General features: G+C 36.3%; 2 protein-coding genes across 2 annotated transcripts; one reads left to right on the top strand and one right to left on the bottom strand.

Moving 5' to 3' along the window:
- Positions 1–33,202: 33,202 nt before the first annotated feature.
- On the top strand, positions 33,203–48,583 carry LOC120133170 (receptor-like protein kinase FERONIA). Its single transcript, XM_039149820.1, has 2 exons — positions 33,203–33,437; positions 47,994–48,583. The coding sequence occupies exons 1-2, from the start codon at positions 33,203–33,205 to the stop codon at positions 48,581–48,583; spliced, it is 825 nt and encodes a 274-aa protein (XP_039005751.1).
- A 725-nt stretch (positions 48,584–49,308) lies between these two features.
- LOC120133446 (receptor-like protein kinase FERONIA) lies at positions 49,309–52,142 on the bottom strand. The gene has a single exon (XM_039150026.1). The coding sequence runs from the start codon at positions 52,043–52,045 to the stop codon at positions 49,343–49,345; it is 2,703 nt and encodes a 900-aa protein (XP_039005957.1). The 5' UTR covers positions 52,046–52,142; the 3' UTR covers positions 49,309–49,342.
- Between the last annotated feature and the right edge of the window lie 2,115 nt (positions 52,143–54,257).

The following is a 54,257-nucleotide window of genomic DNA, read 5'->3' as shown; positions in this document are numbered from 1 at the left end:
GGATTGGTATTACTGGTTATTGTTTATATGATAAGCAACAGAAGATGAATGTATAAACGAAAAAGATAGTTGGAAAACTAAAGGATTGAAAAGTAAGTTTCTGATGATGACAAGAAAGAATAAGTCAGGGAAGCAACATAAGAACATTAGAATATATGTTCTTATTAAGATGTGCAGTGAAAATTTGAGGACGAATTTTCTTATAAGGAGGGGAGAGTTGTAACATCCCAAACTATGGGTTAGTGACTAAATGGTAAAGTTTCAGAAATTTGGTGATTAAAGTAGAAGAATGGATTAGTTCAATGATGTATCTGGAAATAAATCCTAAAAGATGTTAGTAATTATTAAAGGAATTAAAGGGCAAAATGGTCTTTTTATCTAAAAGATAATTATCTTATCTCTTTATTAAGAGATAAGCATGTAGGGAGATATTTCTCCAGAACTTTTTCTCCTTCTTCTTCCTCTCCTCCCATATCTCCAAGCTCAAAGGTGAGTCTTCTACTTAGTTAATTATTTGTTAAGTTTAAGATTGGGTTTTGATCATTAGATGATAACTAAGCTTAAGGAAAGCTTAAGTTATCTTAAGATCAAAAGATAAAGGAGATAGAGAAGATTAAAGATTAGAGGTTCTTGAATGAAATATTGGAATAGAGTTCATAACAAGAATTGAAAGTTGGATTTGACTTGTTATCAATCTAAGTAAGAGATATGAAGTAATAGAATTGGATTTGAAACATGTTGTAAAATTTATGTAATTATTGAATTACATATGGAAGATAGGATTTTGAGGTTTAAGATGAAATAAATGAATATAGATTGTTTTAAGTATGTGTACTAGAGTTAAGACTGAAAAAGGGGATGAAACATGAAGGATTTAATTCAAAATGAATGAATTTTCAGGTTCAAAAAGAGGATTCTGGGTAGAGTGCATCGATGCATATTCATTGTGCATCGATGCATCAAGGTTAAAACCCAGAAATTGTTTGAAGGTGTATCGATGCATTGGTAGTGCATCGATGCACTCTTTTAAAATAAATACATCGAATACAATTCGTGCATCGATGCATAAGTAGTGCATCGATGCATCCCATTAATAATGAAACATCGAATGCAATTCGTGCATCGATGCATAAGTAGTGCATCGATGCATCCCAGTAATAATACAACATCGAATACATTTTATGCACCGATACATCAGTAGTGCATCGATGCATACCTTCATTAAAAGATGAAATTGACGTTTCTCTTGGTCTAAAGAGTGAACCATTAGAGTATATTAGTTATGATACTGATATAGATCTATGTATGATTATGTAGATATAGAACGTGATCCCGTTCCGAATCAACTGAAGGATTAGAATCGAATCAAAGCAAAGCTAAGGTGAGTGCAATTTAATTTGTACTTATATTATTGAATAAACATTTGGCTTGCGATGAGCCAGTGATGGAGTTACTATGGTAATAAGTAACTCCTAAAATGTTATTTGATTGGTGATCAATGTTATGATTTGTGTGATTATGAGATATACAAGTTATATGGAAAGTATATGTGAAATAAGATATGAGCTTATATGAATATGTGATATGAATAAAGCTATAATGAATGATTTATGTGAATACATGCATTTGTGATACGTGTTATATGATATTAGATATATGTTTACACATACATATGGTATGTGACCGAAGAGAATGAACATGTGATTATAAGATCAATGATTACACGTACATTTGGTACGTGACTGAAAAGAAAATATATGTTCATAAGAGAAAAAATATAAATAAGTAAATAGAACTGTTATGAATGTTAATGCCCTTGTTATGTGATAAGAGAGCTAGTGGTATAGTTGGCATGCTAAGGGTCGAGGGTTTACATATGTTCTTCGGGACATATGGACTGTTTACCTATGTTATTCGGGACATATGGACTGTTTACCTAGGTTCTTCGGGATCTATGGACTGGTCCTTCGGGACGAATACTGAACTAAGGTTCGGTGCCCCATGAGGGAATTGATACGAGCTGTGGTGACAGCATTAGTGCACAGCCTCAATGTACTCACATACCTTAAGTTCTCAATAGTGTACATGGGTTAATAAAGAGATCAAACAAACATACTGAATGTGATATGTATACGATGGGTTTATAAATGGTTATCAAAGGTAAGTGGTTTGAAATGTGTTACATGAACCATATGATGTTATGTGTGTTTCTTAATGATAATGATGGTATATGTTTATGTATGCTTTATGTTATATGAAGTATTATATGTTTTATATGCCTCACTAAGTCTATGACTTAGCGTGTAAGTGATTTAAACGTAGGTATGGAGAGGAGTAAAGAGCGATGTGGAGTAAGACAGGTCAATTCTCCTTACTCAATGTCAGATCAGAAAAGAGGTGATTAATATGTACTTTAATATATAAAGTTCTAGTTGGCATGTATTCAAAAGAATATATTGTATAAACTCTGAATAGTTTTGTAAACGTTTTGAATAAGTTGAATGTTATAAAAGTTTTTAAATTACTCAATATTTTATACGAATAAATGTTTGAAAAGTCAATGTGACACTTCAGACTCGTATCCTGGTCGGATACGGGTTGGGGTGTTACATTACCTCTTAATTATGTTAATCCTTGTGCTGACATGACTATTCTTTTTCTTTATAGTTTCTTCCTTGCGGTGAAGGTGAGTGAGCTAAGAAAAAACATCCAAGGAGTACAATAGAATAATGGAGAATCATTATACGACTACTTTAAACAATTCAAGAAACTATGTGCTAGCTTCCCACAACATGAACTTTCTAAACAGACACTTCTTTACTTTTATGAAGGCTTGCTCCCGTTAGAGATGAAGATGATTGACGTAGCTAGTAGAGGGGCCCTTTTGAACATTACTCCGAATACTGCTAGAAATCTAATTTCTACCATGGTCTCTAACTCTCAACAGTTTGACTCTTCTAGTGAACCCATTGTCAGGTTCATGAGATAAGTACAATTTAGTTAGAAAATAAAATTGATAAGTTGGTTGATATATTTCAATCTCTCATTGTAGGCAAAACATGTACAACTAGTCTTTGAGAAATATGCATAATGTCAAACCATGCAACAAACTATTGTCTGATTTTATAAGAAGAGGTTGGCGCACAGGTAAATGCAGTGGGAAATTTTTTGAGACCTTCCCATAGGCCTTATAATCCTAATGTAAATACCTACAACCCGGGGTGGAGAGATCATCCAAATTTCAGCAATGCATAAAACCCGAGGCCTAATTAAGCCTATAAACTAAGGCCACCTCCACCACATTCATATCAACTATCGAAGCCATCATCAGAATCCATTATCAAATGGTTAGCTCTATCCCAGGAGAAGTTCCAGAATCGCACTGAAACTCATTTGCAAGAGCTAGATAAACAAATGACTCAATTAGCTCAAACCGTGGGACGCTTAGAGTTGTAGGGAAAGTTACCATATTAAATTGAGATGAACTCATAAGAAATTGTTAACATCATCACCTTTCAGTATGGCACAGTTATTGCACAACCAGTCCCGGAGAATGTAGCCATAAGATCCCAAAAGAAAGAAGATGAGTCGACATCCTAGAGAGGAAAAAAAGAAGCTGAAGCAAAATCCCAGAGAGAAAAAGAAGTTGACGCATGATCCAAAAGGAAAAAGAATGATGAATCACAGGCTCTTCCTGCGACATCTCTCTAGTCGTTCCATTTCATTTCCCATCATGTTGGTTAAACACGAGAAAAAATAATATAAGAATAAGATACTGGAAGTTTTTCGGAAGGTGGAGATAAACATACATTTTCTTGAGGTGATTCAAAAAGTGTTGAGATACGTCAGATTCTTGAAAGACCTTTGCACCAACCAAAAAAAGGCTTACTGGCAATGAAAAGGTAAATCTTGGTGAGAATGTTTCAGCTTTTTTTCAACATAGGCTTCCATCGAAGTATAAGAACCAAGGTATGTTTGTTATACCTTGTAAAATCAATAAGGTAGGAATTAAACATGTTATGTGTGATTTGGGTGCCTCCATTAATGTTATGTCACTTTCTATTTACAACTTACTTTCTGCTGAGTCTTTGAAAGAAACGAGAGTGACAATACAACATGTTGATCGATCCATGATTTATCCCAAATGACTCCTTGAAAACACTCTGGTTAAGATAAATGAACTTATTTTTTCGGTAAATTTCTCTGTCATTGACATGGAAAATGATCAAACCATCACTTCTTCTAAAATCCTACTTGGTTGTCCCTTCCTAAGTACGATACATGCCAAAATTTACTTGAGAAGTGGAATTCTTATAATGAAATTTGACGGTGAGGTTGTTAAGTTTGACGTTTACAAAGCAATTAAGTATCCAAATAATATTGCTAGCATTAATTTTATTGATGTTATTAAACCTGTCATTGATGAGTATATGGAAACTAACTTTGTTGATAATTTGTACAGGGAATTAGAGAACTACGATGAAGAAATCAAGAAGTTGGAAAATGTTTTTTCTATCCATTCTGATCTACGCTTAATTCTTTTCAAATCTAAACTTTTACCTTCCATTTTATAGGTACCACAAATTGAATTAAATAAGTTACTGGATCATCTCAAATATGCGTTTTTGGGAGACAATTCCACTTTATTGGTTATCATCTCAAGTAAACTTTCAAAAGAAGAGGAAGAGGACTTGGTGACGATTTTATGCGATCACAAGGACGCTATCGGATGGACTAACAGACATCAAAATGCTTAGTCCATCAACATGTATGCACAAGATTAAAATTGAGGAAGATACAAAATTGTCATGATAGGGCCAATGCTGGTTGTACCCACTAATAATAGAAGTGATAAAGAAATAAATTCAGAAAATCCTAGATTTCGATGTGATTTACCTGATAGTCGACAGCAATTGGGTAAGTTCAGCTCTTATGGTTCCTAAGAAAATTGAAGTGATGGTAATTTAAAGCTCTAAAGAAGAATTAGTCCCTACACGAGTTCAAAATGGATTGAGAGTTTGCATCGACATAGGAAGTTGAATTCATTAACCCAAAAAGATCACTTCCCTCTTTCTTTTATTGATTAAATCATATAAAGATTAGCCAGTAAATATCACTACTATTGTCTTGATAGCTTTTCAGGTTTCTTTCAGATCTAATGACGCCAAAAGACCAGGAAAACACAACTTTTACTTGTCCCTTTGGTACCTTTTCCTATCGAAAAATGTCCTTCTACCTTTGTAACACCCTAACTACATTCTAGAGATACATGTTTAGCATATTTTTTTTTGATTACGTATAGAAGGGAATTGAAGTCTTCATGGACAATTTTACGGTATATGGTAATTCCTTCTATAAGTGTCTCTTAAATTTAACAAATGTGTTGAAAACATGCCTCGAATATAACCTTATGCTTAATTATGAAAAATGACTCTTTTATTGGCCATGCAGGTTTTTATCGCATATTCATTAAGAATTTTTCCAAGATAGCGCAACCACTTTTCAATTTGCTATAGAAGGATGAAGTTTTCGACTTTGACGATGAATTCAATGAAGCTTTCGAGAAGAGCTCATTTCGATATCTACAGTGCAACCACCTAATTGGGATTATCCCTTTCAGATCATGTGCAATGTAAGCGACTCAAGCGTAAGAGCTGTGCTTGGGGAGAAAATTGGAAAAGAGCCTCACGTGATAGTCTAAGCTTCTAGGACACTAGATGGGGCTCAAAAAAATTACTCGACTACTGAAAAGAATTTTTTTGCTATTATTTTTACCTTAGATAAATCTTGTTCTTATCTTATCGATACTACCATTGTTGTTTATTTTGATCATGCAGCGCTAAAATATTTACTGAGCAAGAAGGAAGAAAAATTACACTTGATCTGATGGATTTTACTCTTACAAGAGTTCAATCTTCAAATCAAGGATAAAAAGGGATTTGAAATTTTAGTAGCATATCATTTGAGCTGCATCCCTATCTCTCAATTTGGTGCACCAGTTCAAGAAAAGTTCCCTGATGAGCACCTATTTTCAACATGTGTTCTTTGGTCCCTTGGTATGCCAATATGGTTAATTATTTATCCACATGAGTACTTCCATATGATCTAAACCAATCAAAAGTAAGCCAAATCAAGAGAGAATCTCGATTCTACATTTGGGACGATCCATATCTTTGGAAACATTGCTAAGATCATGTAATTCGGTGGTTTGTTATTGAAAGTGAGGTAAATTCTATCCTTCGTTTTTGCCACTCTTATTCTTGTGGGGGTCACTTTGGACCAAAACAAAATGCGCCTAAAATTCGTGAATGTGGATTTTACTAGCCTAATATTTTTCGTGATGCATATTTGTTTTGTAAATCTTGTGAAAAATACCAACGTGTCGGTAATTTAAGTTGTCGTAATGAGATGTCTCTTAATCTGGTTCACGTTTGTAAAATATTTTACGTATGGAAAATTGAATACATGGCTCCATTTGTTTCATCCTTTGGTAACTTCTATATAATTCTAATCGTTAATTATGTATCAAAATGGGTAGAAGCTAAAGCTACCCATGCCCGTAATAATGATGCTAGAACTACAGTCGAATTTCTAGAAACTTTTATTTTTTCCAAGTTTGGCATTCCGAGGGTGATCATTAGTGACCACTAACCAAGGAATGCATTTTATTAATCGGATTATAGAGGCGCTCATGAAGAAGTATGGTGTCACTCAACAGATGCAACAGCCAACCACCCTCAAACTAATGGACAAGCGGAGATTTTAAATAGAGAAATCAAATCGATTCTCGACAAAATTATGAAGTCGAATAGAAAATATTGGAGTTTGAAACTAAATGATGCCTTATGGGCATATCATACCTCTTACAAGGGTTCCATCAGCATGTCCCCGTACTGCTTAATTTTCAGTAAAATGTGCCATTTTCCGATAGAATTAAAACATAAAGCTTACTAGTTGATAAGGAACGTAATATGGAAATAGATGCAAACGGAGAAGCATAGAAACTTCACATTTGTTGCAATGTTTACGATAGTGCCCGGATATATCAGGATAAAACTAAAGATTTTCATGATCGTCGTATTTCATTTAAATCTTTTACTATTGGGCAAAAAGTTATGCTTTTTAATTCTAAATTGAAAATCTTCGTAGGTAAATTGTGAAAAAGTGACAAGAACCTTTTACCATGACTCGAGTTTTTCCCCATAGTGCAATTGAAGTTCAAGACGAGTCAGGGATTCGTTTTAAAGTAAATGGTCAACTATTGAAGACGTACTACGAAAATAATCAAGCATGTGTGCTTGAAGAAATTATTTTGGAAGAACATGTAGCCTGAATCAGGTCATCGAGCTTAAGCGCTTAATGGGAGGCAACCTACTTCATTTTAATTTATTTGGTTTTTTATTTTTATTTTGAATATTTATTTGTGTTATTTTTTATTTTTATTTTGAATATTTATTTGTGCTAATTTTTATTTTTTATTTTTTAGGAACCCGAGTATTTTTAATTGAACTTAAACGAAGTCGAAAGCGGTATTTTCATTCAAACAAAGCGTCGTTCTTACCTTGGAGCCGTACGGATCGAGTGACAGCAAAAAAAAACCCCTCATTCCCTATGCGCACCATTTCAATTACGATGCGCGATAGCAAACCTCTACCTCCACCCGGAGCATTTTAGCCGAACCCCATGACCCAATTTTATTTTTTTTGCCGCCCATTCCCTATACCTTCCCCCACATTCCAACATTTCCCATTTAGCCGCCACCCTTACCCAATCACCCTCCATCTTTTTCTCACGTGGACCCACCTTATTCCTCCATATTTTTCTTTTCTTTTCTTTTCAAATTCCTTCTCTCCCTTTTGACCGGTTAAGAGTTTAATTCCTAATCAAACTCTTTCCCCTTTTCTCTTTTATTATCACATGCAATTAACCTAGAGAGAACAAAAAACAGAACCTCTTTCTTTATTCTTCACACTCACCAACCGTTTACACCCTCGACCCACCGGTTGTCCCGCTATTATTCCTCGTTCACGTTTCCATAGCTAGTCATAACCTTACTCGCGCCTTCTCTTCGTTTCATCGTCTCCCTCTATTCACGCAAGGATGGTTCGAACAAGAAACCAAGGGAGACGCATCTCACAACCGCTAGTCGTTCTTGGTGGACGACGCCGGTTTAATGCTCCGACATTCATCCAAGTGTCGAGTGACTCTGACTCTGTGCCTCCACTGCCTTCTCCTCGATGTGGTGGCCATCGACAACAATCGCCCATTCCCCTTGTAGACACCCATTTTATTATTATTATTTTTTCTCAAAGATAAAACTAACAAGAGTTCCTGTCTTAGGAGGACTCTTCCACCATCATATCTTTTAAAATAACAACCACCATATCCCATGAAATCCAATATCCTACTACAACTCAACTTCCCCAAGAATCTCATACAATTTGGACTCTCACCATCATCTCTCATACATCTCTATTTAAACCCATCTTCGCACCTTGTAAAAGGGGGAGAGAAATTCTTTGAGAAGAAAAACATGCGAAAAGAGAAAAGGAAAAGCTCCATGAATCATGGGAAGTAGAACGTCAAAGCATCAAGACGGCAAACGAATCTTTAAATCTTGGGCGAACGAACGTTCAATGGCGAATTTTTAGATTTGAAGAAGGTAACAGGGTCGAAATTGTTTTCTTCGTATATCTGTATGTTTTTGGGTTTTACATGATTAATGGTTTAATGTCTTTTCATTCATTGTTAATTTAGAACGCGACTTTAATTGCTCAATCTGTTTAACCAAGATCCTTGTTCCGATTAATGTTTGACTGGTGGTATCGATCAAATTTATTTGCCCTCAATTACATGGTTGCTTTTTAACGTTTTTTAAATTTGATTTTGAAACGTGGGGTTTAATTATTTACTTCCTTGGTTAGCCGACTGGAGATTAACATGGCTCCTGTTAATTTGTCATCAAATTTCAATGGCTTTGTTAAAGATTAATTTTGATTAGTTAATTTTTTATTCGGCATGTACCTCGTAATTTTAATTTCTATAGTTGATTTGCATGGATAGAAGCTGCCATTAATGGCATTGGAATTTCACGTCTTGATCCATATTTTGAACATAAGTTTTTAATTTGAAATTAAAGCATTAATTGATTCAATTTGGTGTTATTGGCATGAGTGGAGTTATTTTTTGCAAGTATTTTTTAATTAGGGTTTTGATTTCCATAATCGACTAGTATTTTTTTAATAATTTATTAGTAGATTAATTGGATTTAAGCTAAATAATTAGAGTTACTTAGTTCACATTATTTATTAATTGATTTTATTTGACCTTAGTTTTGACAACTAGACACTCACATTAATTATTCTTATTCGTAACTGGATTATAAAGAAATAATTTGTTGATTCAATAATTGTCTCTCTTTTGGCCTTAATTAAGAATTTGAATAATAATTTTGACGCATGTTGTTGAAATTGGGGATGTGAAAATCAAATATTTTTGACTTTTTCAATAGTAATTCCAATCGATCTAAGGTAAGCAATTCGAATCGGGTTCTAAATTTTGATTTAAATTTTAATTTTCGCGATTAAGACAACTGACAAATTAATTGGTACCGAAAGGGCGGTTCAAATGTGCTAATCCTTCCTTGACCGTAACCGACTCCCGAACCCGACACGTTTCTGGTACAACGCAGGTCAGGTAAGATGGTGTCTGGCCCACCTAAATTCGTTTTAAAGTGGTCGGTGGCGACTCCAATTCATTTAATCTAAGTCGAAGTCCAATTCCGGGGCCCAACCGAAAGACGGCCGCGACAGCTTGGCGACTCCGCTGGGGACAGGTATGTAAGTCATACCGAAATTAATTTTCGGTTGTCTTTTTTAGCAAAATTACAAGTTTAAATTTTAATTTATTTATTCGATTCTAATTGTTTATTTTTGATTATTTTTCAAATAAATAGTTGTACTGACGTTTTTTAATGATTTTAGATTTTTCAAAATTTTAATCTCAGGCTCTATACCTGAGCTCCGAACCCTTTTAAGTGGGGGCGAAAGCGACGCCTTCGTGGGAATTTATTCTCCGTATGGGCCTAGCAAGTAACCTTCGGGATTCATATACCTTATGTCTTCATGTGAATTTATTCTCCGTATGTGCATAAGAGAATGTTTCCTCTCGAGTTTAACTTAGTCCACACGAGCTTGTAATGAGCTTAGAACTAAGGGTCTGGTAAGCCTAAGGGGGTACCAGCAAGGAGAACTCAGGTACCGTTTTTTAGAACATAAACCGAGAGGCTATGAAGAATTAGAGCCTACCCCAAAACTTCATTTCAAACCCTAGGCTGCTTTGATATTATTTCCTGTCTTATTTTCTGTTCAAAGCATGTGAACTAGAATTTATGCGGTTAGGACTGGTTCAAAATTAATATGTGGGATAGAGATCATGTTTGGGTAGGAATAATAAGCATGTAGGGTAGATATTATGTGGGCTAGAACTTTTATTTTCATGATTGTTTTGATTATTACATTTACCTTACTAACTCTTTTCATTTTCTCTCTCTCTTATTTTATTTCCATAATCTGCATCATTCAAAAGAGGTGTTGATCCACCTAAAACATGTTCGTTAAACCTAAATAATTTGCATTAATGGACAAAGGGGTTGTAATACAAGAGGTGAAAAACGTAGGGGTCCGACTATGGTCAGAAAAGACTCAGAAAGAAAATGAGGATAATCTGAAAGTCAACTATGTGTCACATTTGATCAAGAAGACATGGTGCCCATAATCAAATAGATCAAAAGTTAACTTTTCAAAAATGGGTTGACAAAGGTGGCAAGGGCAAGACGAGAAAAAGGTTACTGACCTCGAGAGTTCCTTCAAAGATAACAAGAACAAGATGACAAGACGATAGCTGAATTGGAAGCCATTGTCGACAAATTCAATGAACTTCAGATAATCCCTTTGATGGAGGATTTCAATGATGTTTCCGTTATAGAACAGGTTCAGTAAAGGATGAAAGCCAGAGATGCAGTCATTCGATACTTCTGGGAACAATTACAAAAAACAGCTCGTCACTTGCACGATTTAGCCAGAGAAGCCGGAGCGGTTCGGCAGGGTATTTGACCAGTGACAGACGAAGGCAGAAGACTAGTCAACTTGTTTTAGGGTCTAGAGGATTTAGTCTGGATGTACCTTTAAATATGTTTATTGTCTCTTTAAAGATAAAACACTTTTGTCCCAATAAAGATTATTTATAATAACAGACATGTTTTTGGATCAATGCCTCAAACATTTCATGCATTTTTGCATTTTGCATCTACATTTCATTTTTAAGCATTTTTATAAACATGAAATTTCTTCATGGAGAATTCGATGAAGTGGTTTTAACCACATGACACCACATGGAAGAAAGATTGTAACATCAAAAGAAAAAAACTGAAATCACAACGAATGAGCCCGATCAGCTGGTTGTACGACTAAGCCTGCCAGGATGATCTGAGAAAAAAGTCCACATATCCTAAGGGCTACGATGTTGAAGCTGTTTGCAGTTGCCACTTAGGATGCTCCATACATTCCTCTGAGAACTATAAGGCGCTGAAGCGCGAGATCCAAAACCTGATGGATTCAGGGGCATGGACAGCCGAAGAAGGGGATATTGCATATATCATTTGCACTTAGAGGATTGTTTTGTTTGAACACGTCTTTGATCTTTCATGTTTGCTTAATCTTTTAAACGATTGAATTTATGCTACTTTCTAAGGTGGAGCAATTGAACAAATTTTAATCTTTAGTTATTCAAATATTAAATGAATTAAGGATTTTTTTAATTCTTTAAGAATTATAGATTTTTGACATATGGCAAGATTAGAACTTTCTTATCTTGTCTCAAACCCCAAAATAAAATACCTTGATTCTTTACCCAGAATATCATGGTCATTACCAAAAAGACTAAATTTTGACATTACCTCTATTTGAAACTTTTGAACATTGCCTTTATCTTTTGATACACCCATACCTTTCTTTGAGTCAAATAAAGTCACACCATTATCTTTTTAGACTCAAAATTGACATTTTTATGCCATTAAAACCCAAGGCATTGAGTTTTTCATTTGAACATGAGCCTTCTTCTAAGACACAACTTGGGGCATCTCGCAGGGAGCATAAACATTGAGACATGTTGGGGGCAAGAAGCAGAAAGAAGAATTCACTCGGAATAATTCTACCATACATTAATTGCACTATTTTCATGTGAATAAAAATAATCCTGAAAATCTGTCCCCTTGGGGATACCTCTTCTGTGAGGACTTCCATGTATGAAATGATGAACGACTTTCTTTCTTCATCCCTTCACAACAGGAGAAAATATATCCCTTGTGTCCCCTTTTGAGCCTATAGTATTTTTCTTCTGATTCAACCCTAACCAAGGATCACCCTCCACACTGGGGGGCAAGGTGGAGAAACTCTGCTCGCATGAGTGAAGACATTGATTCAGATGAGATACTGAAAAGTGAACCAAATGACAATATGCATATGCAAAGATTCTCTCGATTCAAATGACGCATCGAGATTCAAACTATGAGATTGATCAAGCACAATCATTTCTGAATCACTGAACCACTTCACTCGAAGATCATAGAGCATCAAATGAGATTGATCAAGCACAATCATTTCTGAATTACTGAATCACTCCACTCGAAGATCATGGAGCATCAAGAGAGAGACACATACGAGCAGATTCAAATTGAGCAAGATATGATCGAAGTCATCAGAATGAATTGATTCTTGGTTCAATCACCCATAAACACTTGTTTGGGCCTTTTATCCCTTTCTTTCATAACCATGACCTACGTTACGTGCCTTAAAAGCCCATTCTAATCATACATGGATTTCTAAACAGAAGAGACTATCTTCAGATTTCATCCCGCACATTAGGATTAATCTTTATTTGCAAAAAATAGTGTAATTAATGCATTATAGAGAAAAAAAACAAAAGGGGGTTCAAGACGTAAATTACGAATGACGTCTTGAAACCAAAAGAGGATTCGAGTTAAAAACCTGAAAAGGCGGCTCGAATACAAAAATTGGGCAGCTGAGGCGATCGCACGAATTCCTTGATGAGGCGATCGTATGAATTCCTTGATAAGGCATCGCACAATCCGAGCTTGACCATGAAAGCTGGGAATCGAAGAACACTTCCAATAGAGGTACTCCATCAAACCTTTGAGCATCAAATAAACAAAAATTCCAAACCTTTGACCAAACACAATAACCTGAGACATTTTTATCATTTCCTTACTTAACCATTTCCCAAAAATAGATTTGATCTTGGCACGTGTCAAACGACTATAATTTATTAAAGGATTAACAATGTAATTAATTCTTTGATATCCAATGAACTCTAGTTTTATGATTTGTCTCAATTGTAAAACCGTGAAAGGGGCAATGTTTTCAAAACTTTTGGTTAAACATTTTTCGAAACTCTTTTTTGATATTTTCAGAACTTTGAAAATAAAAAAGAAAGAAAAACATTTTTTCAAAACAAGACAATCTCTCTAGAGTGGATCTTGGTAAATGACATGTGGCTCTCAAACACAAAACTCATGCTTAGAATCAATACTGAAGCAAGAAATCAGGAACAATGAGGGCATCTTTGAAGATTCAACATCAAATGTTGGAGCATTTTTTTAGATTTAACATCAAATGTTGGGGTATTTTTTGAGATTCAACATCGAATATTGGGGCATCTTTGGGAATTCAACATCCTGATGCAAATTATCAGACCTTTTGAAGGCATTTCCTCTATATGCAGGAACAAGCAGACAAAGCACGAGACTCCATCCAGGGGATAAAATAGAACTAATTCATGTTACATGCATCTTAGACATACTTAAGAGCATCGCATTTATCATTTTTGTATACATAAGTTTTTGTAGCTTTCAGAGTCAAGTTTTAACTTCAAGAAGAAGGATGTTCGATTCAAAAGCACATGGTGGTTGCTCTACTTCACAGCGAAGGGGCGACTTTCTGACAACAAAACAACTTTCCAGTTTTAGTCAGAGTCAATTTCAACTTCACGGCGAAGGATATTGAACTCAAAGCAACACAATTTGCTCGAGAGTAGATTTCAACTTCACGACGAAAGATATCTAGCTCGAAGTCAAACTTCACAATAAAGGGGCCATCCACGGTTTGGACATCACGACGAAGGGAATCTTGTCTACTCGCAACATACAATACTTTGATTTCAACTTCACAACGAAGGATATCCAAGTCAAGGCTCAACTTCACGACGAAAGGGCCACTTGCGATTTCAACTCCACAACAGAGGATATCGTGCCACTCGAGACAACACAAGTTCAACTCCACAACAAAGGGACGACTTGTTGTCAACAAATAATTTCCCAATTTCAGAGCCAATTTCAACTTCACAGCGAAGGATATTGGACTCGAGACAACACAAGTTCAACTTCACAACAAAGGGACGACTGGTTGTCAACAAACAATTTCCCAATTTCGGAGCTAATTTTAACTTCACAGCGAAGGATATTGGACTCGAGACAGCACAAGCTCAACTTCACAGCAAAGGGATGGCTGGCTGTCAACAAATAATTTCTTAGTTCCAGAGTCAATTTTAACTTCACGGCGGAGGATATTGGACTCGGAACAATACAACTTACTTGGATTTCAACTTCACGACGAAGGATATCCAATTTCAAGGCTCAACTTCACAACGAAGGGGTCATCCACGGTTTCAACTTCACGACGAAGGGAATCGTGCTCACCATTGTCTCTCTTGAGACAGTTTCCAAGTTTCCCTTGAAACAAAATATTTAAATCTGTTTTCATTGAAACTAATTTCGTCTCCCTTGAGACATGTTCTTTTGGAACTAATTTTTGTCTCCCTTGAGACAATTTCTCTTGAAACATAAACATTGAAAAATTTCCCTTGAAATGAATTTTGTCTCTCTTGAGATAGTTTCTCTTGAAACAAAATCTTTGAATCTGTTTCCCTTGAAACAAATTTCGTCTCCCTTGAGACATTTTCTTTTGGAACTAAGTTTTGTCTCTCTTGAGATAGTTTCTCTTGAAACATAAACATTGAAAACATTTCCCTTGAAATGAATTTTGTCTCCCTTGAGATAGTTTCTCTTGAAACAAAATCTTTGAATCTGTTTCCCTTGAAACAAATTTCGTCTCCCTTGAGACATTTTCTTTTGGAACTAAGTTTTGTCTCTATTGAGATAGTTTCTCTTGAAACATAAACATTGAAAACATTTCCCTTGAGATGAATTTTGTGTCCCTTGAGACAGTTTCTTTTGAAACATAAACATTGAAAACATTTCCATTGAAATGAATTTTGTCACTCATGAGATAGTTTCCCTTGAAACAAATTTTGTCTCCCTTGAGACAGTTTCTCTTGAAGCGTAAACTTTGAAAACAGTTTCCTTTGAAACAAAATCTTTGAATATGTTTTACGTTAAACAAATCTCGTCTCCCTTGAGATAGTTTCTTTTGGAAGTTTTTGTCTCTCTTGAGACAGTTTCTCTTGAAACAAATTTTGTCTCTCTTGAGACAGTTTCCCTTGAAACTTCAATCTTTGAATACAGTTTCTCTTGAAATACAAAAAACCTTTGAAATTGTTTCTCTTGAAACACAAAAAAAACATTTGAAAATGTTTCTCTTGAAACACCAAACCCTCGAGTTTGATTACACTTAGCTTCGAGGGCACATCATTTACAGCATAACTCAAGGCTAGAAGGGTTATCTGTCACCAAAAGACCTTCGAGTTTGACTATGCTCAGCTCTAAGGCACATCATTTACAGCATAACTCAAGGCAAGAAGGGCTATTTGTCAATAAAATTGTCAAGTTCGATTCCATTCAGCTTGATGACACCTCAATCACACTATTGTCCGGCTGCAATCGAGGTTTTTCAAGTCGAGAAGAAGGTCTGAGTTAGCCGTGCCTTAGTAGCAAGAAGCCTTTTTTCCGTCAGCATAGCTTAAGTCAAGAAAAGCTATCTGTCAGCGAAGACTTTTCGAGTTTGATTTCATTCAACTCGAGGGCATATCAACCACATTGTGGAGTCAAGAGATTACTTTCTAGTCGAATTTTTAGCCAAAGTCTTTAAATTGAAAAGAAGACCAAAGTGGACTACAACGAGAAGCCATATTTTGATTCAAATCATTTCAAGATGGACTCGACTTCGCGACGGAGGAGTCATCCATAATTCAATTCGACATGGAGTTATTATTCAACTCCACTGAACGAAAATTTGTGTCTTTTTATCTTTTTTCCTATTTTTTGTTCCACGAAAAAAGGACAAAGAGGGGCAGCTGTAGACACCCATTTTCTTATTATTATTTTTTCCCAAAGATAAAACTAGCAAGAGTTCCTCTCCTAGGAGGACTCTTCCACCACCATATCTTTTAAAATAACAACCACCATATCCCATGAAATCCAATATCCCACTACAACTCAACTTCCCCAAGAATCCCATACAATTTGGACTCTCACCATCATCTCTCATACATCCCTATTTAAACCCATCTTCACACCTTGTAAGGGGGGGGGGAGAAATTCTTTGAGAAGAAAAACCTGCGAAAAGAGGAAAGGAAAAGCTCCATGAATCATGGGAAGTAGAACGTCAAAGCATCAAGACGGCAAACGGATCTTTAAATCTTGGGTGAACGAACGTTCAATGGCGAATTTCTAGATTTGAAGAAGGTAACAGGGTCGAAATTGTTTTCTTCGTATATCTGTATGTTTTTGGGTTTTACATGATTAATGGTTTAATGTCTTTTCATTCATTGTTAATTTTGCTCAATCTGTTTAACCAAGATCCTTGTTCCGGTTAATGTTTGACTGGTGGTATCGATCAAATTGATTTGCCCTCAATTACATGGTTGCTTTTTAACGTTTTTTAAATTTGATTTTGAAACGTGGGGTTTAATTATTTACTTCCTTGGTTAACTGACTGGAGATTAACATGGCTCCTGTTAATTTGTCATCAAATTTCAATGGCTTTGTTAAAGATTAATTTTGATTAGTTAATTTTTTATTCGGCATGTACCTCGTAATTTTAATTTCTATAGTTGATTTGCATGGAATAGAAGCTGCCATTAATGGAATTGGAATTTCACGTCTTGATCCATATTTTGAACATAAGTTTTTAATTTGAAATTAAAGCATTAATTGATTCAATTTGGTGTTATTGGCATGAGTGGAGTTATTTTTGCAAGTATTTTTTAATTAGGGTTTTGATTTCCATAATCGACTAGTATTTTTTTTAATAATTTATTAGTAGATTAATTGGATTTAAGCTAAATAATTAGAGTTACTGAGTTCACATTATTTATTAATTGATTTTATTTGACCTTAGTTTTGACAACTAGACACTCACATTAATTATTCTTATTCGTAACTGGATTATAGGGAAATAATTTGTTGATTCAATAATTGTCTCTCTTTTGGCCTTAATTAAGAATTTGAATAATAATTTTGACACATGTTGTTGAAATTGGGGATGTGAAAATCAAATATTTTGACTTTTTCAATAGTAATTCCAATCGATCTAAGGTAAGCAATTCGAATCGGGTTCTAGATTTTGATTTTAATTTTAATTTTCGCGATTAAGACAATCGGAAAATTAATTGGTACCAAAAGGGCGGTTCAAGGGTGCTAATCCTTCCTTGACTGTAACCGACTCCCGAACCCGACACGTTTCTGGTACAACGCAGATCAGGTAAGATAGTGTCCGGTCCACCTAAATTCGTTTTAAAGTGGTCGGTGGCGACTCCAATTCATTTAATCTTAGTCGAAGCACAATTTCGGGGCCCAACCGAAAGACGACCGCGACACCCCTATCACAAGAACACAAGCCGATTCACGTTACCTCGACCTCCTCTCTTGCAGCATCATCATCGATCGGTCACTCTTCTCGGCAGTCAGGTTCTGTCAGTCCTTCAGGACCATGGCAGAATCACTCTATAGCTGTGTCTTCCTCATCTTTCTATTCCATGCCATCGATCGCCTCCTCCTACTCTATGTCGAACGTTGCTCCGTTGTACTCCATGCACTTGGCAGTGCCAGAACAAGACGACAAGGTAAATTCCGAATTTATTTCCATTCAACCTTTACTAATGTACCATCCAACTTTTGTTATACAAAGGGTTTCAATATCGAGTTTCCGATGGGAAGATCGTCCACAAAGCAGGCAGAATTCGTCTCATCGTCCCACTTCAATATCGGGCGGCCTACTTTGCCCTCATTTGTAGCAAGTTTTGACGAGCATACATTGAATAAGGAATGCTTGAGGACAAATATTGAATAAGTGAGACAGTGAGAGGAAATTTGATAAGTGATTTATTTTGTTTCTATTTTGCCGTTAATTATTCATCATTATCTCTTTGATATTACTGATTTGGGGTGTTTTGATTCGTTTTCTATATATGACTTTAATTTCCAGAAACAACATTAAAGAAGCAAAGTTCAACGGATTTTTTTATTCTGGAGTCGAGGTTGGACACATGAGCATGACTTGGGTTATGACAATGTCCGATGTGGCAGATTCTAGCATTCCACCCAGCAGCAACTTCCAAAAGGCAATCCAATCAACATTCCAGAAGGACGGGTGGATAACTTAGATGTAGTTTGAATTTGAATTTTAAAATTATCATTTTTCTTTTTTTAGTAATTAATTATTTGAATATTTTTAAGATTTTATCTTTAGCTATTTTAATTTTATTTTTAGGATTTTAGGAAGCTATAAATACCCTCTCACGTTAAAACTTGAAACATACTTTGATTTAGTTTTTTTATTTTCTTTTGTAACACATCAAAAAGTACCAAAAATAAAACCCTAAAATTTGGAAAATTTTGGCCTAATTCATAAATTGGAAATAGTGACCAAAATGTAAAATTTTAAAGCATAAGTTGTATTTCCAAAACCGTGGGAAAATCAATGGCTTATCTTGTAATTATACCAATTCTCTTTTAACAAACTCCTCCCCCGGGTTTTATATCTTAGTGGCACCTCTTTTTCTTTAATTTTTAAAAAAACTAACAGCAGCCATCTCCCCTTCACCCGTATGCCGCCACTCACCCGTTATTGTCGTTCGTTATTCCTTTAGGTAATCTCGCCAGCATGGTTTTTAGAATTGAACCGGTCAACGAATCGGTCGTGTTATCGGTTCACTGGTTCAACCAGTTGATCCGGTCAGATTGGTCGGAAGAATCGGACGACGTCATAATTAATTAATTATTTAAAAAATTAAATAAAAATATAAAAAAATATTTAATAAAAAATAGTTTTTTATATCACAAGTAATATTCAAAGCAAGTTATAACATATATAAGTTAAAAACCATAAAATCAAGTGAAACAAAATGATTCAAATCAACTACAACATAATATTTAAAGTAAAACATATTAAATAATAAATATAATTATATAACTATAATCAAAAAATAAATATGGGGATAAAAAAAGCATAACAAACGATGTCGTTTGGTTTAATTTTTTTTAAATCCCACATGTCTAAGAAACATAAAAGAGTATCACAAAAGTCTAAAGAGTAAAAATATGAAAACAAAACAATCCCGCATCGCTAAAAAACATAGAAGAGCATTCCAACTGACTTTTATAAATAATAGAGGTAATTTGACATTCAAAATCATGGAGCCTTTTTGTGAACACAGAGTGAACTATTCTTTCGTTTCAATCGAGCTCGAATTTCAGGCTTCAATCGAGCTTCTAAATTTTTTTTGAGTTCAAGTCTTTTTGAGTTCAAGTTTCAATATTATATTTCAACTTCGAGTTGAACTTGATAATTTTTAGCTCGTGAGTTTTTTAGTCGAGTTGAGCTTACTTTTAAAGTTTTCGAGTTGGACTCAGCTCGTTTAACAAACAACATCGTTTGATTTAATTTTTTTTAGAAAAAAAAAATAGAATCGGTTTTCAACTGGTTCACGGTCCGATCCGGTTCGAACGGTTCACAGCCGGTTCAACTGTTCCTTCCGGTTCACTAGTAACGATTTAACCGGTGTAGAATGAATCGGACCAGGCAACGATTCTCGGTTGAACCGACCAGTCCGATTCGATTTTCAAAACATTGCTCTCCAGCTACCCATATGACCCCATCCGTTTCTTTTATTGTTGAGCGACATTAGGTTGCAAAAACTGTGAGATCGACTCACAAAATAATGGACTGCTGCCGCACGTAATCGTCCGTCCATGGTCTTTCTGGGATCGGACGGTGATACGCTCTAGTGACCTTCGTCGATCGTGTGGAGACTTTTAATGCCACTGTCGTTTCTGTTTTCCTCTGTTAACGCTGCTGCAGATCGTTTAAGGCCACGACAAGGCTGGCAGTGGCATCTCGATCCTTGAGGGTTGCTACCGCTCTATGCTCATCACCGGCAGTCGTCTGTGGTGTACTGACAACCTCGTTTAGTTTACTAGCAGATCACATTATTCCAACGAAAACCCCCATCGTCGATTCTTGAATCAAACTAGAATTTTCTGTTGTCGTTATTAATCTCTTAGTAATCTAGAACAGGGTATCAAATAACGTTCGCGGTTACGTTTTCGGTCACGTCGCGTTTATCGCGGTTGCGGACATAACGGATGTCACCGCGTTCACTGCGGGTGTCGCGGTCGTGAATTTTTTAAATTTTGCACAATTTATCTTAAAACAAAATAAAAAATAATTATAATTATTAGAAATCATTTTAATGATTTTTAAAATGTTTTCTAAGTGAAATTGGCATATATATATATATATATATATATATATATATATATATATATATATATATATAGTTTAATCAAATAGAAAACTTTAAAAATCCGATGATGGGATGAGATAATTAATTAACGATGACATTGTGAATACATTATTATTTAAAAGAAATAAGATTATCAACAATCAATATAGGAAAAAATTAAGAAATTAAAATGGATAAAAAAATTTGCTATAACTATGAGATTAAAAAAATCTAAGAAATTAAAAATCTAAGAAATTAAAAATTAAGAAACTTAAAATCTATAAAAAAATATTAAAATTCATTAGTAATATTGTATGAATGGTCGTTGTCGGGGCATTGGAACATGTGGAACGACGGATTGGCACAGTAAAACTCACGTCTATGAACAAATGATGCTATCTAACATATCTTTGGTCTTCACTTGCTAGGTAGAATGCTGCATTTACTACATCATCAGCCTTAAGATACACACCCTTAGGCCATAAGGCAGTAATCAAACTCATCATGGGTTGAGGAACACAAGTATGCTTAAAACTCAAACCCTGAATAGTTTTTAGACATTTATTTATTTATTTAAAGGACTTTTCTTATATTTTTATATTTTTTATAAAATGAAATTTTTCATAATTTAGGTATTAAAGTTAACAAATTAAATCGTGAAATCAGCCTTAAAATGATATTAGTGAAATATTTATAAAGTGATTATTCATTTTTCCCTAATTTTTACTAGATATTATTTAAATTAAAATATAAATACAAAGGTTACAACTGAAAATATAAAAAAGGAAAAAAATAATACTTTTCTCTTTTTAAAAATTCATATTTTTACCAAAGATTTAATCACCCTAACATCTAAATATCTAAAATGAGTACATAACTTAAATAATGAATCTATTTAAAAAACTTAAATAATTAATTCATGGTTTGACTTCTTAATTATATATCTTTTCTCATTTTTATTTAATTTTGTTATATATCTTATTTTATTCAAATTACGAACGTTAAAAAATGTCAGATATTTTATTATATCAGTATTTTTTTGGTAATTATAATAGAATAATGATTTAAATATTAAAATAATGTATATATAACTCATAAATCAAATGGTATATTAAGCCTTGAAAAGAATAAGAAGAAACACGGGTGAAGTGTTGTGAAAACGAGGGATCAAATTTCCTAATTTGAAGTGGACGTCATTCAGGGAGGACTTTTCATTTCACTCTTCTTCACTCCCCAGTTCACTCTTCTTCACCCCACAGCACCACCCATTTCACTATTCTTCAATTTTCACTCATTTCATTTCCAAACATGAGAGAATGGAGGCCAAAGTGGGGAGCAGAGGGTGGACTTCAAAACTATTCAAAAAACAAAATCCTCTGTCAAAACGATCCATAAACCCACAAACTGCTCATGGTGGGTCAAGGAATCGGCGATCATCATCTGCTACTCGAAGGACTTTCTTCGGCGCATCTTCTATCCAAAACTGGTCAGAGCTAACTCGGGAATCCAAAGTCCCTTCATTTTCATTTTTGTTTTCGTTTACAGTTGATTGCAGCAGAGGTTAGTTTTTTATTTTGTCTTGGAATCACGGTTGAATAACGGTGGTTGTGTCCCGTTATTGGCGAAATCGTCCGTTCCCGTTAAATTGTAAGTGCAATCAACCGATATTGGCGTGAATTCGTGACCCACCGCAAAAACCATGAAAACCAGTTTGGACGATGGTGCGATCGTAATATCACGGCTGCCATCACAGTTTCAGAACGCTATCTGATACCCTGATCTAGAAATTCATATTTGTGACCTAAATTCAGGCATTTCAATTTTTGCAGGAATTAACGAACTGGGAACCGAGTTACCGCCTTCTTCGTCGTTATCCACGAACTTCTAACTGAACCGTATAGCTCGTATCGACTGTGAGTATTAACTAACCAGTTTTAGTACTTTGATTTCGTAGTTAATTTTAGAATAATTTATTTATTTAATTATTTGGTGTAGGAACTAATTTGGATCGATCTACTGATCAAACTGATCGTGGTAGAGGTTATTATCAACGTTAGCTTTGTCAAGGTGTGTCTCTTTACCCGGTACTATATTACTTGTGTGGTTGCAATTTGTTTTGTTGGTTGGAATTATGAATGAAAGCATGTATGACTGTGAGTTTGTCTGTGATAAATAAAATTCGGAAAATATTTTCATGTGATGCATGTTTGTCTGTCGAGAACGAAATATGATTGTACATACAGAATATGTAAATGTGTGGTTTTCTCGGAATATATGCTTCGGATATTTTCTCATGAAATATTGTTATTCGGATCGGATTTGTATGTCATACTATATATCATATTGGCATGATTATTGATAAGAGAAGTCTAGTGCACTCACTCGACGGGGTGAATGTCACTTATTTTCGAATTTAGTGGCCTCTGCCTATATGGCAGACCCCACTCACAAGGTGTGTTTGGATGATATATAGTGTGGTTCTGGGGAACCTACTCTTCGGATGGTGTGTTAGGAGTACGGGCGGGTTCATGAGCATTTGCATAATATTTAAATTGTTATTACCGTTAATAATTTGACATGTAAGTTTTACTGTATGCTTCGAACAATGTTGTTTTATATGTTTGATTGTAATTTATAGACACATTAAGCCTTGTATCTTACTCCCCCTTAGTTTTCTTATTTCAGATTCTCGAGCTAGGTGAACCGGTACTTGAGTTGCGTATTTATTCATATTTTATTATTTTCATAGTATGATATTTAGTCGGATTTTCTATTTCTTATTATTTTACTTGGATATTATTTAATATGTTTAAATATTTTGGGACATTGAATAATAAACTATGTTTTGGACTGTGGACTTGAACTTTGGATTCGGTATACGTTTTAGTTACATTATAATTATTATTTTGATTATTTAAACTATTTGTAATAAATAAATGTGTTGGTTAATTTTAAACTATTTTAAAATAATGTTTGGGTAAATTTTGGGAAATCTAGTTAATGGTCTTCCAGATCCAGCCTGTTTCGTCTAGGTTTGGGTAAAAGGGTTTACATTTTTTTATAAATTTTTTTTCTTTTCTTCTCTTTTGTTTTACTTTAAAGTTTTTATTTTATTTTCTTTAAAAATGCTAAGTATGATTTCTATCATGCTTAGCTAATTTTTCAAAAAGCCAAAAGCTAAAGTGATGACTCAATTTTGATTGTGAGAACTGAAAAACACCTAATATATTCGGATATAATTCTCAATTTTCTGCAAACTTAGATTGGTAATCGACCTTTCTTTCAAAATCTCAACACTTTCATTTCAAAATGTCGATATTGGTTTGATTGTTGTTCCAATTTAAAGTTAGGAGGAAGGATCGACTTGTAGTACATTCAACTTCTTGTAGCACATTCGACTTCTTGTGAACACACTTAGCTGTGGTTCGCCAATGGAAATTGAGATCGATTTCAATTATCATTGAGAAAACATAATTCGAGTCTAACTTTTCCAAAACTTAAATTATATCGGTGCTAGCGACGATAGTCGTGGTTAGTCCAAATAAGGACTAAATTCCAAATATTGACTTTGGATTGTTTATTTACTGGAGAGAAAAGTAACTTACAAACGTTGAGCCTTGTAGACTGTAACTTGAATATATCCGGAGTAAAATCCTCTTCGATGATCAATTGGAATTGAGGCAAAGTGAGGCCTAAGGCAAAGTAAGTTACAAAGGTTGAGCTTTCGTCAATTTTCTATATTTATTTTTTCACAATTACTTTTATTTTTCAAATTTATTTTTACTTCACTTTTTCGATTGAAATCCCTACATTTTCTTTGTTTTGTTTTTTTTTGCCTAAACCAGAATCAAAACCTTTCAATAATAGAAGCTCCTTAGTCCCTACGGATGGACCCTTTCTTTTCTATACTCGTTTTTAGCTTATTTATCTGAAAAAAGGCTTATTTATTTGACACTATATGAAGATTTTCATGCATCTCTTTCCCTCATGGAGAAACATCATTCGAGCTTAAAATGGGTTTGATCCATCTTCTACATACTTTCTATGGACTGCCGAGTGAAAATCCTCACAAACATCTTATTGAAATTCACATGGTTTAGTGCAGCATGAAACCAAAAGGAGTATCTAAGGATCAAATTAAACTTCGTTTTTTCCTTTCCTCTTAGCCAAATCGGCTAAGGATTGGCTTTTCTATTTACCTCCTAACTATGTTAATATTTGGGCTGACATGATTCATCCTTTTCTTAAGATGCTCTTCCCTACAACGAAGACAAGTGAACTGAGAAGAAGTATCATAGGAGTTCAAAAGAATGATGAATAGTCATTATACAACTATTAGGAACGATTTAAGAAACTTTGCACTAGTTGCCCAACAGACACTCATTCAGTATTTTTATGAAGGATTGCTCCCTTTGGAGACAAATATGATTGACGCTACTAGTCAAGGGGCCCTTGTGAACTTGACTCCGAATACGACCATAAATCTAATTTCTTCCATGGTCGTTAACTCTTAACAGTTTGGCTCTTCCGATGAACCCCCTTATCAGGTTCACGAGATAAGTACAATTTTCTTAGAAAATAAAATTGATAAGTTGACTGATATAGTTCAATCTCTCGTTGTAGGCAAAATAGGTATATCTAGACTTTGCGGAATGTGCACAATATCGAACCATCCTATGAATTGTTGTCTGATGCTACAAAAGACAATGCCACACAAGTAAATGCAATGGGTAATTTTTTAGAACCTCCTAGAGGCCATACAACCCTCATGCCAGTACTTACAATCCGGGATGAAGAGATCATCCAAACTTCATCTATGGACAAAACCCGAGACTAAATCAAGCCTATCAACTGAGGCCACCTCCACTACACCCGTATCAACTACCAAAGTCATCGTTGAGTAGTTGGCTTTTTCCCAAGAGAAATTTCAAATCAAGATCGAAGCATACTTTCAAGAGATTGACAAACAAATGAGTCAACTAGCACCAGTCATGAGTCGATTAGATTAGTAGGGGAGGTTATCATCTCAAACTGAGCCAAATTTATAGGAAAATGTTAGTGTCATCACCCTTCGAAGTGACACTTTGTCGCACCACTAGTCCTAAAAGATGTAGTTGTAGGATCCTTGAGGAAAGATGATGAATCGAGACCCCAGAGAGAAAATAAAAAAGTTAATGCAATATCCTAGAGGAAAAAGAATGATGAATCACAAACTCTCCCACGCCATCACCCTATATCGTCCCACCTCCCTTCCCTTCGAGGTTGGTTAAACACGACAAACAAGCCAATAAAAATGAGATACTTAAAGTTTTTTGAAAAGTATAGATAAATATAAGATTTCTTGAGGTGATCCGAAAGGTACCGAGATATGCCAGATTCTTAAAAGACCTTTGCAAAACCAAAAGGAGACTTACCAGTAATGAGAATGTAAACTTAGGAAAAAATTACTCCTTTGGTTTTCTTTGATATATTGTGAGATGAATGATGGTGACTTGAGATTTTGATATTTGATTAAGTCATGCTTGAGGACAAGCATTGAATAAGTGATGTGGAATTCGATGAGTTATTTTTTGTTACTATTTTATCGTTAATTACTCCTTATTGTCTCTTGGATATTGTTGATTTAGGGAGTTTTGATTTGTTTTCTATGCAGGACTCTAATTTCTAGAAATAACATTAAAGAAGCAAAGTTATGTAGTTTTTTTTCTAGAATCAAGCCTGGACACTTATGCATGACTTAGGGCATGGCAATGTCTGACGTGGCAGATTCTGGAAGTCTAGTCGACAACAGCTTCCAGAAGGCGATCCAATCAGCATCATCAAGAAGAATTGGCAAACGACTTAGGAATTAAGATTTAGTTTGAAATTAAATGTTTGAGAATTTTCAACTTATTATTTAGGATATTATCTTTCTATTTAGAATTCAATTATTTGAATGTTTTTATAATTATCTTTAGATAATTAGTTTTAAATATTTTCTTTATCTTTAGGTTATCTCAAAGCTATAAATACCCCATAGATAGAGCTTGAGATATACTTCACTTTGGATTCGATTTGTTTTTGGGTTTTTCATTTTATAAAAGTTTTTTTATTTTTCGTTTTACTTTAAGTTTTTATTTTTCTTTCTTTAAAAATGATAAGTATTATTTTTATCATGCTTAGCTAATTTTCAAAGATGCCAAAGGCTTAATGTAACACCTTAAACTCGAATGGGCTAAGGTGCAACATTGGGATGCAGAGGCAACCCCTGATTTTCAAAACCTATTTTTTTCCTTTTCAAATATATTGAATGGTATAAATAATAAATATAAATAACAGTTATAAAACATTTTTTAAACTGGAGCTCCATGACACATAGTTTAAATCAGATTGATACAACCCTGTCTCATAAATCTGAATACATAAGTAAGGTCCTATGAATACATATAACCATTAAGCTACTATATAGTACTCTGAAAGAGATGCTGGAAGTCCTGCTGCAACGGCGCTATACGAACTACTCAACTATTGACCTGTCAACGGAAAACATTCGAAGGTTGAGCTTATAAAGCCAGTAGTATAATCGTTAATCTAGAGCAACATTATGAGTTCCATAAACATAAGCATGCTAAAGACATGGTATTAAGCAGTAGGTACATGCATGATCTTGATCAAGTGCTACCTACTTAGGGCTAACTGTTCTATGACTGGGGTGTAAGTCTCGTGTTTCCCTTAATTCTTTGTTAAGGGCTTCTTCATGAGTAAACCACTAAAGGGTCTCTAACCCTAATGACTGTAACTGTTACGCATCATCTAAATGCTATAATGAAACTTATGTGCATTATCTAAATATCATACTAACTAATATCTGGTCTCACATAGCCATCAAATACTAGTTAACTGAGGGAACCAGGTGTCACATAGCATCGGTGAAATTCCCACTAACCTGCTGAATGATTTCTTGGTCCTCATATAGTCATCAGGTAGATCATTGAAGGGGAACCAGTTGTCAAATAGCATCGGTACAATTCTCACTCAATTGAAGCATTGACTCGATTTCATATAGCCTTACAATTCAAGCTTTAAGGATTCTATTATACTAGACTGATGCAACAATACATGCATATTTGAGGCCCAAATGCCACAAAACACTGATATCGCTAACTCACTCCTCGTGAGTGTTTGGGCCTGGCGCCCTAGTTAGCCCCTAAAGTGTCTCGCACACTGATAATGCCCCACTAGGGCAAATAAGGTGGTCTAACTACACCCTAGAATGGGTAGACACCCTGAAGTGAGGTCATTCTCTCACCTAGCTACTATCTCGCTCATTCTCTTATCTAGAATGTTATGCGAAGGTTCATTAGTCTGTTACTGTTGTTAATTATTAAACTGGTCTATTCTAGTCATTCGTTACTTAAAGGCATTTTAGTTAATTATGTCTCAAAAGAAGTCTCTACAAGTTTCATGAGTTTATGATGATTTCTAAGCTGATTGCTCATTGTCTGTAACACTAGCTGGCCCGATATATGGCTTAGGTTCAACATTGAGTAACGATTATCTAGTTGCTCCTACTAAATATTCTCTCAATTCACCCTCGAAATGGAGAGATAATTGTCTGTTCACTATACGCTAACATTCTTAATATATGAAACTTTGTTATTCTGTAATCTGATTATCTTGTCTTACAGCTCATCGGTACATCCTCTGTAATTATCCTCTGATCTTAGATACTCGCTACGTGTACGGATGGAAGTACTTGGGTGCATAACGTCTGTTATGGTTACTCTGGTTGTAACCCACTCTTACAAATGTCTCTGGGGGGGCCCTTTTGGCCATTTATATCTCCCACGGACTATGTTCTACCATTACAAACCATCCTTAGCTCTTATAGACCTTAACCGGTTCAAATTTGATCATCTAAGATAGATGGTATCAATACTCCACTTGTAGTATCGATAACCTAGGGTCAAGTATCGATACCCCTATGAGTATTGATACTAAAAATAGCTTTTACATCCTGAAAAATGGCCCAGTATCAATACCAAACACCCTTAGTATATATATTGTAGGGGCAATATCGATACTCTCCCCAATAGTATCGGTACTCCCCTCTAGAAACCCTAATTATTTTCCCCAAATCAACCAGTATTGATATTGTTTATCCTAGTATCGATACTCAAACCCAAAAATAGTTTGTTTAAGCTTGAAAAACATATAAAAATCACCCTAAATGCCATAGTTTGGTTTCTAAACATGTTTTAAAGCATTAGGGAGTTACTTAGGGTCATAAAGTGACATAAAAAACTTATTCTTTACATCAAATTCGTCATCTAACTATTAATTCAAGTATAAATGCTTAAATACTCAAATCCTAGCAAATCTTCATGTTTGAGAAATCGAAGCTCCTTGCTTAGCCAAACTCATTTCCTTGGTGATTTGGATGAAAACCATCACTTTTGTCTAGTGACAACTATCGTTTTGATGTCAAATAAATTCCTTCTTCTCAATTGATAAATCAAGGAAATATTTAGTAAAGAGAAGTAAGGGTCGATCCTCAAGGACTTAGAAAATTCCAAATTTATGTTTGAATGGTTCTAACCAGGCAAAAAGTAGAAAAATAGGGGATTTTGGTAAATGAGATTAAATAGTAAAAATAGATTAAATAAATAAAGGAAACTAAAGTAAAAATAGGAGACTAAAAATTGTAAATTGACATGGTAAAAATAGCCTCAAGCTTCGTTTTGACTCAATTTCCTTCAATTCATCGAATTAGATTTTCCCTTCGGGATTCACGTCAGTTACTTTGTCTACAAGGGCAATCCCTGTGACTCTATTTTGTATACCGAATACCCAAGACAATCTTTGACTCCGGCTTCGGAAACTAATCTAATCAACATCAATTGTCGTAGATCAATTACCGTTTAAGTTCGTGAAGACCGACTCGGATTGTTGCTTCAATAACCACTACTTCCAATCTCAATTCCCCCTTGGCAAGGCTATCTCGCCAGGTGTGTTCCTAGGAAGTCGAATGTGCTTTCAACAAGCTGATCCTTCCTCCCACACATTTAATCGCAATAACCTCTTGACCAAAGTCAATCTTTGATTATGAAAACTATTTTGATTTTGAAAAATAAGTGCAGAGATTGAGAGAGATATTCCAAAGTTATTAAGGGCCTGTTTCAATTCTCCCATTGGAATTGAGTCATCGCTTCAGGTCTTGGCTTATGAGAAAATTAGCTAAGCATGACAAAAGTCATACTTAGTATATTTAAAAACAAAGCGTAAAAATAAAATGAAAAACAGAAAACTTGAAAAAAAAATGAGGAATTTTTTTAAAACTAGAAATGAGAAAAAGATTGTAATCTGAGTTGTGTGTTTAGGCTTACCCCAAGAGGGTATTTATAGCCTCTAAAAATATAGAGATAAACAAAGAAAATAAAATGAAATAATCCAAAAGATAATTGCTTTTCTAAATTCAAACTTTAAATAAGTCTCCTAATCCAACTCTTCCTGTCGTCTATCTTCAAGAAGGCACGCTGACTAGATCTTCTAGAAACTGCTGCTGACTAGACCTTCTAGAATCTACCTCATCAGACCGTGTCATGCCCAGAGTCGTGCCCATGTCTCCAGCCATGACCAAATAATGAAAAAAAATGCAGAATGCACCCATTTTACTATTAAGTCTGGAAAGTAAGATCCTGCACGAAAACAAGCATAACACAACCAAATCAGCAGCAATAAATCCATAAGATCGAAGAATTAGTGAGGAAATACTACCAATTCAGAATACTCATCAAATTCTCCCTCACTTATCTCATGTTTTTCCTCAAGTATGATATAATCAAATCGGTCAAAAATTTCATTTACTGTTCTTTGTCAAGTTTCACATTCAAGGAAACAAGGTAGAGACCACAAGAATTATTCAAGTCAAGGCATCAATCAATTTAATATCACCAATTGGAACAAGTTAAATGCAATTGTAACATTCATTCATTCATCAATCTCAATGCTTATAACTCAACACCTTACTGGGATTCACTGAAATCACTCAATATGTTTGGGGTACAGAAACGTTCAATGTCAGAACCGACACGATATTACCATAGGCCTACAAGTAAATCAAATCTCCATTACTAATGAGAACACGGTGCATTAATCATAGGGTCTTTTAATGGTTGTAACGGGGCTTAGGTAAAGGTGGGGAAAAGGCTAAATATATGGCCAAAAATTCAAGGCAAGGAACTAACAAATAACAAGTTCAACTCCATCAAAACATTAAGCACAACAAGATAAAAAGACAAACTATCAAACAACAAAATTCTTTTCGAAATGCATTTGATTTTTTTTTCTTTTTTCACATTTTTGTTGCTTTGTTTTCCATTTTTCCATGTTTTTCTCCTTTTTTCGAACAGCTTCTTTTTTTCTTTCTTTCGAATTGCTTGTTATTTCTTTTTTTTCATGGAGCATACATCGGATTAACTATTCACTTGCCCTGAAAATGGTAGAAAAGAGTGATAAAGTAAAAGAACTCGGGTTTATGAGTATGGTGAAAACAAAGAATGAAAATAGGCTCAAGAGTGGTTAACTAGGGGAAAATGCATGGGTAGGCAATTTTAGTGTGGAAAGCGGAATGGTTAATCCTAAGGTGCCCAAATCATTTTAAGCATCATGTTCATGTGAAATCTCGACAGTATTTAAAATGCATGTTGTAAAATACCAGTGTCACATTCGACACACTCAATCCAACAAAATAAAAGCAAAAATAATATGCTCGTAAAGGCTCAAATCTCACTAAATTGTTTTCATGCATTAAGTTAAGCATATTTCAACCAACAAAATCATGGAATATCACAAAAATACCAACTTAATCACAATTCATGCTATCCTCTATCAAGAATATCCTAACCTAAACAATTATGTGTTCCCAAACAATCATAGCATACTAAAAATATTAACAAGACAGAAATTCAATGAAAATTTTGCAAATCCAATCAACAGATACTAGCATCAAAATATAAAAATAAGCAAAGGGAAATTCAACCTACACTCTACTCCCCCTCACTTAAAGAGTTTTACCTCAAAATGTAAAATGTAAAATTAAAATAGTAGAGAAGGAATAGAGTACTCCCCGGATTTAATGTCGACCACGGCCACGGCCGTGGTGGGAGGTGCTAGGACGAAGATATGAAAGAATTTCTGTAATGTTCGTCTCAATGGAGTGGAGACGACTGTGGACTTCATCCATTTGAGTTTGCATATCCGGGCGAGGTGCTACAGGTGGCGATTGTGGCGCATTACGGTGAACAAAAACTTGCTCGCTACGAGGAGTGAGAACACCAGGTGGAACAAAGTATGGTGCGCTCGGGGTTCCAGCAAGTAAGCCCATCAAGTCCAAGCATCTCTCAACCAAAACATATGTAAAAAAACATAAGTAAACCTTGTTACGTCAAAATTAGCGATGCGAGAGGCTTGAGCAAACCAAAATGCCAAGTCCACCCGCTGGCCGGCTAACATACACCATAAAAAGAAAAGTTCAACTTGGCTTAAGGAGGAAGACGAGTCATTTTGGTCAGAATAATTGTAGGCGAGGAAACGATGTATGTAGCACAAGGTCGGGTCGTGGATAAGATGAGCTCGAGTCGAGCGAGTGTTGAACGTATGGCCAGCCAAGCCGGTAAGTGTCTCATAAGCCATGTCGGCAAGGAAGTCCTGAGGAATCTCAAGTAAAACAGTCAGATAAGCAGGATTCGTGACATCCGTCACGAACCCCATAACAATATTAAATTCAGAAATAGACATTGAAAAATAGTGTCCGCATAATCGAAATGTAACGACATCAGGCGAATAAACATTAATAAGATGATTCGGCGAGAGATTAAAAGTGGCGTAAAATTCAAAGACAAGTTCATAAAACGTGCCACAATTAATCATCGAATATAAATACCAACCAATGGTAGCAAAATAAGTATGGACAGATTCACATAAATCTAAGGTTTCTAAAGTTTGAGTCGGAATATATTTACCTATACGAAACGGACGATGTCTTACCGACTCAAAACGTAAAAATTCCTCATTTGAGAATTGCAAGAAACTGTACAGAGTTTCTTTGGTTGGGACAGCATACGACTGACCCAGTCGGTTGCGCTCGGGATTCTTGTGGGCAGGCGGTGGACTGTTGGAGCAGGGAAATCAACCGGGCTAGAGGAACGGGCCGACGAAGCATGCTGCCCAGGTTGTTACTAAGAGCTTGATGTTGTAGGAGAAGGATCTGGGGGTAGAAAACCAGCATTTAAATCCTCTGTAAAACCATAAATCGGATGGTACATTAGTAAAGGTTGAACCAAAATAGGAGTAGAGTTTACCTCTGGAGTGTCGTTCGATGCCGCCGAATGCATCGAACAAGATGGGAAGCCCGTTGGTCGCGAATAAGATGATATCGTTCCTATAGTCGGCATTGACAAGAACGATGGATAAGGGGAGCGCGACGGTGATAGACAACGAGAGGTGCTTGACCCGGGACGTAAAGAGGCAGTCGGTGCAAACAGGAGGTGACAGTGGAACGGAGTTGGAGTCACTTGGTGTGGCGACAAAAACTGGCGCATTATGGCTGTGGCATCCGCCAAGGACGGCGGGCGGATTAGCGATGGCGTCGCCTAATAGGTTTCTTGTACGCACCATTGTGGAGTGGAGAGGAGCAGACGGTTTGAAGCTCATTGGCATGAATGGAGTAGTGCGATAAGGCCGACGATGGCGAGGAGAAGAAGAGACGATGAATGTGTTTTTTGAGGAGAGGTAATCGATTTAGAGAAGAAGAAAGGATGTTGGGTTTAATTTGTTTCTGGCGTGCGTGGGGGTGTTGGAGTTTGAGTGAACTTTTGTTTTGATGAGAATAAAAGGGAGTTTAAAATTATAATGGAAAGTGATAGAGATAGGGATGGGGTGGGGTCCACGATCAAAGTAAAAGAAATTTAGATAGGGTAGTGGGGGCGGTAGAATGTTAACAAAAAGGGGGGAAATTTTCATGTGGGTTTTGCTAACGTGCGCCGGTCTCCAAAGGGTTGGGCTAACGTGCGCCGTTTAATGAAACGGTGTGCACAGGTATTTTTCCTTGTTCCACTGTTCTGCATTATTTACACTACTCCTGGTGTTCCAAAATTGGCACTGTTGGAATGATAATTTCACAAATCTCCATCGTTTAAGTTTGATTAAAAACACTTGGTTCCTGCAAAATAATAAAAATGAAACGAAACATGCTCAACCGAAATAAAATAAAAATAAAAATGTAACGGAATTAAAAACAATGGGTTGTCTCCCATGCAGCGCTTTTGTTTAACATCGTTAGCTCGACGACCTGATTCATACTACAGGTTCTTCTAAGCCGAGATCTTCAATTAAGCAAGCTTGGCTATTCACATAATACAGTTTTATTTTGTGTCCATTGACTTTAAATCGAGTACCCAAATCATCTTCAAGTTCGACTGCGCCATGAGAAAAAAAATTCAGTTACCGTATAAGGTCTACTCTATTTCGATCGAAGTTTACCTGCAAAAAGGTTTAACTTTGAATTAAAAAGAACTTTTTATCTGATAGAAAAAGATTTACAAGTAATTTTTTGATCATGGAATTCTTTTGTTTTATCTTTATATATCCCGGCATTGTCGTAAGCATATCTCCAGATTTCCTCAAGTTTCTTTATATATAACTTTCGTGTTTCACCAACCGCTTCCAATTCCATATTGCATTGTTTTACAACCCAATATATCTTGTGTTCCAGCTCGACTGGTAAATGACATGGCTTACCGAATACAAGGCGATATGGCGACATGCCGATAGTTCCTTTATATGCAGTTCGATAAGCCCAAAAAGCATCAATCAATTTCAAGCTCCAATCCTTGCGATTTGGCTTGACTATTTTCTCAAGAATTATCTTTACTTCACGGTTTGATATTTCTTCTTGTCCGTTCGTTTACGGATGATAAGCCGTGGCAATCCGGTGATTTACTCTATGCTTTTTCATAAGTGTATCAATTACCCGATTGATGAAGAGTGTGCGGCAATCGCTTATTATCGCTCTTAGTGTGCCAAACCTGCAACAAAATACAATTTTTTAGAAATTAAATAGTAGTTTTGGCATCGTTGTTTCGAGTGGCTTTAGCTTCTACCCACTTCGAAACATAGTCAACCGCAAGAATTATATAACAATTGCCAAAGGAATAAACAAAAGGACCCATATAGTCGAGTCCCCAAACATCAAATATTTCGTATATTTGAATAGGATTAAGAGGTATTTCATTTCTTTGAGTCAAATTACCTGCACATTGGCAATTATCACATGATTTACAAAATAAGTAAGCATCACGAAAAAATATGAGGCCAAAAGAAACCGCATTCCAAAATTTCATGAGCAATCCGCTTTGGTCTGAAATGTCCACCACACGAATAAGAATGAAAAAAATTTAAAATTGAGTTTACCTCACTTTCAACAACACATCATCAAATTACCTCTCTGAACAATGCTTCCAAAGATTCGGATCATCCCAAATGAAAAAACAAGATTATCTTTTAATACGGTTTACTTCGGCTCTCGTCAGATCAGATGGTAATTTACCTATGGCTAAGTAATTAACTATATCTGCAAACCAAGGCATTGAGTTCTACGCCATCATCAAGTTTTCCTCTGGGAATTCCTCACGAACGGGAAGATCAACTATAGAGATTGGAAGCCGGCTTAAGTGATCGACCACCAAATTCTCATATCCTTTCTTATCCTTGATTTCTAAATCAAATTCTTGGAGGAGTAAGATCCAATGGATTAGTCGTGTTTTCGCCTCTTTTTTGCTAAGCAAGTACTTTAAGGATGCATGATCAGAGAAAACAACAACTTTAGTGCCAAGAAGATATGATCTAAACTTATCTAAAGCAAAAATGATAGCAAATAATTCTTTTTCGGTTGTTGAATAATTTCGTTGTGCAGAATCTAAGGTACGTGACGCATAGGCGATAACGTGAGGCTCTTTCCTGATCCTTTGTCCGAGCACTACTCCAACACTTCCATCCGAAGCATCACACATGACTTTGAAGGGAAAATCCCAATTTGGCGGTTGGACTATGGGTATCTAAACCAACTTTTCCTTTAAAACGCCAAATGATCCTCTACATTGTTGGTCGAAATTGAAGGTTTTATCATTCTGTAACAACTCGCATAATGGCTGTGCCACATTGGAAAATCCTTAATGAATCTGCGGTAAAAACCTGCATGACCAAGGAAATAACGAATTTCCCTCACCGTAGTGGGGTAAGGAAGTGAACGTATTATATCGGTTTTTACCTTATCTTCCGGAATTCCTTTAGAAGAAACAATATGGCCAAGAATTAAACATTTATCAACCATAAAATGACACTTTCATAATTCAAAACAATATTAAATTCTAGGCACCGATACAACACATTTGTTAAGTTTAATATACACTCATTAAATGAATTACCGTAAACAGTAAAGTCATTCATGAAGACTTCAATACCTTTCTCAACTAATCAGAAAAAATACTAATCATACACCTTTGGAACATGGCAGGTTCATTGCAAAGTCCGAAAGCATTCGTCGGTAAGCGAATGTGCCGAATGGGCATGCAAATATCGTCTTTTCTTAAACTTCAGGTGCTATTGGAATTTGGAAGAAACCTAAAAATCCATCAAGACAACAATAGTGAGTTTTACTTGCTAATATTTCTATCATTCGATCTATGAATGGAAGAGGAAAATGGTATTTTCGGGTTAATGAATTTAACTTCCTGTAATCGATACAGACTCTCCATCCATTCTAAACTTGTGTTGGTGCAAATTCTCCCTCAGTATTTTCGATCATAGTAACTCTTGTTTTTTTAGGAACTACATGTATCGAACTTACCCATTTACTATCCAAAATTGGATATATAATATCTTCTTCAAGGAGTTTTTGTATCTCATTTTTTACCACTTCCATCATCGGTGGATTTAACTGGTGTTGGCCCTCACGTGTCGGTGTTATCCTTCTTCGGTTTTAATTTTGTACATATATGTGGATGGACTCAACCTTTTTATGTCGGCGATGGTACATCCTATAGCCTCCTTATGTGTGCGTAAAACCATTATTAAATCTTTTTCTTCCTCCTCGTACAATCCTTTCAATATAATTACTGGCAATGTGTTATTTGCCTCGAGGAAGGCGTACTTCAAGTGATCCGGAAATAGTTTCAGTTCAACTTCAGGCGCCTGCAACAGAGGGTAGAACTTTAGACTTAGAGGAAATAAAATTTAATTCGGCATAATCAGAATATATGTTCTCATCATGAACTTCTAGCTCCCTGCATAGATCAAAGGAAAAATTAGTCTTTAAAAATTCATCAGCCAAAGGATCAATTATATTAACAGAATTTATACTTTCCCCTTTGTTAGGATATCTCATTACCTTATACACGTCAAACTTAACAATCTCATCGTCAAATTACATGGTTAAAATCTCGCTTCTTACATCAATCTTCGTGTGTCAGTACTTAGGAAAGGATGCCCATATAGGATATCAGATGATGTTCTTGTGCGATCATTCTCCATTTCAATTATATAAAAATCAATGGGAAATATTAAGTTGTTTACCTCTACCAGTACATTCTCTAAGAGTCCTTCCGGATAGATCACCGATCTGTCGGCAAGCTGAATTGAGATCTTTGTATCCTTCAAAGGCTCGTTAGTAATCATTTTTGTAAACAGATAGAGGCATTACATTAATAGAGGCGCCAAGGTCACACATGGCTCGTTTTATCCCAACTTTACTAATTTTACAGGGTATTGCGAATATATCTTGGTCTTTCAGCTTTGGTGGTAACTTTCGTTGGAAGACAGCTGAGACATGTTCTCTCAAATTCACCTTCTCAACCACAGAAAGCTTCCTCTTTGTCGTAAAAAGATCCTTTAGAAACCGGGCATATCTTGGAACCTTTCGGATAACCTTAAGGAGAGGTATGTTGATTTCCACCTTCCAAAATATGTCTAGTATTTCTTTTTCCTCAACTTGTTTATCTCTTTTCACTAACCTCGATGGAAAAGGTGGTGGCACATCATAGGGAGATGGCGTTGGATATGTTTGTTCTTTGTCACTCTTCCTCTGGGATCCTGAATCAACAATCTTCTTCCCTTTTTGGATTGCTTCATCTTTTAGAACAGGTGGTGCCACTACTGTACCACTCTGAAGAGTGATGGCGCTGACATTTTCCCTTGGGTTTACCTCGGATTGGGATGGAAGTTTAACTTGTGATTCCAAGTGGCCTACGGTTTGAGCCAGTTGGCTCATCTACTTGTCTATCTCTTGTAAGTAGTTTTCAGTACGAATCTGGAATTTGTCCTGGGAAAGTGCTGACCACTCGACAATTAACTCTAATGATGTCTTATGCGGCTGTTGTGGTGGTGGAGGTGGTCTCGCTTGATAACCTTGATTCTGCCTTGAGTTTTGAGCATAACTGAAATTCAGATAATTTCTCCATCCTGGGTTGTAAGTATTGCCGTATGGATTATAAGCTCTTTGGAGAGGTCTTGGAAAGTTACCGACTGCATTGACTTGAGCCAATGTGACATCTTGGATCAATGGACAACCATCTATTGGATGATCATGTAATGTACATATTCCACACGATCTATTTGGTCATGTCTTTCTTGCAACAAGAGAGTTGATGACTTAAGTTAATTTATCTATCTTATTTTCTTAAGAAGATGAACTTATCTCATGAACCCTTCGAGGAGGTTCATTAGGTGTGCGGAACTGTTGGGAATTTACGGCCATTGTGGAAATTAAATCCCTAGCCTCTGTAGAAGTCATGTTCACCAAGGCTCCACCGCTGGCAGCATCGATCGTCTTCATTTCCAGGGGAGTTAATCCTTCATAAAGTATTGAAGGAGTGTTTATTCAGTTAACCCATGTTGTGGGCGACTAGCACATAATTTTTTAAACCTCTCCTAGTAGTCATAGAGTGACTCTCCATCAAGCTGCTTGATTCCAAGTATTCTTCTTCGTAGTTCACTTACTTTCGCCGCAGGGAAAAACCTGTCAAGAAAAAGACGAGTCATTTGAGCCCATGTAGTAATAGAATTTAGGGGTAGATAAAATAACCACACCTTATCCGAATCGGCTAAGGAAAAAGGAAAAGCTCTAAGTTTGATTTGATCCTCATTTACTCCCTTTGGTCTCATGCTAGAGCAGGCCATATGAAATTTGTTGAGATGTTTATGTGGATTCTCGTTTGGCAATCTGCGGAATGTAGGGAGGAGATGAATAAGGTCAGTTTTTAACTGGTATGGAGTTTCGCCTTGGGGAAAATCAATGCATAAAGGCTCTTGTTTAGTAGGTGTCGCGGCTAACTCTCTGATAGTAGGATCGACCATCGGAATTAGTTCTGTATTAACGGATTCACCTGAATTTGATTCTGATTCTAGTTTTGATTGTTGTCTCCTTCTTTCCCGAAGCGTCTGTGTATGAAGTCTCCTAGCTCTGGCTTTGATTTCTGGGTCGTACTCCACTAATGTTCCCAGATTTGTCCTGGTCATAAATCAAAAGCAAACAAAAATTAGTAACTTTGGCGACGTCCCCGACAACGGCGCCAATTTGGAAACTATCGTTTTGATGTCAAATAAATTCCTTCTTCTCAATTGGTAAATCAAGGAAATATGTGGTAAAGAGAAGTATGGGTCGATCCTCAGGGACTTAGAAAATTCCAAATTTACGTTTGAATGGTTCTAACCAGGCGAAATGTAGTAAAATGGGGGATTTTGGTAAAATGATATTAAATAGTAAAAATAGATTAAATAAATAAATGTAATTAAAGTAAAAATAGGAGAGTAAAGATTGTAAATAGATATGGTAAAAACAGCCTCACGCTTCGTTTTGACTCAATTTCCTTCAGATCATCGAATTAGATTTTCTCTTCGGAATTCACGTTGGTTATTTTGTCTACAAGGGCAATCCCCATGACTCTATTTTGTATACCGAATACCCAAGGCAATCTTTAATTCTGGCTTCAAAAACTGATCTAATCAACATCAATTATCGTAGATCAATTACCATTTACGTTCGTGAAGACCGACTCGGATTGTTGCTTCAATAACCACTACTTTCGATCTCAATTCCCCCTTGGCAAGGCTATCTCGCCAAGTGTGTTCCCAAGAAGTCGAATGTGCTTTCAATAAGACGATCCTTCCTCCCACACATTTAATCGCAAAAATCTCTTTATCAAAGTCAATCTTTGATTTTGAAAACTGTTTTGATTTTGAAAAATAAACACAGAGATTGAGAGAGATATTCTGGAGTTATTAAGGGTCTGTTTCAATTCTCCCGTTGGAATTGTGTCATCGCTTCAGCTCTCGGCTTATGAGAAAATTAGCTAAGCATGACAAAAGTCATACTTAGCATATTTAAAAACAAAACTTAAAAATAAAGAAAAAATTGAAAACTTGAAAAATAAAATAAAGGAGAGAATTTTTATAAAACTAGAAAGGATAAAAAGATTATAATCTGAGTTGTGTGTTTAGGCTTACCCTAAGAGGGTATTTATAGCCTCTAAAAACCTAGAGATAAACAAAGAAACTAAAATGAAATAATCCTAAAGATAATTGCTTTTCTAAATTCAAACTTTAAATAAGTCTTCAAATGCAACTCTGCCCATCGTCCATCTTCCAGAAGGTACGCTGACTAGATCTTCTAGAAATTACTACTGACTGGACATTCTAAAAATTGCCATGTCAGACCGTGTCATGCCCAGAGTCGTGCCATTGTCTCCAGCCATGACCAAATAATAAAAAAATACAAAATGTGCCCGTTTTACCACTAAGTCTGGAAAGTAAGATCCTGCACGAAAAAAGCATAACACAACCAAATCAGCAGCAATAAATCCATAGATCGAAGAATTAGCGAGCAAATACTACCAATTCTGAAAACTCATCATATAGCTAGGAAATAAAGCAAGACTTGATTCATTTAAAACTTGTTGTTAGAGGAATTATGAACGAATTTGAAGCATGAAAAAGGGCTCAAGATCTTACCTTGGTAATATGGAAATTTGGAGAGAAAATTGGAGAAAGAAAATGAGAAAGGAAGAAGAAATGAAGAGAATAAGAAGATGAAGAGAAATAAAAGTCTTCATCTTTTTAAAAAGGGGAAATTACACCTTTTGTCATCTCATAACTTCCACTATTCAAAAATCTCTCTTTTGGCTAATTGGGCCGAATTTAAACCTAATTAAGTCCAAAAACTTAAATTATTAAATCCACGAGGCTCACTTATTTCTCAGGTAGACCTGAAAATATTAGCCCGGAATTTAGGGTGTTACACTTAAGCGATGACTCAATTCTCATCGTGAGAATTGAAAAGCATCTAATATCTTTGAATATATTTCTCAATTTTCTACAAACTTGGATTGGCAATCAGTATTTCTTTTAAAAATCTCTACACTTTCAATTCAAAAAGAGCAAATTGGTTTGAATGTTGTTCAATTTAAAGTTGTGAGGAAGGATCGGCTTGTAGCACATTTAACTTCCTATGAACACACTTATCGACGGTCCGTTAAGGGAAATTGAGATTAGGTTCGATTCTCATTGAGAGAACATAACTTTCTCATTGAGAGAACATAACTTGAGTCGGAGTTTTCTAATGCTTAAACTGTATTGGTGCTAGTTGCAATAGTCATGGTTAGTCCAAATAAGGACTGAATTTTAAAGAATGACATTGGATTGTTGGTTTACCGGAGAGAAAAGTAAGTTGCAAAGGTGGGCCTTATAGATTGTAGCCCGCTTGTATCTAGAAGTAAAATCTTCTTCGATGATCAATTGGGATTGAGGCAAAGCGAGGCTTGAGGCTATTTTATTTAATTGAATTTCTTTTCAAAATTTACTTTCTTTAATTTCTCCAGATTTACTTTCGTCTTTATTATTTTACATTTATTTCCTAATTTACTTTTTTAATCAAAACCTCTCATTTTCTTATTATTCTCACAAAAAGTCAAAATCAAAACATTTCAACATCAGAAGCTCCAAAGTCCTACGAATCGATCATTTCTTTTCTATACTACGTTTTTAGTTTATTTATCTAAGAAAAAATTATTTATTTGACAATATACAACGTTTTTCACAAACTTAACTTGAAATCAAATATGTACATATAAATAATACACAAGAAGGTTTAGCAGTTGAAATTGGACAGTTTACATGGTCATCTTCCAATACCGACTTAAGTATTTGCCCCCATATTTTTTACACGGAACAGACATTTCTAACGACCACTAGGTAGTATAAATGAACCAGCGTTTGAGATTCGGGACCACGTGACTACTAGCAACCAGCTTCGACTTTTGATAATCTTCCTTGAGGATTTCTAATATCGGAAAAAAATTGCCTTAGACAATGGTCTATCAGAATCTTTGCTGACAAAACCATCACTTGTCGTTAATAAATCCAGTCAAGGGCCGTCGCTTTGTTTTTCTCAATAAAGAACTAAAAATGCAAGAGAACAAGAAAGAGCCAGGAATGAAAATAAAAAAGTTAATGAAAAGTCAATTATTAAAAATGGTAGTTTGGAGCTTCATTTTATGATTGTTAAGATTGGCTTTCATCAAATTCACCGGCAGAAGAGCATGGGATTTTCTTTCTCAAATCTCAAGTTTCTAGTCAAACAAACAAAACTCAAGCCAATGGGTTCTTGTTCACATTCTCTTCCATCTTTCTCTGAAGTTTGAAGGAGATCAGATCCAAAATCAGAAGAACGAAATCCAATACTCTTAACAGATCACTTCCAGATGAATTATGCCATCGAATTTCACTGGCCAACATCAAAGCTGCTACCAACAACTTCCACAAAAGAAAGATTATAGCCAAAGGTGATACGGGATTTATATATGGAGGGAAGATCAATGATGGGTTATATGCTATCAAACGCTTGAGGCCGACCAGCGATTTGTTGCGGAAAACGGCTATCGAATAGAACAAAATCACAACTGATAATTTGAGAAAATAAAAATGAAGATAAAATAGACACAAAATTTACGTGAAAAACCCCTAAATAATATAGGGTAAAAACCACGGGCAACGGTAGAAGAATTTCACTATGGGAAAATAGGAATTACAACTTCTCTCGATCTACCAAGGAGAAAACAATGATAATTCTCTCTTGATAAAAAGAAGAAAACAACTCTCAAGAAACTCTCTAAATTCTCTAGTATTGGAAGAAAGCTAGAATGCTTTGGGATGGTTTTGAAGCTAAATGAGCTAGGGTATTTATAGTTGAAGCTTAAGGACTAATCTTATAAATACCCTAAAGTTTAATGACTAAAGTTTATAATTTTCCTTTTATTATTTCAACAATTTGGTGCCACTTTTTGACAAAAATAGCTACTTTCAGTGCCCCAAATCTATGCCATCTTTCAGTGGAATTAAAAAGAATTTTCAACAATCTCCCACTTGAAGATTTGATTGGAACAATCATATCTTCACACCATTCTTTCTACCTTGTACCATCATGTTGCTTACGTCTCTGATAGGCCACAAGAGGATCGACACCAAGTAAATTTATCAGCGTTGACCGCCTTCGTCATGAAATCTGCTATGTTGTCTTTGGTATGGATCTTCTACATATCTACTGTCCCTTGTTCTACCTTTTCAAGAATGAAATGGTACTGAAGTCGTATGTGCTTTGTCCTTGAATGAAATGTTGGATTCCTTGTTAAATGCAAGGCGCTTTGACTGTCACAAAACATAGAGACATACTCTTGATTGTGCCCAAGCTCCTCCAATAGCATCTTCAACCAAATTGCTTCTTTACTGGCTTGTGTAGCTGCTACATATTATGCTTCTATTGTGGATGTAGCCACAATTGACTGCAATTTTGAAATCCAGCTTACAGCTCCACCAGCAACTTTGAACACATATTCTGTTGTAGATTTGCTTTTATCTGAATCCCCTGCATATTCAGAATCTACATACCCATTGATTAGTAAGTTTGATCCTCCGTAACGTAATGCAATATTTGAGGTCCCTTTAATGTATCTTAAGATCCTCTTTACTGTATTCCAATGCTCTTTTCCTGGATTCGCCATGTACCGAGTAACCACTCCCACTGCTTGTGTAATGTCTGGTCTTGTGCATATCATAGCGAACATTAAACTTCCCACTGTCGATGCATAAGTCACTCGAGACATATCCATCCTCTCTTCTTCACTGCTAGGACTCATACTGGAGGATAATTTGAAGTTAATAGGAATAGGGGTAGAAATTGGCTTACAATCTTGCATGCTGAATTGTGGAAAGATCTTCTTCAAATAATTCTTTTGTGAAAGCCAAATCTTCCTATTACTTCTGTCTCGGTGAATTTGCATCCCTAGAATCTTGTTTGTTGATCCCAAGTCCTTCATTTCAAATTCCCTAGCCAGTTGTGCCTTCAGTTCTTCAATATGATCTTTGTTGGGTCCTGCAACCAACATATCATCCACATACAACAACAATATAACAAAATCATTATCACCAGACCTCTTGAAATAAACACAAGGGTCAGCATTAAGTCTGTTGTATCCAAGGCACATAATGAAGGAATCAAATCTCTTATACCAACACCTCGGTGCCTGCTTTACACCGTACATAGATTTGTTCAACCTGCAAACCAAGTTCTTCTTTTCTTTTTCTTCAAAACCTTCAGGCTGGAGCATATAAATTTCTTCTTCAAGATTTCCATGAAGAAAAGTTGTTTTAACATCTAGCTACTCTAAATGTAAGTCCAATGTAGCACACATTTCCAAAACTACTCGAACTGTTGTTAGTCAAACCACAGGAGAAAATATTTCATTGAAATCAATACCTTCTTTTTGAGCATAACCTTTGACCACCATTCTTGCACGATACCTCTCAACTTGATCATCACCTTTTCGCTTGATTTTGAAGACTCATTTGTTACCAATTGGCTTCCTTCCTTGTGGTAGTGGCACAAGGTCTCATGTATTATTTTTATGAAGGGCTTCGATTTCTTCTTGCATCGCCATCATCCATAGTGAAACATCTGAGTTGTTTATTGCCTCCTGGTATGTTGATGGTTCACCGTCCTCTGTTAAAAGGCAGTATGCAATATTACCTTCTATAACATAATCTGAGTACCAATTGGGACGTCTTCTCACACGATCTGATTGACGAGTTGTTGGAGCTTCAGAACTCTCTGGTTCTTGTTCATCATGTACTGGTTCTGTTTCAGAAGAATCTTCTTGTTTAACCTCCTTTTCCACATGTATTTGTGTAGTCTCTGACTTTTCAGTGCTATCATCGTCTTCTTTTCTTTGTAGTTTATCTTCTACAAAGATAACATCCCTGCTAATGATCACTTTGCGGGCAGTAGGATCCCACAAGCGATACCCCTTTACTCCATCAGCATACCCCAAGAATTTGCATTTTCTGGATTTTGGATCTAGCTTTGAAATTTCTTGGGAGTTGTACATCACATATACAATACTTCCAAATACATGGAGGTTTGAATAATCAGCTGGTTTACCAGTCCACATCTTCATTGGTGTCTTCAGCTCTATTACAGTTGATGGAGCTCGATTCACCAAATAACAGGCGGTATTGACTGCTTCTGCCCAAAATGATTTTTCTAGGCCTGCATCCCTCAATATGGCTCTTGTTCTTTCTAACAAGGTTTTGTTCATCCGCTCTGCCACTCCATTTTGTTGAGTAGTGTTCTCCACTGTGAATTGTCTTTTGATACCTTCTTTCCTGCAAAAGTCATCAAATTCTTCGCTTGTGTATTCTCCTTCATTATCTGTTCTGAAACACTTGATCTTATTTCCAGAATCAAGTTCTACCTGCGCTTTGAAGTTTTTGAAAGTTGAAAACACATCTGACTTCTTCTTAATAGGGTACACCCAACATCTCCTAGAGTAGTCATCAATAAATGAGACAAAGTATTTTGCTCCACCTAGGGATGTAACTGGTGCTTGCCATACGTCAGAGTGAACCAATTCTAGAACACTTTTGCCTCTAGAATTTGATGTGTTGAATTTCAACCGATGTTGGTTACTTGTTATGCAATGCTCACACAAAGTAAGTGATACCTTTGTTAAGCCTGGAAGTAGCTTTTGCTCCACAAGGACTTTCATTCCTTGTTCTGACATGTGTCTAGGTTTCTGATGCCATAGCATTGCAGAATTTGAACTACATGAGGCAACAGAGGCTTCTGCTTCTACCAAAGTCTCTCCCTTCAGCATGTACAAGTTTGCAGTTATCTTTTCGCCTTTCAGCACCACAAGCGCTCCACGGAACACCTTCATGATTCCTTTCTGTGTTTTAATCTTGCTTGCATTATTATCCAACAATCCATAGGATAATAAATTTTTCTTTAGACCTTTCACGTGCCGCACATCTCGAACAACTTTAATTGTTCCATCATACATCTTCAATTTGATGGTTCTCACGCCAATGATCTCTAAGGCATGATCATTGCAATTATACACAGATCCTCCTGAGACAGGTTCATAATGATGGAACCATTCTCTTCTTGAGGTCATGTGATATATTGCTCCCGAATCAATGAGTCATATATCTGCAGATCTTTTTCTGCCTTCCATGGTGGTTGACGCTTCACAGCATAGAGCATCTCCATCATCTGAAGTGTTTGCGGTATTGCCTTGTGGATTGGAGTTTTTATTTAGACTCCAACAATCCTTCTTCAAGTGACCCTTCTTTCAACAGTTGTAACACTTTAAATTCTTCTTGCTCCTCGACTTCGATCTACCATGTTTGTGACTGCTACTTTGGCCACGTTTTGTTGATCTCCCTCTCATCGTTGTCAATGTTTCTGCTTGTTGCAGATTTACTTGTCTGTCTTCCTTGTTCTTGCGCCGATTTTCTTCTTGGAGAACAACAGCTGCAACGTCATCGAAGACTAGACTGGTGACATTACTGTTTGTCGAGTTGATCATACGAATCAGGTAGACTTTGAAGTAGAAGCTCAACACGTTCTTGTTCTCCTATTGTACATCTTAAGGATGTAAGTTGAGAAAATAAAGTATTCAGTGTGTTTAAGTGCTTCGTCTCTGAAGTAGATTCTGGCATACGGAGAGTGTACAATTTCCTCTTAAGGAAAATTTTATTGTGCAACGATGTGGCCTCATACAATTTAGTGAGATGATCTCATATCTCTTTAGCTGTCTTTTTCTCCTCGATGCTTGACAATACTTCATCTGCTAATGCTAGATGAAAGTTTGTCATAGCATTTCCGTCAATCTCGTTTCATTTGTTGTCATCTATGAAATCCATCGGTCTTTCACTGATAGCTGCTAGACAATCGTCTTTCCTCAAGATGACCTTCATTTTTAATTTCCACAATGAGAAATTTCTCCCATTGAATTTTTCAATATCAATTTCGTTGCCATAGCTTCTATTACGGATAGCTCTCACTATTTCACTATCGTGAATAGTTCTCTGGAACCTTCAAAGAATGGGTAATACCTTCTTACTTTCTTATGTTAGAGGATCCACCTTTTGGTGGCAATCACAAAGACAATAAGTAGATATTACACACTCAAATCTGGCTCTGATACCAATTATTGCGGAAGACAGCTATCGAATAGAGCAAAATCACAACTGATAATTTGAGAAAATAAAAATGAAGATAAAAGAGACACAAAATTTACGTGGAAAACCCCTAAATAATATAGGATAAAAACCACGGCAACGGTAGAATAATTTCACTATGAGAAAATAGAATTACAACTTCTCTCGATCTACCAAGAAGAAAACAATGATAATTCTCTCTTGATAAAAAGGAGAAAACAACTCTCAAGAAACTCTCTAAATTCTCTAGTATTGGAAGAAAGCTAGAATGCTTTGGGATGATTTTGAAGCTATATGAGCTAGGGTATTTATAGTTGAAGCTTAAGGACTAATCTTATAAATACCCTAAAGTTTAATGACTAAAGTTTGTAATTTTCCCTTTATTATTTCGACAATTTGATGCCACTTTTTGACAAAAAAATAGCTACTTTCGGTGCCCCAAATCTATGCAATCTTTCGGTGGAATTAAAAAGAATTTTCAACACGATTCACACCTACCGCTCGTGGAGTTGAGATGTAGGGCGAAGATTTTCTGCCAGTTACGCCACCGAATATTCTCTCTCTCATCGGTTTCTGCGACGAGAAGAAAGAGATGATCCATGTATATTAATATGTAAATAATGGGAGCCTTCATGATAATCTCCATTTAGAGAATTATGATCCCATCTCATGGAAGCAAAGACTGGAGATATGCATCGGTCTACTTCGAGCTTTGCATTATCTTCATACGGGAGCAAAGTTTGTACTAATCCATCGCGATGTCAGTAGCAAGAACATCCTTCTGGACAACCAATGGACTTCGAAACTCTGCAATTTCGGTTTCTGCAAGAGGGGGCCTCTTAGCCTATTAAGGGGTATAGTTTCCATTGAAGTAGAATCAGACATAACTTATACTTTTGCATGCTTGGATCCGAAGGTAGTAATAACCAGCAGGGTATCGGACAAATCTGATGTTTGCTCATTCGGGGTTGTTCTGTTTGAAGTTATGTGTCGTAGACGCGTATTTGATGCAGAATTGGAGATGGATCGACGAATTCTATATCATTGGGCATGTAAATGCATTGAGAATGGACAAATTTACAGTATAATTGATCCATATCTAAAGGGAAAGATAGCTCAACCGTGTTTGAAGAAATTCTTGGAGATTGCTTATGGTTGTGTCCAGTTTGAGGTAAACAAAAGGCCTACAATGGGTGAGGTGGAGGCGACGTTAAATGGAGAGTATAAATCCGCAAGGTGAATTTATGTGTGAAGAGGCATCACTTTTATGTACAATCTAACTGTTTGCTTTGATGATGGTAAATGCACAAAAAATCATGAATTATTGTGTAGGGTCTTAAGATGTGATTTCAGTTAGTTTTTAACCCCAGTGTATAAATGATGATGAAAAATGAGTATAGCATATTGCCCACTAATGCGAACCAAACGAAGGAACTCAAAATCAAGACTTGAGATTAGACTTGCAGTAGAGACGAAAAGCTTGTAATCGTGATAAGACCGGCGCCTACTCGCGCAATCCATCGGCAAATAAAGGTTTTAAAAGATCAGAAAATTGCGGAGGGAAGATGTACAATCATGTCTATCGCATGCGATTAGGAAGAGGTACGATTTTATGTTAGAAAGATGAATATATAAAACTTTTATATCAAAATAATGATAAATGATTAATTTTGAGAATTAGAAATTAAGATTTAAAAGAAAATTATGGAGATAATTATTTGATTAATTGATTTCTTATTTGCAGAATGGTCGTAGTTCAAATTGATTTTAGCACTTGTTAAGTTCCAACCACCCCCAATTATTAACATCGTTTTTAAATGGACAAAGCTGGTCAAAGCCATAAAGTAAAGCATTTGAGATGCATCAAACCTAACTTGAAATCAAATATATATATATATATATAAAGTATGCTACAATACAAATATTTTATTGATTTCAAATAAAAATATATAAAAATATCAGGGGAGCTTTAGCAGTTGAAATTGGACCGTTTACTTGGTCATCGTCCTTGAGGATTTCTAATCTCTGAAAAAACTGCCTTAGACAAGGGTCTATCAGAATCTTTGCTGGCAAAACTATCACTTGTTAAACTGAAACTGCCGGTGCTATTGGGTTTGAGAACATGATCGCCGAGGCTACTGAAAACGTCGCCGCTGTCATCTTCCAATCCTTTCAAGGGGGTCTCCTCATCAAACTCCGCTTCTATGGAAGTCCCATCGATTTCAGGTTTAAGCTTCGCCTCGCCACTTTCTTGCAATTGTAGTGTGAACTCGAGTCCCCACACCACATCGCCCATCGAGGGCCTTTCGGACCCTTCGTCGTGCAAACAACTCATCGTCACTTCGGTGAATTTTTTCAAACACTCGGGTGCAATCTTACCCCTCAAGAATGGATCAATGATTTTGTGAAGTGTTCCACTTCGGTGGCATTGTTGAGCCCATGCTGCTAAGCTGATCTTTGACTTGTCCACCAATCGACTAATAGGTGGCTTGGAGCATAATATTTCACATAGGACCACACCGAATGAATATACATCGGATTTCGCTGTCAACTGTTGACGACGATAGTACTCTGGGTCCAAATACCCGAAGCTGCCTTTCACCACTGTGCTAACATGTGCCTGGGACATGTTGGTAGGGCCGACTCTTGACAACCCGAAATCTGAAACTTTAGACACCCACTTTTCATCCAACAAAATGTTTGTGGTCTTGACGTCTCGATGAATGATTATGTGCTTGGCACCCGAGTGAAGATAATGCAACCCACGAGCCGCACCGATACAAATCTCTAACCGTTGTTTCCATGGGAGAGCAGGGTTTTCGGTGTTGTAGAGATGATCACGAAGTGTACCACGAGCCATGTAATCGTAAACGAGGATCATCTCACCATCGTCGTTGCAGTATCCGATTAACGAGACTAAATGTAGGTGGCGTAGCTGGGAGAGCATCTCGATCTCGGTCTTGAACTCGTGAGCCCCTTGTTGAGACTCTGGATTCAACCGTTTGATCGCGACCGGGGTTGCTCCGCCATCGATAAACCCTTTGTATACGTTGTCGAAACCACCGACACCGATAATGAAAACACTGTTGAAGTTGTTGGTTGCCCCTTTGATCTCAGCAAGTGAAAAGTAGCGGCAAAAGTCGGATGGTAGGGATGAACCACGGGACTTTGTTGACTTGGTTGATTTGGTTGTGTAGGAAAATTGGCTCCACCATGAAGCTCCGTCGTTGGAGCCTGAATCTTTGACTCTTCTCTTTCGCCGGAAAACCAAGAAACAAATGAGACACATAACAATTAGGCCACCTATCACACCTGCCACGATACCAATTGTTGTTTTGCTGCTGCTGTTGGACTTGGTTGATCCCGGTGGTGAATTCTCTGGAGGATTTATCAGAATCGGATCCGGATTCGGTCCGGAAAGATCCATATTATTGCTCAATTTGAAGATTTCTAGTCCATTCAAGATTGCATCAGAGTAATTAGTCCTCCATTCCGGGGCAGGATGCAAAGCAACAGAGAGATTTTGTTGCTTTAGATTTCCCCTTGTTGCCATTGCCACAACATAGTCCCTATACACTGGGAACCCATATCCAGAACTCCAGACTATAACATCTGCTTGAGTTTCTGCAGTTAAATTAGCCAAGAAGATCTCGAAGACTCTGTTACCTTGTTGAGTTATCTCCGTCTGAAACTCACAAAAATGTAACCTGACATAGTAACTGAACCCAGAATCAACACGGAACTCCCATGTCAGATTGTAGTTCTCATTTTCAGTCTTGTTCATTCCCATGGTTCTGGCAGTGACATAAACCTCCCTTGGAGCCGAGAACGATGGTGTATTGCCGAAGGTGAGATTAGCTCTGGTATTAACGGGAAGAACTTCTGAGTTCCCTATTGTCAAATAGTCGTCGTCGTCAGACCAGAGCCGGAACATCCCAGTGTCTTGTCCCGGCGATATTTCCTTCCCACCGACGTTGACTCGATACACACTCTCGAAGGAAGTGTTGTTTCCTACAGAGAACAAGGTTCCCTCAGCCTGGCCTATAAAAGGCACCCCTGCTGCACTGTCCGGTGTATAATATAGATCGGTCGGCATGGAAACAACTTCAATCCCATTGATGAAAGCGTAGGAATCAGCGATATCGGGACTTGGGGTGAAGGTTAAGTTTAGCCTTTGGCTTCCATCTACGTTTAAACAAAATTCTTTGACCACAGTAGCTCGGCCTTGCGCTTGCGCATGGAGTACAGCGCTGAAATTCTTGAGAAGGGTGTACGGACCTGCTTTGACAGAGAAGAAAGATTTCCTAGAAGGTTCGTCAAAGCCTGGATATGATTCCGGGTAGAAGTGCAGGCGAATGAACTTTTGACCGGAGGTTAAGGGAATCGAATAGGTGAATTCGGAGTGAGAAAGACGGGCTGTGGAGTAGGGAACACTCTCAACTGAGTTTTGTATACGTGCTGTTGAAGCCGTGGATGATTGGTTGTTATTGTTTTGTTGGTCTAAAGGGGTGAATTTTCCGACATCTCCCTCCCAAGGACGGCCGTCGAGAGAATTATCGTCGATGGAAGAACCACAGTCGATGGTGATGTTTTCGATGGGGCTGTAAGGGGTTACACCGGTGTCGGAGGCAACAGGGATAGCAAGGTATGCTATGAAGAAGAAGAGACATGGAACTAGCAGGTTTTTGCTTGTAAACTCCATTCTCGTGGAGGGAAACCAGAGAATCAAAGGGAGAGAGATTTGAAGAAAGCTAGAAAGTATGAACTCTTTTCAAGTACTGAATTGCTACGATTTTCTCTCTTTCCCTTCATCTTCCTCGGTTGTTTTCTTATATGGGGGTCAACTTAGCAACAATTTCAGGCGGCTTCCTTTTAATATTAAATTGATCAATTCCACAATCTGAAAATTAACAAAAGATTAAGAGAGCGATTGTAAAACAAACAATCATATATTATCCTCTTCTTCATCTTCTTCTTCATCTTCTTCTTGTATTACTGTGATGAATATAAGTAATGGAAGACTTGTCAAAAGCACCATAGTGTTTGGCAGGACTTGGTTGTTGCTTTTTCATTTTTGGGGGGAGGGATATTTTCTTCCTTATTTTTTAAAATCAATTTGAATTTCATTGAATAAAGACAAAGGCTGCTGTCAGCAACTAGCCAACTATAGTCTATAGTGTCATCTTGTAGATGCATAATTTTTTTTTTGGTAAATTATACTTACTTTATTTTATCTCTTATTTCATTTATCATTTTTTTAATTTTTAATTTTTAATTTTTAAATTTATTTACTTAATTTTAAATATTAAATTTTTTAATTATTCACGGTTAATTTTATAACATCATTATGATATGATTTATTTTATCAGCAACATAGATAAATATTAATATTTAAAAATTACATTTTAAAGTCAAAAATCGTAATTGATCGTAAAAGGGAAAGAGAGAGAAACCATCCTTTTCATCCCTTCTTTCAAAAGCCATCTCTAAAAACCATTCTTTTTCTCTAAACACACCCATTTGCTCATTAACTCAAGATCAGAATTGGAGATGATGGTCGTCACGATATCGAGAGCTGCAAGTCTCGTCGCCGCAAAACCCTCTCTAGGACAAGGAGGTAACACCACGCGCCTCCCTCTCTTCCTCCATATCTCAACCCTTGACATCACCAGAAAACACAACTCCGCCATCGTCGCTTCCATTTCTATTTCTTCTTCGTCTCCCTCCACCGATCAAATCAACTGCTATCTCGATTCATGGATGTCAAAGCCATCCCGACAGCTCCCTAAATAGCCAGACGCGAAGGAATCCAGTCAGTTCTCACAACGATCGAGTTGTTCTCGTTAATTGCGTTCGCTAGGGAGGAGAGGAAGCTAGAGGATAAGCTATCGAACGCCGCCATTGGGAAAGCATTTCTGTGACAAGAAGATTTCAAAGAATTCAATGGCACCAACATTAGAGAAGGGTCCTTTTACAAATGGGCATTGTCTTCACTTTTGGTGCCCAAATCCCCATTATCAATGTAAGAGCTTATCTACGGTCAATTTTATTGGTAGAAATGGAAACCATGTAGTGCATGCATTAATTTCAGTCGGTTCTCGTTACTGTTCCGACCAGCTCTAGATAGAGGATTCGCCGGAGGAGGCCATCAACAAGAGCTTATCTACAAAGATATAAACTTTCAACAACATTTTTCAAGATGTGAAAGACCAAAGCAGCATAAAATCGAACATTTGACATTGATAAAAAAAATCAAAATATGTTGTGTTATCTGATTCACATGCAAACTCAAAAAAAGTGATCAGAGATCTTAGTTCTTTAGTTTCTGATTTCATGGTTCCCACCGACGATGCCTTCGACGAAGAGTTCACCGACCAATTCTATGTAGAGGATAGGCTCTTGTTTTATTTCATCTCCTTCATTTTCCGCCTACCGAAGTCTATCGTTGATGACCTCTTGTTGGAAGAAGAAACTGTTTGTTTATGTTATCTTTTAGGTTATTTGACATAACTGACACTAATTTTCTTTAATATTTTTTCTGACACCGTTTGATTAATATTTTTTGAAGTAGCACCATTTTTATTAAACTGACGAAAGGCGCGTCTTCGGGTACGCGTCTTACCCGTGTTTTCGCTGAGTTTAATGCCACGTGTGGAAGACGCATCCTGGGGACGCGCCTTTTGCCAGCTCGACTGTCACGTATTTTATTTAATAATAAATATTTTATTTTTATTATTATTATAAATTAATAATATATTATGTAAAGTGTTTCGATTATAATGTAAGAATTATCAAATGTATTTTGTTAATGTGTGTTAAAGGTGGAGTGAATTATCTACATTAATATGATATAACAATATATGAAAACCAGTTTTGACTTTATTATAGTTATAGGAAAAATGTATGAAATTATA

Source organism: Hibiscus syriacus, unplaced genomic scaffold (assembly GCF_006381635.1).
Source record: "Hibiscus syriacus cultivar Baekdansim isolate YM2019G1 unplaced genomic scaffold, ASM638163v2 tig00001732_pilon, whole genome shotgun sequence".
Classification (NCBI taxonomy): Eukaryota; Viridiplantae; Streptophyta; class Magnoliopsida; order Malvales; family Malvaceae; genus Hibiscus; species Hibiscus syriacus.
The sequence above is the reverse complement of the archived record's forward strand: the minus strand, read 5'-3'. Positions and strand labels throughout refer to the sequence as shown.

Excerpts from the sequence above, each read along its gene's own strand:
- LOC120133446 (XM_039150026.1), bottom strand. The coding sequence starts at position 52,045 with ATGGAGTTTACAAGCAAAAACCTGCTAGTTCCATGTCTCTTCTTCTTC.
- LOC120133170 (XM_039149820.1), top strand. The coding sequence starts at position 33,203 with ATGGATAAGGGGAGCGCGACGGTGATAGACAACGAGAGGTGCTTGACC. Across the intron at positions 33,438-47,993 it reads GGAGTGGAGAGGAGCAGACG|AGAATTATGATCCCATCTCA; the intron begins GTTTGAAGCTCA and ends ATCTCCATTTAG.